The following is a 71,447-nucleotide window of genomic DNA, read 5'->3' as shown; positions in this document are numbered from 1 at the left end:
GAGCAAACTTCTGTCTGTTCTTATGGAAAAAAAATGTTTGTCTTTGTTCCTCTAGTATTCTGTGACCTGCAGTATTGAACAGTTGCTGTTTCCACCAATGAACAGGGGACAACTCATCAACCAGGACTCAAATCTCAAGGATTACCATGCAGTGAATACGACTCAGCTACTTAAAATGCAGCTCCAAGGTGGCGCGCCATTCATCGCACATCCTGTACAAGCACAACTTCATGAATCACTGTGTTATTAAGGTACCTGTTCAATGTGGTGTACTCTTTCCCTGCCACCTCGGCCACATGAGCTATGTCCTCTATGTGGTTCTGTAGGCCCAGCTCCAGGCATCGAGAGAGGGTGAGGTTATCTTTGGGCTTGACCTTCATCTGAATGCGGTCTGAAAGAATCTCCCAGTGGCGGTTCTTCATCCCCGGGTTCCTCAGGCCCTGAATCAGAGGAATGTACGGCTGGGAAGTCCTGATCTTGATGCAGATCGCCGATGCAACCATCTGGCAGCCTGGCGTTGCATAAGGCCAATAAAGAAATCGTTAAGCATATTAACAACAATTACACTTCCCTTTGTCAAGTTTGTATGGTCATACATGCGTCTCCTACCAGGAATGTCCTTGAAGTGTTTCACACATTTGTTCATGACCTTGTGGACATCTGTAACATTGCGCTCCAGCTGCTCGGAGTCTATGGAAGACAGCGGGTCATTGAGCCAGTTCTCGTGCCAACGCGTATCCATCAGAGGTGGTGGTCCACAGGTCCGTAAAAGGCTGGAAGTCCTTCACCAGCTTCTGTAGCCGATCATACTGAAAAACACATTTACAATGCATTGTCAGAAATACTTATTATAATATCTATGTAGTATATTTTATCACTTATTTGTTTAACAGTTCAAAACAAACGTGGATATTGTTTGTACTTACATTAGTGACAGGAATACCAAACAGACGCTCTCCTGGTGTTGTAGGTTTGAGCCATTGTCAGACAGTCCTTCAGTTGCTTGCTTGTACGCTCACTTTGTTGGCCACCTTATGGGCATGATTGATGTCATCATGACATGCAATCCCAGCAACCAGCATCTATAAACACAGGGTAGTGGTAATTTAGAACAGCTCGTGGCTACCGTTAGAAACGATTAGGGCTGCACAATTACTTGTAATATAATTGAAATCGCAATATGGACTAGAGCAATATTCAAGAACCAGTAAGCTCCATATATATAAATAATTATGAATTAAGTACTATGGTCCTGCAGATATTCTAGCCAATAAACTGTATTATATAGAATTAATAAAAAAATGATTGTTTGGTACAAATCCACTTGAAAAAATCACACAATTTTCATTTTAATATATCCTTTAATGATGATGTAAATAATAATTTACCCTCTGCAATTACAGTCAATATAATATATAAACTATTATACTTTTCTCTCCATCTCGGAAGCGATCCCCAAAATTGTAGCTAGAGTTTGCAAAGAAATGAGGCACATGCCTATGCTCGTACAGTGCAAAGGGCTTCGGACTTATATTTCTTTTAATTCTGATGCTTTTATTTAATTGCTCCAGAAAACTGAAACCCTGGGAGACCACTTCTATAAAATATGCTGAACGGTTTATAGAACAGGGCTATTCAATTAGTTTGGAATGGGGCCGGTTGATGAAAATGATCCAAGCAAGGGGCCGGGGAAAAAGATGGCTTGAAATATGAGCAATCATAATTAGAGCTTCAGATACAGTAAATACTACAACAGCATAGTGGAGTGCATATATTGTGTTTAATTCAATCAAAAAACATAGCCCCAAGGCCTTTCTAGATCTAAATGGCAAGTTCAGAACTCAGTAGGCCTACATGTGAAGCTAATTTAACCATCAACATCATTTCATTTGATTTAATTTAGGTGAAATGATCTAATCATTCACGCAGAGATGCAATACACTACAGTAGCTAGTAGGTGGGTTCGAAACCCGAGCCCGCCGAAGTTTTCAGGCAATGTCTTCCCCTCTATCTCTCTATAAAAATCTGATATAAAAATAACCTATTAGGTTCGGCTGACCTTTAGCGAGTCGAGGTGGTCCTCAAAGTTGTTCTGGTCGGCCAGCTGAATCTTATTGAAGCGCTCTTCATCCTCCAAATGCTGGGCGGCCGCTGCTTCCATCTGGCTTATTATCTTTTGAGGCCATCTAATAGCTGTCCACCTGCAGAGAGAAGTAGCTTTAACTCCAAAGTGTACTCCATTCACCAAAGAAATCTAATCTCACATGAGAACGTACAAACGTAGTTTTCAAAACATTACAATAATTGACGTTACTCTTACTTTTTATCAAAATTCTCATTTGAAAGAGAGTAGCGAAGCTCTTCTATTAGCTCATAGTCTGACAGGGTCTTTCCAATAACTTTCTGTGTGGACAGATGGAACAAACAATCAGATTAAATGACAAATTAACCCTTTATATGACACACAAGAAAATAGCCAGTCAATGATTGCGAATGTGCACCTTGTAACTCTTGAGCTGGTCTGGGACTTGCTTCATCCCATTCCCTCTTCTCACTCAGCTCTTCAATGCTGTTCAGTTTTTCTCACGCAGCTTTCTACTGATTGTGTTGTACTCTTCACATGCCTACGCACACGCAAGATACAATCAGTGTTAAACAACTTTCAAAAGGAGGGTACATTTAGGTCCAGTGTGAAAGAAATAAAATCACACCAATTATACCAATACAGTATATACTTTTTCTGGCCTTGAACAAATGACTTACTTCATCAACCTGCTTGCTTAGCTTCCCAGCAAGGATGGCCAGCATTGCATTGGCTAAAGCCTTTTTTTTGTTGGAGAGAGCCTGACGTACACCCTCCACTCGAATAACAAATGTTCCAATTACCAATGGAGGACGGCAGAGAGTGCTCAAGTGTTTCCTTGTCTTTGAGATGTTGTTCCACCTCTTTTTTCACTTCCTGGGATGTCTGTTCTGCATTCGCAGGAGATCTGGCAGAGGAAAGATTAACGGACTCCTCTTTAATGAGGAAAGCATGCTGAGTGGACCATAAATCACACTGACCCTTTACCTTGTGGGAAAACTTGAATATATGCTTTTAACAGACTTACTTGAGAAGGGTTTCTATGTCCAGGTTGTGTAAATCTAAGTATTTCTCATACTCAGCAGCATAGGCCCTGAGAGGTATGACTCCTTGCATCATAGCATTGGAGACCTTTTCTCTCAGCGCAGTTACTTCTGGTTCCCAAAGATTCACTGACTCAAGCAACGGATCCCCACCTGACGAACATCTTCTGCATTACAAACTGAATGAGGAGACAACCATTACATCTTTGTCTCTGAGTTAGGGCTGTACCCGAATATCTGAATATCCGAATATCCGTACGTTGGAGTACTATTCGGGTTTCAATTTCGAATATTCGTTTTTGTTTTCGTTTTTTTGGTTAAAATTGAATTTATTGAAATCTCCAATATCAACGAAGAGCTTGTGCCTCTTCGGAGGGTGCCAACACTTAACCATACACTTTATCGTTTACTTTCTCCGTCTTTATATGTAGATATGACTTTCTTCTCCGTAATCTCCCGTCACGTTGTTTCCATAGCAACAACAACTTCCTGTCAACAACAGTGCTAACTCTCCTTCAAAAACTACCGAATATCCGGAGCCCGGAAATGGTATTCGGGACAGCCCTACTCTGAGTATGTTTACTAACAGGTCTCATGTAGCCTTGCATTTTAATGTAATGCTCTGTTATTCAGGTGATAAAAATGTACCTTATCGAGCTGAAGGTACTTTGTAAGTGGCCAGAATGGCCTTATCGAACAGGTTGACCCATGGATGTCTTAAAGTTCTCGAGTGGAGTGCTTGTAATGAACCCCAGTCTGATCCAGAATCAAGTCCAACAGGAACAGAGGGGTCCTTTCTGACCTAGTTATGGAGAATGGAGATAATGTTATTGACAGGTTATGTCACACTCACTATCAAACACTCCTTAAAGTTACAGTTCTCTTCAAAATCAGATGAGATGTCTAGTTTTTCCTGAATATAATTAATCTAGATGGCGGTGATTAAAGAGCTACTGTAAAAACAACTACAAATAAGAAACTAAACGGCCACAAATGTTCTTTGAATCAGGGCCTGGTTACTCAGGAAAATCTGCAGAATTTAGTGAGGAACTATTTTCTTTCTACCAAACTAACGCAGCCAATCGCATCACCACACAGAAATAAATCTAGTCAAGGATGATCACTCGTCGTTCAAAACAAGGGTTATGATTTCTAAAATAGTTTTTTTAAGACTACTTTTCGACTCTGTGAGCACAACATACTGGTGCCATCTAGTTCCATTATATTCCAAAGAATGCCGACATTGTTACAGCCGTTATCTTTAAACCACCAAGACAAAAATAACCTAGATAGTCAGGTAAGAGGAATAATGTGCATTTTTTAATTGGTTGTGAACTGTCCCTAAAAATGAAATGAGTATATAACTCGCAAAAATATAGGAACCACCTAAGAAAACACAGATACATTTGAGCACAACGATATATGAAGATGTTTAAATACATTTCAATGTGTGCCTATGTGTGCATAATTTCCTACTTATATGGGCTAGTGACGAGGTCGTCCCCCCAGACCAGGTCCTGAGGACATGTCAGCACACTGTGGCAGGTGGTTAACAGCAGCAGAGTCAGGCGGAGCAGCGAGGCCTGCACCAGGTGGCGCATGAGTCCTGCAGCTTGTAGCGCACCACAGCCATCAATCTGTACAGCTTGGACATCTTGTACATCTCCCATTGAGACTCGTCCACGTTGTAAAGTGCCACGGCCAATACTCAGCATGGTTGAATCGGATGCAGTTGCTCAGTGAGACTATCCATCCCTCCTAAGAAATAAGCTTACCTGGAGAATGAGGAGGGACACAAAGATTAAAAGCGTCTTTATTAATGTGAAATCCAGGTGTTTTCCTTGTAGTCAAGGTTTCTCTTTTTTCAATGTCAGCTACTAACAGTATTGCCAGAAGAAAAGCTACCCAATGCTACGATACCTGAGTATGCATTTGAGCCTGAATGACTTCAAACTCGTCCAGTCGCAGTGGTTTGACCGAGGTGACATTGAACAGCCTCATGTTTGCTACTTTGTTGCACTCAGACGAGATTTCAGATAACACACGGATCACCTCCGGCTTTGTTAGCAGGGACTTGAAGAAGAAAGCTGTTTTATACTTCTCATAGGGAAATGTGGGAACTGGAACACGCCCTGGAACACGCCCGGTGGGAAAAAAAGTAGTATTCTTAAATCTTGACCAGATTGACTCAAACAAATGTGCACACAGCTAATCGTCTCACCTGATTGGGGTACATATGCAGGACCCTTCTGTGGCAGGGTGATGTGTGAAAACTCCTCTGGGTGTCTCATCACAACTCTGTCAAAACTCATGCGGTTCATTGTCCGCTCATAATCCAGTTTGAGCTCCTTCTCCAGATCCCCGATACACTTCTCCAAACTGTACACAGAATGTTTTCTTTAGTCACCCGATTAGTAAGTTAACACATGAACTCAGAGGAATCTATTATAAAACAGATAATAATGAGAATAATGACAGCAGTAATATGACATCACTCACATTTTATGTCTGAGCCCGGGGGCTGAAGCGTGATTCTTCTAATTCTCTGGAGAGCGTGGCTATCAAGAGATGGTGTTCCCTTCCAGGTTGGCATGCAGTCCACAGAAAGGTGATAGAGAAGCAGAGCTTCTGTGTTTTCCTGCCAGCGCAGGGCAAACTGGATCCGTTTGACAAACACACGTGGGTCCTCAGCACTGAAAACCAATCTGATCCTGGGTACCCAGAACGTTGTGCCTGCTGAGAAATGGATGGTATGGAAAGTCAAAACGAAAAACAGAGACAAGAGGAAATTGTAGGATAATTCTGTTTCATTAAAGTGGAAAGACTTTACAACCAACCAGGAGATTTGCTCTTTTTGTGTTCTTCATTTAGAATAGGACGACCTTTTTTATCTGTCAGTTGGCTGTTCTGGCAAACTTTCTGTACAAGGTACTGGCATTTCTCCTTACTATAGTCAAGAACAGCGACTAGACGCCAGCTGTACTCCAGGGAGGAGCTTTGTGGCTCATCTTCAAAACAAAAAGGAGAGTACTCATTAAAGAACAGACAATGATGTGTACTTCTGTTTACACAGTTCTTTTCAGGGGACATTTTACCAGAATTAATTTCATCATCGGTAGGCAGCAGAGCTTTTGCAGGGATAGGTTTTTGTTCCAGTGATTTTTCAGCAATGCCCAGGGCAAGCCAGTCTTCTGGATTCCGGCATTCAAAGTCCTCATTGTCAAATACCTTGAGGTGAAAGGCAGGAAAGATGATCGGGGGGTGGTGCAACAAAATATGGCATGTAACAGTAATTGGCTACCCAAATGCCAAAGAAACAATGGCAGTTGTAACAGACTTACTTCCAGGGATAAGTAGGGTGAAACAGGATTGTCTGTTGTAGTCTCATGATCATCACTGCTGCTCTGATGTGTTGGCATTAAAAGATTTGAATAGATGCCTTGTTCTGCCAGAAGCTGTTCAATGTCTAACTTCAAATATTCCCTTCGACGTCTTTAAGAAAACAAATCAGTATAAACAAATATTGACAAAATGTAGATAAAGTAAAACAATGAATGGACCCCACTAAAAAAGCTAATTCTGCAATCAGAGATAAAAACGGAATATGTACTGTATGATAGAAGCGAAATGTCTTACTGACTCACATGTGACCAGTAAAAAACAGTATGGACAATATGCATACTACAGGTAATGCAAAACAAGTAAAGCTCCGAAACGATGGATGAAGTGTCACAGTGCATACCTCTCTATCTCTAACTTGCGCGGGACCTGGCCACGAGCTGTTTGGTAAGGTATCTGGGACCTTGGGTGAATCTCCACCCCGGGGGAAGTAAGAAGTCTGGGATTGCTGTGATTGCTGTGAGGTAGGTCCAGGGTTTTGCTTTTCAACATGCTTGCCCTGGTCAGATGGAGTCTTTAAGGTTTGTAACTAAGTACAAAAAGGCAGAAGGACATAAGTTTACACAGGGTAAAATGTTGTATTTAAAAAAGTAAAATATAAATATATAGTTACACAAAAAGTAAAATATAAATACATAGTTGCCGTCATGTATATCTCACCCTGTGTAGTGTTGGGATCACAATACCGAACGATGGATCGTCCCAGTGACCTCTGCATGATGCCTGGTCCCGCTGTTAAAGACTAATCAATAAACAGAAGATCAGTGATTTGCATGGGCTTGTTATTGAAATGTCTGTCAGAATTTGAAGAGTGAAATGAATGAGCAGTTATGTGCTTTTACCTGGAACTTGTGTTTAGTTATAATATCTGAGTAGATCCCCATCTGTTCATTCACAGCGCATGTTCTGACTGGAGCGGGTCTGTGCCTGTGACTTAGAGCTGGAGGCTTGGGCTCTGGAGGTTTGCTGGGTGGATGAGGCACCAAGACACCGAAATCTGGGAAATATTTCCTTTCCATCTTCAAGAAGAAAAAAATAATTAATGGGTAAACATAAAGCTTGGATTCAATCCTGTATGCTTCCCCCCCAAAAAAAACTGGACTGCAAAGAGTTAGACTATTGTCTAAACACGTTCATTCAAAATGTAAATGAAAACTATAATGTTTAATAATGTTAGTTTCGGCCCCAGGAGTAAACGACAGAGGTGGAGGAAGTACTTAGATCTTGTACTTAAGTAATAGTAGAAGTACCAGACTAAATCAAAATGTTACTCAACTAGTACGAAAGTATATGCATCAAAATGCAATTCAATACTCATTATGCAGATTGGCCCATTTCAGAATAATATAAACAACATGTTTTATAATGATAATTGATGCATTAATGTGTTTATCAAAGCTGGTAAAGGTGCAGCAAATTGTAACGTCTCTCTGTATGCTGCAGGGTAGCTTGTGAATTTACTCCAGGTGTAACTGAAGTGTTATTTAAGTGTTGTTTATATTTCATATCATTAATCCAAATCTGCAAAGTAACTAAAGATATTAAATAAATGTAGTGGAGTTAAAGTACACTATTTACCTCTGAATTGAAGTGGTGTAGAAGTACAACGTAGCAACAAATTGAAATACTCAAGTAAAGCACAAGTCTCTCAAAATGGTACTTAACTTGAGTAAATGTACTTAGTTACTTAATTACTTTAAACTACTGGCTAACGATATGTGACCCGCTCTATCGAAATCAGTCGGATGTCGCAACGGCTCATTTCAAAATAAACGTGGATTTGCGGAAAAAACTATTTTTTCGGGGTTCGGGTGTTTTGTTTGATTTTAAATAAACAAAGTCTTGGCTTTCAGAATATGAAACTTGTTTCGGCAAATTTAGATGATAAATACAACTATGAAGCTTGTAACCGGCATATTTACAAGCGGGGAACGGAGTAACTTAACGTCACAGCAAGCATAACAACAGCCGGTGTTTCTCGTGAGTGTTTTCTCCGGGAAACAAACTTGTCTGACTAGGTTTCATGAAGCTAAAAAGTAACGTTTACATTCGCAAACATATTAATACAAACAGCAGGAAGTATACATACCTTGTTTTAAATGTTACTGCAAGTTCTTAAACTCCGTTTCATTCTCCTCTGCATTGCTTAAACGCTATAAAACTTTAGAAATCTCAGTATCCAAGTGGTACGGAACTGTTGGACCCGGCAACGGTTGTCATGGAGACGTGTCGCTCCGTCAACTTTGACAGAGACAAAAAAGTTATACTTTTAATACACTAAGTACATTTAGCTGATAATACATACTTAAGTACGATTTGTTTATTCAGGACTTTTACTTGAAATGGAGTATTTACATACACATACATTGATGTATTGGTACTTTTACTCAAGTTAATAATCTGAATAATTATTCCACCACTGACAAGAGTAGGAATTGTGCTATATTAGGTATGTTATATTCTAAAACAAAGATAAAATATACATACATTTTCATACATTTACATATTAGACAGTTTGGGACTTTGTGAAATAACCACCACAAAAAAATGTCCCATGACACTGTTCTCCACATGTTAGCACAAGAACACTCACATCCCATGCTGTTTCCTGGTGAAGATAGTGACGGTAATGGCAGTAATGATAAGCTAATGGAATTTGATTGGAATGCACACTTGCACATATTTCCAATCTTTTCCTTTCACACTCATGACAGCTTGAATGTGTCCACAAGGGGGGGAAACCCTGTTGACCCGTGCGATCCCCACACTCCTGGGTCACAAGGGCATCATAACCTCGTCTGTTTCCCATGGCAGATCACAGGCATCATGCACTGCGGCCCCTGTTCCTGCCCCTGGCCTCTTCCGTTGAAACCCATCAGAGCAGCCTGAGATTGGGTAGCCAAGCACAAATGAATAGTCTCATGTGTCTGAACCCTCACGTGTCACTTGCGAAGGACATGGTGCCACGCAGATACGGATAAATTAAGGTCGAAAGGGGACCACAGAGTCACTGAAGAGGCATAGTGTAGCGGGGATCATGAGGACAAAGAGGGTCAGAGGTGACCTACATCACTGTACTGAGCTCCGTGAGAAGGTCAAAACAAAATGTTTTCAGTGGAGCCAAATTGTCCAACAAAGTGACTTAATATGGATGCTATGGAGACCGCAATTAGGTGCATCAGCCATTACTCTGGATGGGCCTGTTGAGAGGCTTGCCACTAAATTAGCTCCTTCTCAATGTAGCTAAGCCTCAAAGCAATGACCTCACCCAATGAGGAAGCCTAAACCAAATGAAAGACTTCCCCAAGGGCCTAAATAACCCACATCTAATAAAGACATTATCATATCTGAGTGACCTCAGCATCCTTACCGCAGCAATTTATTAATCATTGACACATGTCTAATGGTATCGATTAAACCAGTGAGGAGATCCGGGCCACAGAGGATCCAAAGAAAACCTCACGATAACCACAAGTCTCTGATGATGTGGGGGTTCTCAAAACATGGTCGCCTACCAATTTTTGGTTGGCAGTACTGTATGTATCTCTGGAGCCAGGAGCCCACCATGGTGACAGGTCTTGATTGGACAGATGTGGCCAGACGCTCTGGTTGAGTGGAACTGATTAAATCCTAACAAGCATCGTTACAGCATCGTTACAGCTTTGATCCACCCTGTACTTGTCTTTTTCCTCATTTCTCGTTCAGCAGCAGATATACGCTGACATGAAAGATCTGGCTCACCATCAACCGTGGAAGTACATCAATATTAATCACTTACATAATCGCCCAGATGTATAATCCATCCTCTCTTGTCCTTATCCTAATATCATATTAATCATCCACCGCTCTTTCTCCACAGTGTTGGGATGCTGTGTGAGGGTCATGGCTCTGTGAATATACCTCCCATTTTACGCTAATGACATCAGCATGTGCCGCTAACTTTAGCTTCTCCTGAAGGCCAGATGTTGGCTGACGGGATCAAACACGGGCACATTGTTGGGCAGGCCAGGAGGGCTTAGCAGTTGCACATATTCCCATATACCTCCTGCAGAAACCCACAATCCGACCACAAATGCTGGCAACACCCTTAAGTTGCAGTGTGATTTTATTTTTGCTTTTGCACAGAGGAATGGAACCATACAACGGCATGCTGTGGTTTTCCAGTAAAGCCCTGTTAAGCTTTCTTGAGAATAAACTGGAATTTTCTTTGGTTTTATAAAAATAAAGTGTGAAAAACATGTCGGGACCATTTGCCACGGAGCTTTAAAGTCTTCTTTTTTACTTACACTTTGGCGATATGGGGCTAAGAACTCCTGGACACATATCAAGTAAGAATCTTACAACCTAATAGCCAGCATTTTCCAAGCCCTTTCTCTTTTAAAGAGCAACCGATATGAGTGACAACACCAATGTGGTCAATGAATGTCACTGGCATCAGTTCACAGATGAAACAGAACCACCATGAGGGTAGCAAGTGTCACGTTAACATCACAGCGTTTTGTGGCAGTGCGTTTTACAGCAAAATGAGGCTGCCTCCGTGCAGATTTGGCTTTTGACTTTGCAGTACTGTTGTTTAACGGTGACCCCTGTGCTTGGCCATACATTGAAGTTGCCGTCATGGCTTGGATGACTCACAGGTGGACTCTTGGCATGCCAATAAAGCCTTGTTTAATGAGCTGAGAAAGGGCCTCAAAAGAAGCAAAGTGGCCAGACATGAGAGACAGACTGGAACCCCACAACCCGTGGCCCGGGACCTCAAACAGCTGCGTTTGATTTTTCTTCTCATTTGCTACATTTGTCAGTGTGTCTTTTAGGAGGGGAACCAAAGTCCAAATATTCAATGTAGTGGGAGAACATCAGTGATGTGCAGTTAGGCTGTTTGTGTCTCTTTATGTGACATACACATTATGTTTGTAGCTCCCTTTATTTAACTGATGTTCAACTCCAAGTGAGTTATAGTAGCCTTTTTTTGCCGACCTCTGACCCCCCAGCATCCTTAATGCTAGTCACCTTTTTTTAGCTAGTTTGTGCCAATCTACACTCTCTTTGAACCCAAGTTCTTTTTGACAGTAAAAATAAATTGTTATGTAAGATGTCACTACGCTTTATCTCAGTGGGTGTGCGAATATGAGCTGGAAGAATAAGAAAGTCGTGAGTGCAATCTGTAACACGTGTGTGTTTTTTTGTGGTAGAAAACCAGTGTGTGTGCTGGATTTCCAGTTTGTGTATGTGGGTGGCCGATGGAGAGCCAATATCAAGAAATTGCATCTGTGTTTTTGTATGTGTGGTGTGTGTGTGTGTGTTGGAGTGACAATGTGTTGAAGTGGGTGACGCACTAAAGTCAATCTTGAGCTTGTTATTAAATGTCATCATTAACAGATATAAAGAAGTCAGACAGGGACACAAGACAAGGGGGGGGGGGGGGGGGGGGGGGGGGGGAGTAGTTTGAGTGCTTCTTTTCAAGTGTGCTTGTGGGAGGGATGTTAATTTGTTGTCCTTTATTAAAAAGGAGTTTTGGCTATAAATAAGTCAAAGCTGCTCAGCTGAAGCCTCCTCAAGCGAGCAACTCTTTAATATTCCTGACATTTCTCCTTGTTAAGAATTAATAAAGAGTAAATGGAAACAGTTCTGCGTAGTTCCCACTTACTCATAACCACAAATCCACACACAAGATCACAGATGCACACGTTATTGGTTTGGCAAGCTGCCTGAGTGCTTCACCGAGGCCTTGATTTGTCATCCCTCATCTGGCCTCTATCAGGAAAGTCTGACAGCTTAATCTGTGTCATTCATCCTCTCACATCAAAGAGGCAACATGCAATCTAAACCTAACATGCTCGCACACAAAGTAGATGTGCACATGCATATGTTTACAGACTTTTAATTGTCTCTTTGTGTGTATTACAAACCCCTCCATGATAGGATCCAGGATCATAGCAAACATTTACATTTGTAAACTGTCTCCACTGATATACATGTTCACAGTGACAATGTATTAAAGCAACAGACCAACTCTAGGAAAAAGAAAAAAAGAGCCCTCTTGGTTTTATTACACTTGAACTGTCGTCCTTTGCCATTGACCTTTGACTCAGACCTTTTGACTTCAAACTATGTTAACTGAAAGGCTTTTGGTAAAAGTGATTGGGAATTGTTGGGAGATTCAAGATATGCATCAAATTATAATAACACATATATTTTTTTTAAACATTAAGAATAGCAATTTAACACAACGTACAGCAACATCCACCCCTCAAACACATCTGCATACAATACACTGGGGAATGTGTTATGATACCACAGAGTTACATAACATCTGTAGATTTAAAGGGTGCCACTGTCAAAACTGGATTTTTTTGGACCGACAGTTTATATATCAGACATGAAGACTTTATACCGTAAAGCTATAAATCTTTCTCCAAAACCTCCCCAAGATAATTAACTCTGGCCTCAGTGCTTAACTCGAACACATCCTATTAACCATGGCGCTTACTGGCGGCTCTTGTGGTCAGTGGATAACGTCATATGAGCTCCTACTATAGTCTCCATAACAACAATACCATAACATACTGAGGCATTTAAATTAGACTGGCATGAACTTGATCGCTCTCCAAATCCACACACATTAACTGCATTTTGTCTTGTGAGGCCTAAATGCGGGTAAAGTCATGTAAGGAAGAAGCTTAATCTTCTTTATCCCCGGGGGAATATACAGACTGACACGCAGAACATGAAGACAGAAAGAAGATGTGGAGGGAGAAGGAGATGGAGAAGTGTGGAGTGACACCATGTGCTCCAAAACACGCAAGCTGCATGGACAAACATGGAGGATTATAATGGCGGGGAGGGGGAGTCCCTGCTCGTCTGACCCCGGCTCTCTAACCCCCCGGCCCCCATTAAGCCCTGTAAATGAGAGAAAGAAGAGCAATTAGAGAGGCAGTCACGGTGCAGGTAGGAGATCCCTGTGACCTTTCCTGGCTGGTATTTGACCTCTCACAGCTGGGGGCCGTGATGAATATACATGCTGAACATTACCGGAATGTATTCGCTGAAAGGTTCTGGAAGAAAGACATTTTTCTCTCAGCACCGAGAATGAAGCATGTGTTGCTAACCACGGTGTGGATTCTGTTGTTTATCCACACGCTCTAAACAAGCACTTTATTGGATGTGTGCGACTCTGCATTCCTACATCAGAGAAGTCACCCTTAATTACAATTCAGTCAATTAAGAATGCAATGTGTTTTGCATTTCAAGGCATAAAGAGCAACTAAACATAGTTAACTTGCACTTGAACCAGCTGCTCTTAAAACATTTTTTATGACTCTGTTGCAAACCTTGACCTCAAACCTCAGTGACGCGAATTTTAGTGCATGCCTTTTCAAAAATCAGTCAAGTACAGTATGAACTCCTTTCAGGACCGACCTGACTCCGCAATGAAAGCACAACCACAGCTGGACCACAGGGATGATTTCATTCGATGTTTTATCCATTATCCATTCCTCTTAAACGCAAATGCACACAGGTCCTCCCATCCTGGCTGTAACCGGTCAAAGGATTTCCGTGCATTCCATTCAGCCAGAACTGACTTCAAAATCTGTACAAAGCAGTCATGAACTGTATGCAACTAACATAAATAAATGGCATCCCCCTCCTAATCTCCCATAAAGCTATTCTTAGCATATATACTGCACCACTGGAGTGTGACGAAAGGAGAAACCATGAGGTGCCAGAAGATGAAGAGCCTCCGGGTTTTTATTTTGTGGAGGCCTGCCAAATAGCTGGTGTTCGATTGGAGAGCAGGAGGAGCGAGAGATGAAAGGGGAGACCTGCGACAAAGACAAATGTAAAACAGATAGATATAGAGTTATATAGGAGTTGAGACAGCGTAAAAAGGGGAATAAAACCGTTTACATTTAAATGTCAGATAACTAAGGATTGATGACCAAGCCAAAATGATGTGAATAATTAATCGCTGACTGCTCATAAACATAATATTGTATTTTCTGTCAGTTCAAAAATCAGCCCATATGTAATTCCTTTAGTAATTATTTTTGTATACCACTTTCTGGGGGGAAAGCAAGCAAGCGTGTCTGTAGACAATTTACATGACATTATAGACATTTATGAAAACCAATCCCATTCTGTGTGTCCATTCCAATTTTCTGAGCCCTCTGTATTTGAAGTTGAGCCATAAAGCCTAAGAGACATAATGTTTATCCTTCGGGATGCCAGGCTCAGCAAAGCACTGAGATTTGCTGATGTGTGTGGTTTAAAATAATTGAAAAAGGACTGTCATGTATCAGACCATGTGTTTATTATCCAGGGCTATAATGAAGAATGGCAGAGTAATCTATCCAGTCAGGCAGACAGATGGGAGAAAGGCCCTTTTCGTGTCCAAGTCATTTGCATGAAAGTCCAAGCTGTCAGATTCTTTGGTGCCACAATGCGCCATCAAGCTGCAAATAACTGCACTGAGGACTATTTTTGTCTCCCTCTCAGGTTTCTCCCTGCTAGACTTCAAAGAGACCTGTAACTTGGAATTACTGCAGCTGAAAAACAGGAGGGCAGAAACAGATAAACTAATTTCCTCGCCCCATTACGAGGCCCTGGTTATAGTGGAGGGACCTGGTTTAGATGGTATGCGCTGTGCGGCTGGTTCACATTAACTGCGTTGACGAATCCGTGCGAGTCGCAAGTCTGTCCTCCCCATGCGCACGTTTTTTTGTTTTTTTTGCTAAATCCCAATGATACACTCGTCCAGAGTAGAAAAAAATACATCAACTCCATCAAGGGTTTAGTGTTGTTGCAGCACAGCGTAGGCCTACTCACAGTGTGTGCGTGCATGAGTGTGTGGGCGGGGAGGGACAGTGGATAAATAGAGCGCACACTCCACTCCTGTGCGTAAACGCGTAGAGAACCGACACTGAGCTTTCAGATTGGCTGTGATAATTAAAACATTTACATTAATTAATCGGCGTAAAAAATAATAATAATCGCTTTTCATAACACAAAGACAACATTTTTTGCGCAAATTGGATCAAGACAAACATCTATCGAATTGGAATCAGTAACATTCCGTTCATTCCTGGACTAACCAATGAGACATTGTTGCTGCGACGGGGGCGCGCAATCCACTCCCGTCAGAGAGATGCCATAGCTGTTGTTCCTGAGGATGCTTTGAACTTTATCAAGGATTTTGTTCCTGAGGGTAAATTGGAGGGGGAAAAAGGACTCATCTGAATGCTTTGCGCATTGCGTAATTGCCAGAGAAATGCGCTGGTGCGTTAGATAAGCTGCACATAATGTTGGGACAAATCTCTGCTGGAAAGCGTTTATCGCACCGTTTATGTTGCAAACACAGCAGAAACAAAGATGAGAGAGTTTAGTATGTTGGGGAAAGGTCGGCATCGGATGCTGCTGGCGCTCTGTTGGCTGTTTTTGGTTCTGACGAGGAGCGGAGCAGGTGAGGTGCACCACCATCATCACCATCAACATCATGCTCTTTTTCTCTTAATCTCCTGCGTCATTCTGGCTGAACTTGCCTTCTTGTTTTCCCCTGTTGTGTTTAGGCTATGTTATTGATTGGGAAGACAGTTGTGGGTGACTCAGCTGCGTAACATATGTATTGAATGACATTATTTCTGCATGGTTATTAGTTGTGACATTTTTAAGACCTAAATGTTAAAGCCCTACTTGTTGATACATTTGATCTGGGGCTGCTTGTGTCTTTCTTGCCTTTACATGTAACCTGAGCATGCTGTCCAATGGGGAAAGGGCAGGATTCTGTGTCACATCAGAGAAAGCATAACTAAAAAATTCATGGCAAACACAAAGAGGAGGACCTTGGTTTTGTCCATGATGTCAGCGATGGAAAGTGCTTGTTGTTTTGAATGTTTTGTGCCACCAGATATCTTGTTAAAGCACCTGAATACTTGTATTATATAACTATCATATCAGTGATATGATATCACTGACCCTCCATCACCCTCTGTGTCAGTCTCCAGATGTGTGGACCATGCCTGCAGTCCGCCCATTGGGAACCTGGCTAGTGGCAGGACCCTCCTCACCCACTCCAGCTGCTGTGGAAACAGCTCATTCCACCGTAGCCCTTGCCCTTATCCAACAGTGACCCACCACGCCCTTTGCCCCAATGACACCCATCCACCTGCTCACATGACTGATGACCCTTTCCTGCATCCAGACACGTGGTGGGCATCAGGTGCAGGCCCCACCGAGCAGGAGCAGCAGGATGAGATCCGGTTGGACTTGGAGAGCCACTTCTGCATGTCCCACATGGTTTTGGTGTTCCGGTCCCCGCGGCCTGCTGCCATGGCCATCGACCGCTCAGCTGACTTTGGAAAGACCTGGGAAACTCTGAAGCTCTTTGTGCACAACTGCAGCGAGGAGTTTGGTTTGCCTGATGACTTCACTCAGCCAGGCTCTTTGTGCACATCCCGTTATACCAGTCCTACACCCTGCAGTGGGGGGGAGGTAAGAGAGTTTATGCCAAGATTTAGTGGTGAAAGAAGCACTTTTACTTTAAAACGAGCTATACCACAGTAGGAGCACTAAGAGAACTGTATGAAATCTTACTTATGTAAAAGTAGGAAAGTATTAGCATCAGAATATACTTAAAGTGCAGAAATGGCATAAGAAATAAGAAATATTTGTATTATATTATTGTATAATGGTGCATTAACGTGTTTATCACTACAATGTTGCAGCTGCTAAAGGTGGGGCTTATTTGCACTACTTTATACACTACTGGGTAGCATGTGAATGTGCACTCTGGGAATAATAGACTCTTAACATATAATAATACTAAATAAAGTACATTATTTTGTAGTTGATTTTGTATTTTTAGCTGTAATCAGCAAAGTTAAAACTAAAGTTATCAAATAAATGTGAACAGAATATTTCCTTCTGAACTGTTATGGAGTACAAGTACGAGCAAATGGGAATAGCCAAGTAAACAAATAGTAACATAATATTGTTAATACAGTACTTAGTTACTTTCCACTACTGCAAAGCTGTAATGTATAATCTTTAGGGAGTTCCTCAGGGTTTGATTCAGCTCCAACTGGTGCTCTGTTATTCTCCTCGGCAGGTAATATTGCGGACACTTGACCCCCTCAGTGCTAAAACTCTGGACCCTTACAGTCCGGAGGCCCTCGCCCGCCTGACCCTCACTAACCTCCGCATCAGACTGCTGAAAGCTCAGAGATGCCCGGGACCTCTACATCCTCCGGCAGCCTGGACAAGCCCCACAGACTCAGCTCTCACTTCCACATCCTCCACAGAAAGCGCAGCACCTTACGCTATTTATACTCTATTGGCCAGAGGGACCTGCCTGTGCCACGGACACGCTGAGAATTGTGTAGCATACAACAGCAGCGAAGACACAAGGCAGGACAGTAACATGGTGAGTGGCTTTTCCTGTGTTTCAAAGTAAAATAACAACAGTTGGTAATACAATTCGAGAAAGTGAGTCTGTCAGTTACTGCACTGGCCTGTGTTCTATTACAATGTAGTAAAACACACATCAGGAAGTTAAGTCAAGATGTGAAAAGCACTTACTGATGTAAGAATGGCCAGTTAAAGAGATTTCAATTGTTTGATTTACTCTCTACAACCACCTGCCTGGATCTATTTTATAGCTCTCTCCAGACGGCAGGTGTAGGTGAAGTAACTAAGCAACCCCGGATGTGTTTTCCAGGTGTCCGGTAGGTGCATGTGTGCTCACCACACAGCGGGGGATCACTGTGAGAAGTGCGCCCCGCTCTACAATGATCGTCCCTGGAGGCCGGCCAACAGCAGCAGCGGGGAGTCCAACCCGTGCCAGAGTGAGTGACCACCAACACGCTGCACGCTAACCATGCTGCTGAGAAAAACCAGAGAAGAGCTTCAAAAGTGGGCTGTAACAGGAACTATACATAGTTTTTATCAAGCGTCCATCTAGCAGGGTTTTAAATACTTAAGTTTTGTCAATGTGAGAACATCATTTTGACAACAGTGTTTTGAACATGGTATACAAATAGGCTTTATAGACTCAAGCAAATCCGAACATACTAAATCTAATATACTTATAATGCATTTTGTATCCGCTTGTAGCACTTATTTATAAGCACTTTATAGCACTTATAGGATCAAGGTCACTCACTGACAAAGGATCATAGTGTATTATGATTTCCTAATACATTATAATAGCAAACATCTGTTTAAAATACATCAACCAAGTTAAAGGCAGATATAATCAAATCACAAGCTGCCTTTAAATCACTTCAAATTGTAATTTTGTGCTTTAAATAAAAAGAAAAAAAAAACATAATTAAAACAAAAATGTCAAAATGTGACGATTAATTATGAAGTGTTATGATACTGGACTTTATAAATCGTAATAAAATGCTTCGAAATTAAACATGAATATTTTCCAAGTACTTATTACTTTAATAATGACAGGCTAAAAGCAGATTATAGTAGACTATGAGTATACAGTTTTTGACGCATTCCCTGCTACCATACAATAAAACCATAATTATAGACATTGGCCTCATTAAAAATGTTACCCAAAAACCTAACCCATAATGTGCCTGTACCCCGTGTTCCCTGTTGTCTCTCCCCCTCCTCCCTCCCCATCACTTTGTCTCTCTCTCACGCCTTCAGAGTGCCAGTGCCACGCTCACGCAGAGCGCTGCCACTTCTCTCCGAGGGCCTGGCTCTCCTCTGGGGGCACCAGTGGGGGCGTTTGTGACGACTGCAGGCACAACACTGTGGGGCGCAGGTGCCAGCGCTGTCGCCATGGTTACCACCGCCACCCATCCCTGCCCCTCAACTCCCCCCACGCCTGCACACGTAAGACCCTCATCGCTGAGTTGATCTTAGAGTTGCACATTTCTGCTCCGCACTACCTCTTGTTTAAATCTGCATAGCTCTCCACTTTCAACCAACTACTTGTCATATTTTATTATACTTTACTGTACTTAGTTTTTCACATATTTATATTTTGTGTACATTTTGTCTTTATTTTTAATTTATTACAATTGTTTTAAAATAGTTTCTAAAATAGCTTTTATAATAGTACAATTTGTTGCCCTTCTTCAATTTTTTGCTTTGAAGTAAAAATTAGAAGTACTGCATTGAGAAAGGTACCTAAGTAAAAGTATTTACGTACAATAAGGAAAATGTACTTAAAGTATTCAGAGTAATCTTCACATTTAAAAAGCTGGAACTGCGATTCATTTTCTGTTGTCGCACTTGTGGTTTTAGTTGCTCTGCATAACATTTTGGATGGTTTAATCTATACCAAATAATCCTATTTTAAACGTTTTTTTTCAAGTATTGTTTGTCAAAATCTGAATTTATAAAGTACCTAGTAAATAAATCTGTAAAATAAATATATTGGAATAAAAAGTACAATATTGACTCCCAAAATCTAGTAGAAAAGAAGTATAAAGTAGTATAAAATGAAAATACTCAGGTAAAGTACAAGTACCTCAAATGTGTACTTGAGTATAGCACTTGAGTAAATGTACTGGTGGTGTTTGTTCAAAGTAAGACGTCTTATAGCTCCATCTGCTGGCACTTTTCTAAATCCATAATTTGACAATAATAGAAGAGTAAAAAATAAATGTAGGAGCATCATACTTAACTGTGTGTGTTTCTCAGGCTGCTGGTGTGATCCTCGGGGGTCTTTGCCCACTCGTCCGGGGGAAGAGGGACCCTGGTGCCACCCGAGGAGCGGGCAGTGCCCCTGCAGACCCGGGGTCTGGGGCGCGAGCTGCAGCCACTGCCAGCCCGGACACTGGGGGTTTAGAGAGGAGGGCTGTAGACCCTGCGCCTGCCCTCACAGCTGTGATCCAATCACAGGGCAGTGTCTGGACAGGTTAGCCATATAATCTATCCACGACGTAATCATTCACACGTCAAGGCAGAAGCTAAAACTTAATCACTGTGGTTATTGCTCATTTATACTTCCAGTTGAGCTTAAACCTGCTCAGACGTTCACACTTTTTCCAAATGTGCAAAAAAAATGATATTGAGCAACCAGTCTTTCCAACAATAATTATACTGTAATTTGATAGGTTAGTTTAAATGAATTCTGAAGATATAGCTGTTTTGATAAATGTGCTAGTATGTATATTCGAAATATTTGTATTTTGCTATTTGGCATATAGCATATGTTCTCCCTTTGATATTAATGATTTTTTATGCATGGCCTTGTTTGATAAAGACATTATAGTAACAATCACCTGATGGGTTCAATTCCACCATTGCAGCTACTCAAATAACCAGGTGTTCAACGTGCCCATTGGTGGAAAGATCCCTGACCTGGATCACATGTTCACATTAGAAGAAGAGGTTCAGTGGTCGAAGGAGCTCGCCGTCTCTGCTCTGCATTACACAGGTGAGTCTGATGTTCATCTGCATTGCATGGCTTTAAACTGTGGAATCATAGTGATGTATTGAGGGTAATCTTGGAGGTAAGAGTGGATCAGGAATAACTCATGTCTGTATGCAGGAAAGTGCAGCTGTAAGGAGAAAAAGCTGAGGAGTGCGTTGGACCTCTGTAAGACCAAACATGATTATGGTAAGAAAGGATGTGTAATTATTATCACTCGTTTAATAACCGTTTCATGAATTGTGATCTATACTTGCTTCATAATGCCTCCCCTCAGTATTCTCTCTTCCTGTGTGACCCTGACAGTGATCAAGGCCAGTGTGCTGTCCGCTCACGACAAAGGCAGCCACGCAGAAGTGCAGGTCAAAGTTCGCAAGGTCCTTCGATCAGGCCAGGTGGCGCTGAGCTTAGGGACCATCAGCATCTACCCTCTGTCCTGGACCAGCCGCGGCTGCACCTGTCCCATTCTAAACCCAGGTAAAATGATTATAATTCAGTTCAAATGTAAATGTACTTAGTCTAGATACTTATTTATATATTATTACAATATGCAGAATTTATTTTACATAGTTTACTTATACCATTGTGTTCCTTGTACTTTTTTTATTTCCATTTCTTCTTGCACTATTTTTCTTTTCTTTTTATGTCTTAAGAATATTGTATGTTGCATTGTAGGAGGAGCCTGGGACCTAATATGGGTCTTTTTACTGCCAAAACTACACTCTAGCTATTGTGTTTGTGACAATTAAGCCTTTGAATTTGAATCTTAATATGTATTTATCTTGATCTTATTTTTAATTTTAGACGCATAGGTCAATATCTATAAATGGAAGAACCAGTTGAAAACATGGCAAAGAAAAGGAACTTGTGAACAAGTACACGAGACACAGTAACGTTCCGCTTTCTGGACACATTTTAAAAATGTAACAGAGGAATATAGATGTGTTACTAGACCAGGTCAATAATGTCTTACCTCTCTCACCTAGGTATGGAGTATTTGCTGGCGGGCCCCGAGGAGGCAGGAACAGGCCGTCTGCTGGTCACCATGCAGAGCGTGGTCGTCCCGTGGACACCGCGGCTCGGCCTACTGGTATCAGAGGGCCTGAGGAACGGATGTACATGAATATAGATCTACACAGGCAGGACAGACTGCAGAAGATTTGGCAAGGACATTTGAGTCAGTGGACAATTCAGAAAGGGGACTGAAAATCACTGACGACATGCTGCCTCATTCAGAGGAGTCAAACTCATGACTGTGTGGTACTCACAATGTGTGTGTGTGCAACACAAAATAAAGACTGAAGTGAGTTCCTGGATTTATTAAGATCTGAGTTTAACAAGTCAGTATTTTATCACCACTTTCTTTTCAGCAAAGAGCAAGGTAATGATGTCCAACTGGGTTTCTCAAAGTTTATTTATACACATGTTGAAGCCTATATGATTTTGATAATAAAATACTATGAAACTATAACATTACTGATATTCCAGAAATGCAAGCTAGTATTAGGCTGTTAAATATGATGGTCGGTTCTGTCATAATACACGGCTTACTTGTACATATTAGTTAAAAACATTTATTACATTTTCAAGATGTGAACATTTAAAACTGACTGACATTAAAGGTGGGGTAGGTAAGTTTGAGAAAACGGCTCAAGATACACTTTTTGTTATATTCCATGGAATGCTCTTAACATCCCGATAGCAATGAATATCTTAAGTGCTTTGACAAAAAAATCAATAAAAAAATGTCATCTGTGGAAGCCGTAGTACTGTAAAAAGCACGACCAATCATTTTAGCCGGCCCAGCTAAAATAACTGGATGGCCTACCTGCCTGTCAGCCTTCCATCTGTGCACAAACTTATCTCGTGCCCTCATTGGTCATGTGCGCGTTCGTGTGTGTTGGAGGAGGGGCTCTGTAAGGAAGTGGCAGATTTTCTCCGGTTGTGTATTTTATTCTAGCGATCTCGAGCCGGTTTCTCAAACTTACCTACCCCACCTTTAAGAAGGCTTTGTCTTCATACGAAAACAGGAACATCTGATTTTTCCACAAATCATTTTAATCTGGACATGTTTGAGAAACACAGATCAAGTATTTTAGAGGAAGGTCACTGAATGGTGATCAGAGCAGAGTCCAGACAGTGTTCAGACAACAAAAAACATTTATGCACCGACAGTAAAATGTAACAAACCACTTTGGTCTTGGCCAGATACAGTATCAATTATGAAGATGACAACAACTTTCCATATGCCAATTAATGTAGATGGAAACCCTGAAGTTCTTACAAGATGTCAACAAACGCAGCTAAAAACCTCTCTTCATTTTACCCAAACAGAAGCCTTGTTTTTTTTTACCAATTAAAGGGCATTCTGTCTTTTTAGTAAGAGAATAAAGGAAGGGAAATAAATGTTAAACTGCAGTAACACAAACAAGAAAAAGAAGCTCCAATCAAAAGATTAAGTGATTCCTGCTTGGATTACTATCAAATTGCATAATGAATCGAAGCCGGTGCTGTATATTTCTGGGCTGTCAACATTAACAGGACAACACACATAATGGATGCCAACAAACAAGCTTTTTTGATTGACACGATAACACACAAGAAATTAAATCCCAATTGCCTATAAAGGGACTCTTTCACTGATGTGCCTGCAGTTCAGCCCGCTGTCATTAAATCATATTCTTCAATGATCTTTGAGTGCCAGTGAAACAAAGCAGCCTATACTTTGTACATACGCTATGTTCATCTGCATTCACAAAGTCCTTCACTGATTGCCTGTAAATATGGCCCATTAGAATCAGAGCTATGTCAGTAAGTCCTCTCTGTCTGTGGGCTTAATCAGGTGAAGAGGCCAATCAGAGCTCCTCCTGGAGAGTCAGTTCTGCCGGGCAGTGATTGGACACAGAGAAGTCTGGATGAGCACTGGTGGACCTTAGCTGGCACTCGGGGTTTCTGTGAGCGATGCGCTGTCAGGTGAGGCATCAGCAGCAGGTGTAGCATCAGCAGCAGGTGTAGCATCAGCAGCAGCAGCAGCAGGGAGAGAGTCAGTTTCAGGGGGCGAGGCGGAGCCCTCAGTCGGGGCAGCAGAACCAGAACCAGAGTTGGACTCTGCTTCGGAGGAGCTTTCTTTATCTTCCTCTTGAGGGTAGAGCTCGGGGTACTTCTGCATGCACTCTTGCATACCGCGGAAGTTGTCGATGCAGTCGGAGCCCTTCAGCTCCTCCTTACTGTAATGGAAGCAGGAAAAGGCCTCTTTAAACTGAGAGCCGCACGGTCCACTGGCCATGCCGCCAAGGCACGGGCAGTTCCAGTTGATGTCTCCATTAGCCAAAATCAGACCTTAAGGAAAGGAAAGCAGAAGGAAGTAAGTTAAAAGAATACTTGTATGAGGTAATGTTTGGAAGTCTGATCCTGTTTTTCCACAATGACTAACCCTGTTCCTCATAAGGATCATCGGGGTCATCTGCAATGAGCTCAGCGTTGCTGGGTGCCTCATGGTCCTCCTTGGTCACAAAGATGATGCGATCCTTACCTTTAATAACAAAACAAATAACAAAATCATGGATTTGTCATATAGCACTTAAAAACCAAGTAACAATGTGTTTTACAAAGATGTATAAAAATGGCAGATAATATAAAACATAACTGATACAGTATTAATGACAAGCAAGGTATCAATAACTTAAAGGTGGGGTAGGTAATTTTGGAGAAACCAGCTCGAGTGCGCTAGGATTTGAAAATACACAACCGGAAAAAATCTGCACAGATGGAAGGCTGACAGGCAGGTAGGCCATCCAGTTATTTTAGCCGGGCCGGCTAAAATGATTGGTCGTGCTTTTTACAGTTTTACGGCTTCAACAGAGGACATTTTTTTATGGATTTTTTGTCAAAGCACTTAAGATATTCATTGCTATCGGGATGTTAAGAGCATTCCATGGAATATAACAAAAAGTGTATCTCGAGCCGGTTTCTCAAACTTACCTACCCCACCTTTAAACAGTAAAAATAAGTATTCTCTATACTGAAAAACAACCAATAACATAACAAGTAAATGTGAAAAGTCCTAAAAAAGCATCAGTACCATTTAAAATCCAGTCTGATCTCTGGATCAGTTATCCAGTGTTGAGATGCTAAACTAGGTGTAATGTGGAATCTTCATAGGGAGTTGCCTTTAAAGTTACTGCAGCCTATTTGACTTGTTAAATCTTGGAGAGGTTGACAAGAATTCAGCATCAACAAACATGGGTTTATAGATTCCTACATGTTTTTTGAGATATGACAAAGTTGCAGAAAGCGTTATTAAATGACAGACTTCACCTGTTGGTAAAAGTGACATTTGTCATCTCTCCTCTGGACATATTTTGTCACCCCATGAAAGACACACTCACAGGACTTAACAGGTGTGTAGCTCAAATACAAATTAATGTTGTAGCCTTCAGTTTGGAAATGGGTGTGGCCAGACAGAGCAAGGGCACCGGAAGTAAGGGGGAAAAGGAGTGGGGAAGACGACATTTCCTCCTCGACTTTACTGGCGTTGCTATGATCCCATCTCAAGATTATATCATTGTCTTCATTTGCTATGTTACAGCAAGAGCAACCAGAGTCAGTTCAAATGTATGATAAATAAATAAACTGTACAAAAATAAACTAAAAATGCCCTCTACTAGTTTATATTTCGAGTAGAAGTAGAAAACCAGTTCACGAAGCTGGTTAACAGTGACCCCTGTGGGGGCACTGTGCCAGTAACCTGGTTTAACCTGACCTGTCAACTGATAGCCCTGGACGTGCCACCAGGCTCAGAGCTAGCCCTTTCCACCTAACGTCTATCAAAGGTGTCCGATCAGATTACGACAATGACCAATGTGTTTTATCACAACAATGCGAACACCCTTAATAATAAGCCTCATTCAATTGCATGCAGCTTCCTCGCTACCAGCCATGTAACTGTTAGCTAACTTACTGAAATATCCGGCTTCTTCTAGAAGTTAGCCTAGCATGGTGGCTAACTCGGTGACATTGCCAAGCCATGGACATGGAGTGAACATGAATGAAGGAGATTTAGATTACCTTCCTGTTTGCAGTACGACATGTCTGCCACTGGTTCAGTCCGTTGCCCTCCGTGGTAGAAGATGACCGGTGTGACAGCAGAAATTACTTAAGTGAAACCGTCTCATCTGACTAGATACCCGGCTTCCAAACGGCCCCGTTACCCCTCTGACCCTTCGGTCACATGTGGTCGCACAATTATGACGTCACTCGACCGTCATGATTTATATGGCAACTGTTGTTAACAACATAGGCGTCATTTGAGCTGGGGACATGTTTCTGAAATGGCCAATTTTATCCCCACCAAATGTGTAAAGTATAACTTACAAATGTTCTGAAAAATAGCATGCACAAAGAAATATAATAAACAAGAACACTGGGTTTAGTGTCAAGATGTGAAGTAAGTCAGTTAATTTTTTTTGTTGCAAAACATTTTTTAATGCTATATTTTTTTTCACGTTTTATATGAAATGTTGTAAAAAATACTCACGTTTATCACTTTATTTATTTCGTTTTACAAAATATATAAAGTTCATATTAAATGTCTTTATATATTTTTTATAATTGTATTATGCATTATATTCTTATTTTTTACTTGATGTATTGTCTGTTCGACCCTTCAGGAGGGGATTCGTGTCTGCCAAAACAGTTTGTATGGCAAAATATATGTGATAACTAACCCTACACATATTCTATTTTTTATTGTAAGGGACAATGAGATGCAAAGGTGAATTAGGGTCAACATGTACATTACATGTCACTTGTTAGATGCTTTTATCCAAAGCAACTTACATACACTCAATACTGTGGGCAATCCCCACAGGAACAATATGGGGTGAAGAGTCTTGGTTGGAACCAGAGCTTCCCTGAAGATCAATGCACCACCCCAATGAGCCACAGCCTCCCCAATGTTTAATGTTTAAAATGTTATGTATTCTTAACTATCACCCAATTAAATGTTATCAATGCACTGCCTCATATATTTTATGATTCTCTTTCTTCAGATCAAAGGATTTCTAAATGGAGTCTAAGAGTCTATAGATAACTGCAATTCTGGTTCGTTTTCTTTCATCCATCTTATTGATTACAGTTTTCATTGTAACATTAAAGCTCTGTCAGTAAAGATTTGATATAAACATTGGATAAAATGTAAAGAGGTACTGATGCATCAGAACATACAGTTCAATAGCAAAATCCCTCTAGTTATTTTTTACTCTCAACTATTTGAAGTGTGGTCATATTCAACTTCCTACAGGGACCTCTGGTGGAAGTTAAGTGCAAGGTACAACCTAATTAACCTACAGCCAGGTTATAAATCACAATACAATGGCTTAGAAATATCTCATCTCTAGAGGGTAACATCAGTGCAACAAACTTGAGATCAGTAACGTGTGTGTTGTGTCACCAGTGGTCACAGAACATGCAGGATCAAAGCACAACAAGGGGATAATAGGAATAAAAACACATTTTCAAGTATGTTGGAAAAAAATCTTGTTTTTTTTTTTAATAACAATGTCTGTTACATAAAGTAAAAACCAAAATGAAACCCTTTCTCATCCCTATCAAACCCACCCTCATCCCGACCACGTCGGCAATTTTGTGCAGCAATACAGTCTGGGAATAAAAGAGCATGACGACACAGACACACACTTTCCTTTGAGGACCCAGACAGAGGACAAACACATTTGCCCTACATAAGACCAGAGTGAATATAAACATAGTCCATCATTAAAAATATCCAAAAAATAAAACCATAGACGGCTTTGTCTGAGATTACCAGAGACCTCATCAGGAGTGCAAGCATATTTTATTTATACTGTTCAAACCCTACTATAGGCTCCCAGAAACCTCAGCCATGATTGCTACTTTGAGATGAACCTGACATGGCTTTCTTTCAACTCCCCCAAAAGGTCCAGGCAGTGCTTTCAGCTTAAAATTAGCACTATCACGTCGTCTCTGTCTTAGTGTTCCTTGAACATGCTGCGATGAACAATGCCCGAGGTAAATCAAAGACAGCTCCTCACACTGATGTGCTTTTAGGCATTTTTCAGCTTTTAAGACAGTCAGTGGGGACTTGGGCAGCCTGCTGGGAAAACGGTTTCAACTGCTAAAAAAGTAATGGTGGAAAACACAGATAGCGGAGAAAATAAAAAACCTATTCCAGCTGCAAAATGAACTGATTGTGCGAAATTGCAAAAAATTGCAAAATTAAAACAATGGTGGGGGGCGGGTGGATGCTTTGTGTCTTATGTGTGTCCGAAGGTTGGTATTTTTTAGAAGAGCAGTGCTCCCATGCTGCCCATTTCGCTCTGCTCCTTCACAAAGATTTCAAAGTACTGGTAGATGATGGTCACAGCCAAGAGGATTCCTGTCCCCGAACCAATGGCCCCCAGGAAGTCAGCCATGACGGACAGCCCTCCTATGCAGAGGCCACCGAAGGCAGCAGCTGTGGGGATGTACCTGTGAATAATAAATCCAGCGTCAATACAAAAAATATTCTGAAGGACAACTTTCCATATGCTGCAGGTAACACACATGACATCTGAGACTCAGAATGCTTTGTACCTGTTCAGCTCATGCACCATGGAGGTCTCTCTGTGTCCCCTCATCACCATCTGCTGCTCCTTCAGCTGCTTCGCCACCTGACACGCACAGAGTGATACATGAGGGTTAATTTCATGCGGGATTGATGCAAAGCAAAGTTGTCAATGCTTTTGTAAAAGCACAAGACTTACATCTTTAGCAGAAGATCCTGAGACCTCGATCCAGGTCTTTGAGAAGAAGGCGCAGGAGCCGAGCATGAAGACGATGTAGATGGCAGCGTGAACCGGGTCGTCCAGGACCGAGCCAAACGACTCCGGAGGGGAGAGGTAGTAGCAGAGCCCGGCCACAGGGTAGGCTCGAGCAGGTCCACCACTCGTTGCATCCTAATCACAATGAGATATTATAAATAAGATGATGCAGGTCCAACACGAGAGACAGAACCCAACCGTTCCCCCATTTATGAAAATACCACATGGTTTCAGCTAAACTGACTTTTGGTACCCGTTCTATTTCTGTATTGTTTCCCACTAAGGATTGTTCCCCTTAGTGTAAGAGGGATTCTCAGCTGGTCACCTTAACAACGCCATGTTCAACTGCATGACACATTCAGCTGAAAACTTGTTGAATACTTTCACCATAAAAGAGGAATGTCTGCACTCCACAAAAAATTGCGACCGCTTAAGAGGGTAGCTTTACTATTTAATAATTGTAGATTTGTGTAGGGCCATGGTCTCCAGGGTTTTATATTCACCCTTTAGTATCGGCTCAGATTACTTGGAACCTTGTCCGAGTGGGTACCAAAAGCAAGTACAAGATATTATCCAAAACTCTTGCTAGTTTAAAATCAAAAAAGTCAAGCTGTACTATACTGTGCGGTGGAAATGCAGCATAATATGTAATTCAATCTCCTCTAGTTAAACATAGACTAAGACTGGATATATCTATTGTCTCAAGCATTATACGCACAACAGAAGTGTCACCAATTCTAATAATAGTGTACCGTTGAATTTAATTGAATAAACGTGCTGGAGGTGCAGCTCCACTGTCATACTTACAGACCAGGTTCCTAGGAGGTTCACGAGGAAGTTCCCGCTAAAACGAGTTGAGAGCATCTGAGAGATGACGTAGAGATTGGAGACGAGGGCAGACTGCAGGATGATGGGGATGTTGGAGGTGTAGAACAGTTTGATGGGGTAGGTGTTGTACTGACCACGGTAGCGTGCTGACTTGATGGGCAGGTCGACCCTGAAGCCCTGGTGAGGTAAAGAAGCGCGCCATCAGTAATGCCATCCAAATTTTTTCAGTGCAATAACATCAGGTAAGACTCTTAGTGGCAGCTCACCTGGAAGTATATGACCACAGCAAACACGAAGACGGTGGCGATGAGGTTCAAGATGTTAGGCAGGTTCTGTCTGTAGAAGGCTTCTCTCAGGGCGCGCACCTTGTCTGTGCGGGTGGCCAGGAGATGGAAGAGGGCGATGATGGCTCCCTCAAACTCAGTACCTGAAAAACAACAGCAGTGACAGTGTTAGCCATTATAATTAGAGATGCTCCGATCGATCGGCCACCGATCGATATCGGCCGATACTCACTCTCTACCGATCGATCGGTGCTCTCTAAAAATGCCGATCGCATGACGTAAAGGATGACGTAAAAATACATGACACTTTCCTCTGTGCGCGGCAAAACAAGCTCGCCAAAATGGCTTCACCAGTCTGGCAGTATTTTAAGGTGTCCGAAAATGACAATAAAATAGCGGTATGCAACGTGTGTGAAGCAGAAATCCTGCAGCTCCACCCGCTGTGACGGACCGGTGAGCGAAGCAAAACACACACTAAGAGTTAGACCTAACACACTTAGCTATTTTATCTACCTCTGGAACAAGCTAAACTAGTTATACATATATTTATTCTTCACTGTCGGATCACTCATTACTGGATCAGTGAGCTGCATGAGACGATACTGACAGGCTGTCAGGAGAGAGAGAGAGAGAGAGAGAGAGAGAGAGAGAGAGAGAGAGAGAGAGAGAGAGAGAGAGAGAGAGAGAGAGAGGAGAGAGAGAGAGAGAGAGAGAGAGAGAGAGAGAGAGAGAGAGAGGAGGCGAGAGAGAGAGAGAGAGAGAGAGAGAGAGGAGAGAGAGGGAGGGGGAGAGAGAGAGAGTGGGGGAGAGGAAAAGAGAGCGCTTCCGCTAATTTCTCCAGTGTTATTATCCAAAGTTAATGTAAACTTGAATAATGTACTTCATTTGAATGTAATAATTATGTTGGTTGTTGTTTGTAGAAGCGCCAGTGTATGAGCCCCATTAACTGAGTTTTAAACATTACTTTAAATGGAAGATCCCCATAGGCCCCGCCCACTCGATCGGATCGGCGATCGGTATCGGCCGATACTGATCCCAAAATTGGCGATCGGAGCATCCCTAATTATAATTAAGCAATAGCTCACGACAGGCCGTGGTATATGCTCATTATATCACAGCTAAGGGGCGTGGTTCGGCCCGACGCGAAGCGGAGGGTCGACAACCCCCTTAGCTGTGATATAATGAGCATATATCACGGCCTGAAGTGAGCTATTGCTTTTATAAAACGGTTACCAAGTGTGGCAATATGAAAGAAAAATACACACTCTAATTTAAATAGTTTTTATTAGTAAATAATGATGTTCAAAATAAAATAGTCCCTCTGTTGCCTTCTGCACGAAACATAGTGCGAGGTGGTTGCTATGCAACAACACTAACAACAGCTAGCGAACATATTAGACAGAGAGCGTTGATCCATTATTTGGCTATTTATTTACATTAATGTGTATGCTGCCGTTTATTGTGCACCCACTGAAAAACTGTCCAGCATCAGTAGCATGGCTTACGTGGTTACTTGTATAGGCTGAGGTTGTTCTAGGCTGTTGCTTGGCGTGGCGAGAATATTGCTCCACTTTCTCCGGTCCCCGAGATTCGGCTTCCAGTAGCTCTGGAGAGAGCTTTCGCACCTGTGGCCACTAACGGTCATCATTTCTCTGCTTTGTTTCAAGACCCACATCAGAAAGCTTTTTTGAATGGTGATACTTTTCCAGTTGGTCTACCTGCTCTTCACGTAGCTCTACATGTCGTCGTTTAGGTGCTTTTTGTTCTGGAGATAGGCACTCCTCAATCCACTCCTCCATAGTAAGACCCCCCCGGAGGTCGAAGTTAATCTTAAATGTTTTTGCGGACCTTTTTGATTACAGATTTGAAAACATCGTTGCTTGCTTTAAAAGTAACACAATTCATTATGTCAAACCTTGGAAAGTATCTAAATATCCCTGCCCTAATGCCAAAGGAACTGCACACTGAACATGTTTTTGCCGTTTGATGTCTATGTCTGGACCGTTGCGTAAAAAGGAGGGTTTCTGCCCCGTTACTTCTCCGCTGCTTTCTTGTTCCAGTTTGAAAAGCAAACTGCAGGCAGTTTGCTTTTCAGCCCAACTGTATACTGTTTATCTCAGACGCGGAGGGATACTGACTTGTTGTGAAAAGTAACTTACAATTCTACCCGTGGTATACGCTCAGTATACCACGGCTAAGAACCAATCAGATTGCTTGATTTTACTTGTCCGTTTTATAATACGGATTAATATGCATATCTGTCACCGTCACTAGCTTTAAATACCTCTGCCGGTGTTGACCGTGGTGGGGCTGAAGGCCTTCCAGACGATGGTCTCACAGATGTTGGTCGCGATGAAGAGAGAGATACCAGAACCCAGACCATAACCCTTCTGGAGCAGCTCGTCCAGCAGCAAGACGATCAGACCTGCAACGAAGAGCTGCAGAAACACACAGGAGGTTAGTATTGGGCTGAGACAGAAACAAACAGCTATTTAAAACAAGAGAAGATAACAACTTTTGGATTTCTGACTATCCCACTAAGGAAGATGATAAAATTGTATCTTAAATTTGAAAAATAAACATGAACTGCAGAAGAGGAAACATGCTTTATATTCAGGTTGATTGTTATTTTTTACAGTAATCTGCCAATTACAATTTTTGACCACTTAAGTTTTTAGACACCCTAAATTAGCTTTATCCTAATTTATTTTGAGTTTGTATTAACCTGGATGATGATGAGCAAGCAGATCCCAGCGCCCATCTCTGAAGGGTCTCCATACATGCCGGTCATGACGTAAACAATGGCCTGTCCAATGGTGATGATCATTCCAAACACTGCGAAAAGAAAGACAACATGAGTTGCAATTGGCAGGAACAATTAGACATTACTGAATACGTGTCTGTTATCTTCAGAGGAAACCAAAACAAATAATTTCAAAGGTTTGTGTCAAGTTTTCTTAAAATAGCAAATATGATCAGCAGAAAACCTACATTTCTGAGCTCCATTGAAGAGGGCTCGGTCCTTGGGGGTGTCTCCCACCTCAATGATCTTTGCACCAGCCAGCAGCTGCATGATAAGACCTGAGGTGACAATGGGTGAGATGCCCAGCTCCATCAGAGTACCTGGAGGAAGAAAGCATAGTGTCAGTTAGTATAACAACAGCAGCAGAAACAATGCAAACAGCCCTATGTTTGTTGACCTTTGACTTATCACATGTGATGATGAGATTACATCAGGTCTGATAACAACACTGTTGATTATTTCAACTTGTTGGAGCTGCACAGAACTCAGCGGTTAACTCAGTTAAACATATACAATTCAAGCACCTCTGTTTGAAGCCAGGATTACTCTCATCCAGTAAAAGGGATCTGCCGAATCTGAAGACATGATGCCAAAAAGAGGAATCTGCACAGAAACAAATTTGTAAAGTTAGTGTCACAAACGACAATAACAGCTTACAGAAACAGCATGTTGGATGTCATATTTACCTGGCAGCAGACCAGGAAGATGAAAAGTGTAATGGCAGTCCATAGTACTTTTTCTCTAAATTGAATCTGCAAGGAAAAAAGACAATAAGCAACTGTCATTCACATGCAAAATGAATACAAAATTCAACATAATAATTTTATTTTGAGAAGACCTAAACATACCTTTCTTTCTGGTTTCTGAATTTCTGGCAAGACCGCACAGAACGGCTTGATGAACTCCAAAAATTTAACTGCAGAAAAAAAAGATTAAACGTCAAAAAACAGAAGTAACACATTACAGTCCTTATCAGTACATAGCATCACAAATATTTGTGAAATCTGAGTTATTCATCTTCTCAACAGAGTTACATTTGATGCAACGTCATCACTAACCCCCAGCTAAACAGCTAACATCTGGCCAAAGCAGCAATTAATTTGATTTTCTCAGCAATATCTGGATATACTAACAAATACATTTGAGCAAAGTTGGAGTAGCTAGTATTTAGTGTTTGCAGTCATTTTACACCGTTTTGCAGGATGCTGCTGAATGTTTTGTCTTAGAGCCGATCAGCTGTTTCAATCACAGGGATTGACTTTGACAGCAAGCCATTTAACATAAACCACTAAATTATGGTATGGCAGTAGACTAGTCAATCTGGCATTGCAACGTTTTCATTTTAAAACAAGGTGAAACCAGCATCCATTTCTATTTACAGTAAACTATCACGGATGTAGAGTCCATACAGCTAGCATGATGCTAACTAGCCTTTAATCCCAAAATACTTTAAAAGACAGCAATTTTGGACGCGTATTTAAAAGACAAATGCAATGTGTTGTAAATGTGCACTAGTTGAGAATCACATCTGACTTAAACGCAAGGAGACGCAATTTCATTAGAATAAAATCTTCAAATTAGCTCAAGCTAGCTGCAACCTAGCCTTAACCTATCCAAGGTTAGCTTAGTAGCTTACCGGCGAACGCTGTAATGCCTGCTATTGTTCGAGATTGAAAGAAGGCAGCCGGTATATTCAAACAAACTCAAACCGTGAATAAAAGAGAGTAATGCCACTTACTCCCCATGGTGTCCTACGTGCAGCTCCTGTCGTGTTCCTGGTTCAGTCTGAATGCTGATCGGAGTCAGTGTGGCTCCATCAAGCCGCTCCGGGAGAAAGAGAGAGCAGCAGAGACACGTCACCAGAGTAGCGGCTAACACACGTCACTTCTCTGAGACACACATCAACAACAAACAGTACATCATTAAACACACATACAGTCGTTTTCTCATGAGGACAGCATATTTAAGAGGATAAACAAATCCAGTAAACTCGGAAAATGCACTATTTTAAAATTAAACAGTTATCGTTTAACCCCTGAAGCCTGAATTCTCCCATCCTCTGGGGGCGCCAAACTCCAGACTCATCATGCTGACCAGAGATGCTATATGGTAAAGATAAGCAGCTGTGCCATATACAATGATGCACACTAGTTGTCTACTAAATAGGGGTGGTTAGATGTATTTATTTTTATAAATGTATTTATTTTTACAAGCTACTTAACCCTGTAAGGCCCACGGTTGTACTTTTACAACATTACTTTAAGCTATCCTAAAAAAGTCAGTAAATGTTTTTGTTTTTTTAAAGACCACATTTACATAGTCAAAAGGTATTTTTGTTCAGCTTCACATTGTTATTGGGTAGTAAATGTGTTTATAGGTCCCTCTGGCCATACACTCACACAACTTCCGAATCTTCAAACGAGCAACATCTCTTTGTTTTATTGAACTGGATTTGTCAGATTCAAGTAAGTAAAATGCCTCAAAAAATTTTTTGGGGTGATTATTACAATGTCTAGATTAGAACATGTACATATTTAGTTATTGTGGAATACATTCATCACATTTTATTTTAAGCAGCTTATGTCTTTGTTGTAATATTACAACACTGAGTCAGTGTGGTAGTCAAAATAGCATGTGTCCCTGTCATGGAGATTGCCCTTCTTATATGTGGAAATAAAACACTAATAGAAATATAATGTCTTTGATAATTCACTATAACTAAGTTCTAAATGTGTCCTCTGTTAAGATTTTGAATGAAGACCAGAATTGAATAAATTCATACATTATTTCTGATAAAAGTATGTGAAATTATATCTGTAGCAATATTTTAAACTTTTTTAATATTTAATATTTAGTTACAAAAATACATTTAACTCTGGTTCTGGCAGAAACAGTTTCTGAAATGTGTTGAGACACTTGGATGTATCCCTTTTAGTATGATAATTAGCCTGTTATCATTAGCCAGACAGCATTGTGTGACTTGTTGAACTGGTTTACCTGCATGTATGGGTGTAGGTATTCCGTTCATTATGATAATAGGCAGGATTGTGTGACTTGTTGAACTGGTTTACCTGCATGTATGGGTGTAGGTATTCCGTTCATTATGCTAATAGGCAGGATTGTGTGACTTGTTGAACTGGTTTACCTGCATGTATGGGTGTAGGTATTGCTTTTATTATGATAATCTCTGGAATGATCTGTGACTTTGATGTATACCAAGGCAGTGTCAATGGGATACGAGCCAAGTCTGAACTTGGATTGTCAGGTGAAGCTTGCCTCCACGCTTCCAGAAGGTCAGAACTACAAGATCTACGCAGACAACTACTTCACCTGTGTCCCATTGGTAGTGAAGCTCCTTGATCGTGGATTCATTATGTGGGAACAGCCAGGCAGGTGCGCTTACCCAACTGTAACCTTGAAGAGGAGAAGAGCTTGAAGAAAAAAGGGAGAGGAAGCTTTGACATCCGAGTGGGGGCCAACCACAACATCTGTGCTGTTAAATGGTATGACAGCAGAGCGGTCACACTTGTGTCATCCTTTGCTGGACCACACCCTGCAGAGAATTCAACGCTGGGACAAAGCCAACAAAACCTACGTAGAAGTTGAGAGGCCTTACATTGTGGGTACTTACAACAACATGGGATGGGAGGTATGGATTTGTTGGACTCGTTTACGGCCATATACAAGTTCCCCATGAAGTCCCGACGCTGGTACGTGTACATCTTCTGGCACACCATCATCCTTGCTGTGATCAACGCCTGGCTCCTACAAGCGGGAGCGCAAAGCTCTAAAGATGCCAAAGCAGGAGATCCTGACCAGGAGACAGTTTCAGGCAGATCTAGCATCCTCTCTCATCCTGGTAAGAATGCATTTCTGCTATTTGCCGTTTGTAATATTTTTTTATATTTCACTGTAATATTTTTGACTTGTATCCTAATGTATTTTTGACATGTATCTTGATTGATTCTGTTCTAATCAGGTGAACACAACTCCTCTGAAAACACCCAAGAGAGGACGACCATCTTCATGCAACGGGAGCCCAGCAGCGACAGTGACATCAAGGAGCCCGTTGAATGCTCAGAAGAGACCATCCTCAGGTGATGGGAGTCCACCAAACGGGGCCCCATCCAAGAGATCACAACCTCCACTGGATGTACGGAAGGACCTAGTGGCACATTTTCCAGTGAAGACAAAGAGAGGACGCTGCAGACACTGCAGTAAAGGGTACACAAACACACAATGCACCAAGTGTGACGTCCTTCTCTGCTTTTCCCGACGATAGGAACTGTTTTTGAGACTACCAATTGTATTCATATTTAATAAATGACTATTCATAAAAAATATGACTGATGTGTGATTATTATTCATGCTATATACTGATATAGGGCTAAGTAAGCAATCAATCCGGCAAATCAACCCTTAGTTGTTCAATATATTTATTCAGACAATGTGAGTAGAAATAAAGAAATTCTGCTCCCACCTAAGCCCAACGTTGCAATATTACAACATTTCCCTAAAAACGTACCAAAACGTAAAACATGTGAACACTCTTTCATTTCTGCTCCAGAGAGATCCAAGCAACGAAACATTAAAGCGCTGTTGCCAGATCTCGTGAGAGTGTGTTACCATGAAAGACACATCACACAAATTGTTCGAAAAAAGGTCATTTTCTCCTGATCTGTCCATCTAAGAAATTCCCATAAATATAACACTTGTGGAAATTGGGTCCAATAGTTATTCTGGTGACCATGGGGAAAACTAATATGTCACAATCTGTGTTGTTTACGTTTTCTCCCATTGGAGTAATAGAATCTCTCAGTGCTGCGTCTCTTTTCCAAACCGTCTCTGGGCCAATGTTAAGGTGTAAGCTGTTGACGCCTTCCTCTGAGAAAGACTAAGGCTATTTAAATTTATGATTTGATCTATTGAGATAGATTATGAATAAATAGGGGATCATATCTTGATTGGGAGAAGAAAAGTGACTATGTAAAATGCAGTTGACCGATTAAAGTTTTCACCAGTCTGTGCATGCGTTTTTAGCCCAGGTAATTAAGTCATGTTTTAATCTCATCATCAGGCATTTGTTTTTAGATAATTACATTCGCTATTGTTCCATAGGGTGTTAAGTTTTCTCAGTACTAGTGTTATCATAGCTTCCCCACTGTGGCATTGGAATAAAGATATTACATTTAGCATATTGTTCAGTTTTAACAGTATCCGATGAGTAATGGAGCCACACAATTTAGACTTGCAATATGTTCTCAATGTTCTACACTCCTGAGTATACCTTCCGGTAGGAGTGAGGGAGAATGATATGCTTATCCACAATATTAAAAGTTATTTACACTTTGATGGAACACTATTACCAATCCAATAATATCTTTCATTTATATGCACACACATTATTTGATTGTAAAATGCAGTATCGTTATTACAAATAAGTATGTGCTGCGTTGCATTGTTACATTTTATAATGATTAAATATTTTAAAAGCTCCATATTTCCTTTTGCCTTTAGTACCACTAGAGGTCAGTGTCATTGTAGGGTGTGTGTGTGTGTGTGTGTGTGTGTGTGTGTGTGTGTGTGTGTGTGTGTGTGTGTGTGTGTGTGTGTGTGTGTGTGTGTGTGTGTGTGTGTGTGTGTGTGTGTGTGTGTGTGTGTGTGTGTGTGTGTGTGTGTGTGTGTGTGTGTGTGTGTGTGTGTGTGTGTGTGTGTGTGTGTGTGTGTGTGTGTGTGTGTGTGTGTGTGTGTGTGTGTGTGTGTGTGTGTGTGTGTGTGTGTGTGTGTGTGTGTGTGTGTGTGTGTGTGTGTGTGGAACATTTAATCACTTTGTTAGTTGTCATGTTCCTGTGGTATTGATTGGTGGAGACTAGCACATTTGACTGCACAGTTCTGGTGGCACAATTAGCCAGTGACCCATAATATTGACACAAATAGCAATAGGATTTTTGGAGCGTATACCCATCTGTACATTTGATCAGTCTAAACTCCCCAGCTCTACTCTCACCTATCCCTTGATTTAAAGTCCAGCAGTAAAAACACACTCACACTGGAGGATGGTGGGAGCTTGCACATCTGCTGTCAAGATAGAGAGATATCTGTACATCCCTTTACGTTATGACCACACAACAAAGAGGTGAGGACAAGCAAATACCGCTCAAAGCCCCCAGTAGTCTCTGCGTTCACAACGTTTTTAATAGCCTAATAATAATCTACGGAACAATTCCTCCTGTCTGTCATATGGAACATTTAAGAGGTGTGCTTTCAAATGTAAAACAGGAGTTATTTTTAGTTCGGTATGAATTTGTTTTTAAATGAATCACACTCAAACTTCAATAAAAAAACGAAGCAATCCAGAAATAGTTGTTTATTCTGCAGAGCTTTATTGATCAGCCACTCAGTTCCAAGTAATGCTTTTGGTTTATTAATCAGACACAAAGTGAGCAAAAATAGACTGAATAAAGGGACAAAACAACCAAAATGAGGCACAAAACATCCATGACAAGGGACAGGAGAACCACAGACAAAAACAACCACAAAATGACCAGACGATTCGAAAGAGACTCAAATCTGCCACTGCACAAACACTGTATATGAAGGACTTATGTAAACACACCACGGAGGATAGATTAATGTCCATAAGTAGGGGAATGGGACAGAGATATCAGCGGGCAAAGAGGATCCCAGTGTTGTGGAACAATGCAGAGAGCTAAATATAATCCCTGCCAGCAATATGTCAAAACACATTTGTCAACACCATGTCTGGCACCTGCCTATCCCTGAAAACATGCACATTTGGGAAAAGCTGTTTGGAAGACACAGCTAATTTCACAAAAAAATTGTTGCACAATGTTTTCGTAGTATTCATCAATATTCAAATCTAAATATATAACCCTAAACCAAAACCTGTAATCCCACAACTATAATCCAATGGAGGACTGGCTGTGCAATAGTGAAATGAGAGCCAGAGTAACACACATGGAGTGAGTCAAGAGGGCAGAAGTCTGAATAAAGAGTGTGTTTAATGCTAATGTGTGCCTCTGATGGTTCATTATAGTAATTAAGATGTCAGTGTAAATGAGTTTGACAGTGGGTACGACAGAGGCCTCAGGCAAGGTCGAAGCCAACGCCTGGCAGACAACACCACCGTTATGCAACATTCCAATTATACTTTGGCTCGATTTTACTTTTCCTCTCTCCCCTCCAATTCCTCTGCTTCTGTGAGTAGCCATGTAGACCGACCCTCCATGCAACAAGCCATATGATTATTTTTGAAGGGTAAAATACTGTTAGTACTGACATGGCAGCAGAGGCTGTGCATGTGTGAGTGCAGGATCAAGCCAGAGATGGGATTTTATAAAACTGAATGATTTAGACGGGAATCAGCTCATTGCATCATTTTATCTGCAAGTGATAAAGAATCATTGGTTTCTGTTATTGTATTGGAATGTTTCCTCTGATTATTGCGTGAAAAAATCCTGGAAACAATAGAAGTCTCTTAAAGGTCCCATGTCATGGCCATTTCTACTGATCATAATTCCATTGTTGAGGTCTACTAGAATAGATTTACATTGTTCAATTTTCCAAACTCACATTGGTTTCTCATACAGCATCTCTGTATAGTATGTGTATTCACTCTCTGTCCTAAACGGCTTGTTGGAGCTCCTGCCCCCCCCCTCCCTATGAGCCCGCTGTGCTCTGATTGGTCAGCTCGCCCACTCTGTTCTGATGAGTCCACCACCGTTACAGCGGAACATCAGTGATTATGTGTTACAATGGCGTTTGTTAGCAACCACAAAAAGACACCAGTAATGACAAACAGATGAGAATGCTGCGTGGGGTCTGGGTGCCGTGTTGGCGGGACGTTGCGGGGCTCGCTGCTGGTGCGGACAGTGTGAGCTGGCTTGCTGGTGTTGTTTCCTGGTTGCTGCGTGGGGTCTGCGGGACGGTGGGACACGGCGAGGCCCGGCGAGGCCCGGCCCGAGCTCGGCCGGAGCATACACACAGTCTGTGTGTGTGCTCGGACCGGGCCCGGGCCGGGCCTCACCGTGTCCCGCTGTCTCAGGCTGAGTCCAGGCGGATCGGTCCATTTGGACCAATTGGTCCATTTGGATCGTCGTTACGTCACTTGGTTCCAGGAAGAAAAAAATGGAAAACGAAAATCTCCAACGAGGCGTTCTGGGGCAGCATAGACAGGTATTTTCTGTGTTAGAGTTTTACTCGCTACAGGGTGTACTTTGAGGGTTTATCGACTTTGCAGACCGTTCACATGCATAAAAAGCTACATAACACACAAGGGGACGGGTAATAACCGGAAAAGCATGACATGGGACCTTTAATGTTTAGTTTCATTTATATGATAAGTATACTTTATCATGTCTTAGCATGAGATGATATTTAAACTCCACGTTTGAGAGTTTATTTTCAATCTGTCCAAGAAAGAGTCTTTTGGTCCAATTGGATTTTTTGGGGTTTGGTAGTTTGAACAATGACATTTCACATCGTCATAAAGGGGTTTGTTTAGTTAACAGTAGCTGCTAAACATAATCTTGTTAGCATTGTCATTGTGAGCATGTAGAGAGCTATGCTGACTATTCAGCGCTAAGTCTACAGTAGTGTTTTGGATTTATTCCAGCTTTATCTTATATCTCCACATCATCAAACTAAAGCACAGCTGCTATAATCTCTTCTGACCTAAAAAGCAACTTTAGTCCCCACACATACACTTCATTGGATGCTGTAATCTCATTAAATACACATTTTAAGCAGGTCAGGAGATTAATCCCTACAACCTCCATCATCTTAACCAAATAAAAAAAGATGTGTGTGCATACAAGCGAAGAGTAGAAAGGCTTTCTGCTGAAATTGAAAATATGACAGAAAAAACCCCTCCAGTAATTTACAAAAGGTTCACACACACACCAAAAAGCAAACACCAAGTAGATACAAATAGAAAGCTTGCATCTCTATTTGAAAAGCAATCAAGGACAAATCCTTTAAAGAATATCCAGGAGCAAACTGGAGCTGTGGATTTGTTCTGAACTATCCCATGTGTGTACTGGAACTTTGTGATCTGCCTTTCAACAGTGTCATAAAGTGCTTCACAGTCATTAGATATAAGCCTCAGTCTGCTGCAGATAATGAGTGACTGTTGAGAGAAAAGGAAATGAGATGATGCAAGTAAACAAAATGAGATTTGCATCATGCACTAGCTTCAACTTCAGCAACTGGGCGTTTGCAATGCAAATGAAGAGTTATTGTTTTTGAAGGTAACACATCAATCACACCATGTGCTTTCAATGGAAGTGTGCAGCACAGTGTCTATATGCATGCGTACACAATGTGTTCATTAAAGGATGGAGCAGACTTGTTGAATGAACAGTATGTTAATATTTTTGATGAACGGGAGAGGGGCATGGCTCTCGTGGCCCAAAATGCTTCGACACTATTTCATTCCCAGCTGCTTGGCTGCTGTTGTCATAGTGATTTAAGCCGCTCTTACGCAACTGCTCCACATGCACAAAGCCATGGGCTACCATGATGCAAACACAAACACTTGATATACAGCATCATGCAAGCACTGTGGTATAGAATAACAGTGAATTTACAATATGTGTGTGGTTTTATATACATGCATATGAGGACAGAGTGGGATCATTTGATGGTTTAAAGCAGACCACTGATCCTGAGGCTGTTATGTAACATTTGCTAAACACACATCTCTCCATCCATCTATCAATTTATATATCCCTTTGCAGTTACACAGCACAGAAGCACCACATGCCTCCTGCTGCTGGTCGTTGGCAGACTATTAAACATACATCGGGGTCTGAGAGTGGCGTGTACATATGATATGGGCTCATAAACCATCCTAAGCCTGCCCTGACCCAGACTCTTAAAGATTAAGTGTCTGTCCTTTACTGGGTGACAGTAAAGGGTTTGACTTCTTAATGTATTTTTATACATTTGCTGCAGTATAAGCTAGGTCATAGATTGGGAATTAAATATGTTACAGTAGCCTATATAAGGAACATATGTGTTGACAATTAATTAATTAATTAATTACAAAACTGTTGCTGCAGTGGGATAGAATGTCCAAAGAAAAGCTGATGGAACACATTTTTCTGTTTTTCCCAAATTTCAGTCCTAATAAAGTTTAGAAGCACAATATGTTTCCACTGGTGCTCTCTCAATCATAACAATGCTTGATAAAAGGCAAGTTTTCCTGTGACGAAATCTCTGAGCAAAGGACACATTTTTGGCGGTTTCTTCTTTTGTAAGGTTGTTTTGTTGTCTCACATAATGCTCTGAAGTAATAATATTTATTTTCTGAAGTTATCCAAAAGTAACGGAAAGTAATCAGGTTACATCACTTTTACATTTTGACAGGATTACACCTTTTACAAATAACTAATTGTAATGGAATACATAAAGTAACTCTCCCAACCCTGGTGTTGACGGCCCATGCTCTCTGTTTACAAAGGCCTGTGTCTGCCTCACATCTCTCCTCCCTGCAGACGGTCGGTACTCCTCACATGACCGCAGCCCGTGACTCTGAGCGCAGATTGTTCTCTCCTCTCTGTCCGCCTCAGACTGGTCAGAGACGAGCCGGACCAGTGGACGCAGCCGGAGTGTCGTAATCCTCCTCCTGCCAGAACCAACCAGTTTCTTTTTTAACATCTTTGCATCAACAAGCAGTGATGCATACGATACGATGATACTTTAATGGTCAGATCAAGTCTGAAATTGGACTTGCGTCACAGCAGCTCCATTTGCAACATAAACATGGACAAAAATCAAGACACAATACATGAAAAAAACATGTAAAGTGTTCATAGTATAGAATTTAGTAAATTCATAGTATATTAAAGAGACCCTTGTATGCTTTTTGGGGGTTTCCCTTTCCTGTAGTGTGCCTGAAAACGCCTCCATTGGACTACTTTGTTCACTTCCGTAACATAGTGACATCACTATGTAACACTTGCGCTTCTATTGGCTAGCGCTCCAATATATTGTTTGTGATAGGCTAAGGGGCGGGACATCTCTAAGCAGTTGACTATTCACAACAAAGCCGGCCAACTAACCTTATGTACACATTTGAGGCTTTTCAGATTGCAGTTTTCACCCACTTCCTGTCCAGTGAATATGAAAGAAGACACAGATATTGACTTGAAGTCTTTATTTTCTTCCCTTACAGCCCACACATACAAGATAGAGGTATCCAAACATGTCAAGTAACAATATTAATCAATATTATTATTATGACATTGAACGACATGGAATGTAGTACGCGTTTTTCTTTTTTTTTAGACTTTCTATTTATTTTATGAAACATGTCAAATAATGCAAAAACTTTTATATCATCTTTCCCTTATACCTAAAATAATCTCTTTGAGTCAAGACGAACTGGGAAAAGAGGATGGCAGAATTAAAAGGCAACAAACACACTCCTTCAAGTCCTTCTTCATCATAAAGTGTTTTTGTGCTAAATGCTTTCTTTGGATCCGACACAACAAAAACATTTCTCCTCTCCTGAGACTCCTATCTGCTTTTAATGCTGCCTACACTTTTGTCCCAAACTGAATTAGACAGAATGATACAGTGAATCACTGCATTGTTCACACAGATGGCTTGTCTATGTTAAGTGCATTTCTTTTTCATATCCCAAAAATGGAAACATACAACAGGAACATTGAGGAGCACCAAGAGCAAAAAACAGGCTGTAGGTCCAATAAAATGTCTGCTACAATAGGATGTTAATTTAAGAGGAGAAATCTCTCTCCACCTCTGTAGTCCAGTCCTCCTCGTTTTCCTGTGTGTTGTCTCATCAGTCTGTGCTGGTGTTCTCCAGCTCGGAGATGATGGTGATCAAGTTCTGGAGGCCGAAGATGTAGCCGCTGTCCAGGCCCTCGTACACCACGCTGTCCCCCTGGTAATGGCTGCAGGTGGTGTGGGCAAAGTCTATCATTCTCACCTCCACCATGGGGCTCCGGGGTTCTAAGTGGCCCACACACAAGCTCCCGTCCCTGATGCTGCCCTCGCTAGACGTGGAGGGTCTGCGTGGGATACCGAATGCACCTGCTGCTTCACCTTCCCTCTTCTCTTCCTCCATGTCTGGTTCCACCTCCTCGTCCTCATCCTCTTCTTCAGAGAGGCTGTCCTTAGCGTGCTTTGGCTGGGGCGCTCCGTCGTAGATGATGAGCAAGGAGCTGGAGTAGAAGCGGTAGGATTCACAGGTTTCCAGGGCGGCTTGCAGCTCTCGGAGCCTTTGTATGACGGGGGAGAGGAGTTCACGCCGCAGACGCTGTCCGCTGTGGAAGAACTGGAGCAAAGCCTCCTTGAAGCCCGGCACCGTCAAGCTGCGGCCGTGGAATTTGTTCATGAACATCAGCTGACCCGTGTCACACCGGTACACCTGATGGAGGGACAAAGAGAGGTCGGTGTGAATCCTGCACATCACTCTGTATACTTTGCACATTTCTGTTCAAAGTTACCTCTTTTAAAATCTGCACATCTTTCCACTACTGCAAATATTTGATAGTATATTGTCATATTTTACTGTACTTAGTTGTTTTTTTGTCTGTTGCCAGATTGACACTTGACCTGTTTTAGATTTCCTTTCCATCAGGCTTTAGAGGTGCAGGTAGGTGGATTTTGTAAGCCTTATATTTAAGTAGTTATATTGATATTATCATCCATCTCTACAAACAATACGCCAAAATGTCCAACTATTCCTTTTGGATGCAGCCATTGATACTAAAGCGATGGCTAAGAGAAGCTCACCTGCATGCCAGAGAGGACGACTCCTAACTGGGACACTGTGCTCTGCTGACACTTGTAAATCTTCCTGGCCTTTTTTTCCTCTGTGACATCGTCTCCATGCTGCTGTATGCCCATCTTCAGGTCCAACACACACGGTAAAGTGTGCCGCCACGTCAGGTTCTCCAGCAGGATGAATTCTGGTCAGTAGAGTCAAGAAGGCCAATAACAAAAAACACAGCCTTCTTTCCACTAATCAACCTACAATTAGTGTGTGTATCTAGTTTGTTATGTAAACGGTCTGCAAAGGTTAAAATCCCAAAGTTCTATGGAGTTTTTCTCCCACAGTCTGCATTGGACTCCTTTGTTTACTCCCTTAACAACGTGACATCACTTTGTAACACTACGTGATTGGCTCAGGGGCGGGACATCTCTTAGCGGTGGACCAATCAGAAAAGAGCCAGCCAGCTAACCATCAGAGCAGACGGGGTTTTGGTTTCAGACAGAGGGTGAAAAGAGGTGCTGCAGCACAGGCAGTATGAGTGAAATAAATACCTTTTTGAACATTGAAGCATGTAAACATGTCACAGAAAAGGCCCAAAACACAAATATGAACCTGAACAATTAGCATAATCTTTCCCTCTGTATGTAATATATTTGGTCATTATAAGGTAATCATAATCAGTAAAGGAGGAGAGAGAGGTAACACCTGGTGCAGTAAGGACTCATACATAGGACTAATGCTCTACCAGGTGTTTATTTGGGGCCAATTGTAGTTCATAAAGAAATGTAGCTAAATATACTGACATTCCACTACTGCCGCTTTTAAATTGATAGGCTTCACATTAATGCTATCATCTCTACAACCCCGCATGTACAGGCAAGTCCCGTCAGTGTGCAGCCCAGGTGCAGTTTTGAGGTTTCTTTCGGTCTGGAAACTCTGAACAATCCTGTCCCTTCCACTATTATATTGAATGTTGCAAGACAAAAAAGAAAGCGTAGTTGTCTGCCAGTGAAAGGATACTGTATTTGTTGCGGTGCATGTCGCTCTGCTGCAACTTCTGCAGCTGGTGATGTTTACTTGTGTGTGTCCAGGGGTTGTGTGTGTGCTGCGGTACGGCATTACTGTGACTGCTGTCCAGTCTGTAGCAGAGCACCTCGATCTTCTCCTTCAGACTCTGATCGCTGGACGGCAGAAGAAAAGAGAACATCATTAGATTAAGAAGATATTATGTTGCTCAATTCAGTCAATACTTGTAAACGTAAATTACTCTCTCAAACCCAGAAACATGAGAAGTAATTCTCAAACTTGTTATGTCATCAAGCATGAGGCTATAAAGTGTGGAGCTGCACCATAGAAACTGTATCAGAGACTTATTTAGTGAAGCCCCAAATTGTTTTTATATGTGGGAGAGAGTTCATGTTTACTTATGCTTTTGGATTGCTTCAGACCATGGTAATAACAAGTAGAAATGTTTAAATAAACATGGTTCCCTAGTATGTAAGGGGGCAGTAATGTGTATACATAATTAACCAATAAAATAGTGTCCTGCACTCATTATAATCTTACAAAAGCATTTAAAATACACCTCCACAACAATTTTGCTGTCACGACTAGTTTTTGTATTTGTGCACTGACATGCATCTATTGCTGTTATGCAACCCTGAAGCTGTGATTCTCTCTCTGCACAGCATTCAGAGACAGTTTCTAAAGGAAATATAAAGACTGTTTTGAAAAGATCATGGTTGTGTAACATTTCTGAAATGATCAATGAATCCACTTTAATTAAATGTACATGAGGCAATGTTTGAATGTTAAAGCGTCTCATTTTGCTCCTGCATGTTGTTGTTGTTGTTGAGTACATCATTACCAAGATTTAAAAAAAACAAAGCAAGGAGCTACGTGAAGAAATATTAAAATCTACAGATTTTAGCAACAGAGTAAGCTTGGGGGGACTATTTTTTTTTTTTTGAGGTCAATGCACATACATTTATCCTATATTTAAATAGCATTTTATGATTTCTTACTGTCCAAATAAAAAGTTCTGAAAGCTTTTGCATTTGTTAGTTTGAGGGTCCCTGTCGTGCTTTTGGGGTTTCCCCTTTCATGTAGTGTGTTATATAGGTTTCTGTGCATGTACATGGACTGCAAAGGGGAAAATCCACACTCGCACTCCCCCCCCCCAGGCTGTTTTAGTAGTATAAAACATAAAAAAAGGCCAACATTTTACACATATTTGTGTTGATTGTGTAGGATGATATTGAGGTGACTATTACATGCAAATGTATCATTGTAAAAAAAACGACCCTCTGCTTTAGTTATTGATCCTTTAACAACATCAAAAATATCTTACTTTAACATTTTATTTCAGTCAGTGAGATTTTATGGTGATTTATATATTTTTCAATAGTCACATAATAGGAATTCTGGATGTATAAAGGGGTCTGTGGGGGGGAAGGTTGGGGTAATGTTTTATTTAAATGGTTATTTAGGTAGTCAACTAAGATACCTAAATAATAAAGGGTGTAAAGTAAATCTGAGGATAGCAGGAGGGTTAAAAAAATAAATGATACTCTTGAAAAGGGACAAAATAAGTAATTTCAAACAGTGGTGGGGCTACCGTCTCCATTGTTAATGACACCAATGCATTGACCACACTTTCTGCTTTATGGTGATTAACAAGTCCCTGAGTGTACTGCTCTCTTTTTTGGCAGAGTCTTCCAGCTCACCTTTTGTCCTTGTCACTACAAGAGAGGCGGCATCGGCCATCTTTGCTGTAATTTTCACTGTCCACAAGTGACGAGGATGCTATCATTTTCTCCCATATAAGCATCCCCAAATGTTTGTCGGCTGAGGGGTCTTTGTTCTCCAGATCAGGTGCCGGGTCACTCTGAAGGGGGTAAGCAATGAAGCAAAGGTTCCCTTCCTCATCCTCCTCGAAGCTGACTGACACCACCCCTGAGAACCAGACACAGAGGGGAAAACAAAGACGTGTGTTAGACATTTGTGTCATGGAGCAATGAAGAGAATATGTCTTTCATAAAGAATCAAAGCACAAAAAGCTGATATGATAACACAAGAGGAATGTCTGCAGCTACTTTCAGATTAGTTTGTGTCCACACCCAAATCTGTCCCAAAAATAATAAACAATGACAGAGTCAATATCAATATGCAGGTAGTGTTTTTCTGTGTAAACTCAAAAACAAAGTATGCTGTTAAATAGATCCAATGATAAGAAGAATATATCAATATAAATAAATGACAACCCAAACACAAAAAGGCTCAATAAAGTCAATTTATTTTATGTTTCGAGAGGGCTGCAGCAGAAATGTAAACAGAAATCACACTTTAACATGGAATTACAGAGCAGTTTACATACAGTACATGCGTACACATACAACACATGACCAGGGTGGCTCACAAAGGTATTTTTCCTGAAATGTTATTGGGTTTCGTGAAACAGGTCGGGTGTTTTTAAATGTTGTTGTTTTGTGTAAAATATTATTGTGATTTCGTGAAATGTGTCCCACAAAATCATGAGCAATATACATACAAAATATAACCACACACATACACAGACATATATTTTTTTGATGCTATAGAAAATGAGAGCAGAACAAATATTAGTCAGCAGGTTCCCCAAAGCTTGTTTGATTCTTATAACAGCCTTTCATCCCCAAGGTGACTCAAGAAGAACGCAAAATAAGGTGAAGGAGTCAAGAGAAGTAAAGAGGAAAAACATCTGAAATGAAAGCACCATTGCTACAAAATAACAATGGCAAGTTGAGGAGAAAAAAAAGGTTGTTATGTTTTGATATAACCTGTAAGCTATCCCATATGACAAAAAACCTCAAGCGCTTTTAGAAATATGTGTGAGAGAGGCATAGAGTATTGCACTTCCGCTTATTAAGAAGTGTGGAAATTGTCCATCATGCTCCATTTGCTTTTGTCATTTTAAAAGATCCTACACAAGGTGTGGTGGTGTGACTGTCAGTTTTGGTTTCAGCCACAATCAACCGTGTACAGGTTTTGAAGAATGTCTATGTTGTCCTTTCAAGGTGACCTCCTGCTTGGTTTGTAGATCAAAACAAGGAATAATCTCTTTTTCCGTAGCCCTTTCACCATGCTGGCTGCGTGCCAAATAAAGAAATGAGGGCAAACCTGACTTACCTGTGTTAGTACAGCCTGGTACACACATGACATCACAACAGTGGACAGTTTGAAGCTCAGCTGCAGCACCCTCCTGTGGCACACTTGTGCACATGCTGCTGGCACTACTTAAAAACAACACTTTGTTTCCTGAAAATCTCCAAATCTCCATTTTACAAAAAGCTTGCAAAACATAATATCCCTCCTGACTTGAACATATGCACATAGAGCAGGGGCACAAGGACAGAAAGATGCATTGCAACACACCAAAGCACCACAACAACAACAACACATCTTAGCATGGCTTGCATTACCTCTATACTGGGGGATAAACTTCCTCAATTCAGCAGGCACACTCTCGTAGAACTGATGCTCCCGTGTGATGAGGGGTTTGCAGATGGTCTGCTCCCCGAGGCGCAGCACACAGCAGTGCCCCCCCACCTGGTGTAGGAAGGGCTCAAGCATCACCCCTTTCTCCATGTAGCTCTGCTGGAGCTGCTTTTGCTGCTTTTGCTCTGCCTCCATGGCTTTTGCTGCCTGAACGTCCACAGCTGGACCCATCCTCCTCTGGCCCCGTCCACACTACCGTGGGCATTAAAGCAGGAAGGAGGAAATAGAAGAGAAACAAAATAAAAAGCCAAGTATCAGAGGATATGTTATTCCTCCTTTGCTACTTCTATTGCAGGTCTTGAAGATGAGAACACAAAGTCCTCTAAAACGTGTTTGGGCTGGAGCTGCAGTGGCACAGAAAGCAAACACAGACACACACAGATCCTGTTTGTGCCTGCACTTCAGACTGAATGCTCTTTGACAGCTGAGAGCAGGCTCGCCACTGGTAAAGCTCCTACCAGCCTGACACAGATCCCACCCACTTCACAAGAAATCCACCAATCAGGAGCACCGAAAGCAGGTTGTTCCCTTCGAGGGAAAGGAGCAAACCAACAAAGACAGGAGGGGAGGGTGAGAGCAGACTCAATGAGAAAGCGGACAGAAGAATACAAAAAAAAAGCAGAGAGGGTGAAGCTGAACCAGCTGTTTTTCTCTGTGATGTTTAAACAACCTGACAGAACAAGCGGCACTATTTATTCATTTTAATGGGGTTAACAGAATAAGTAGAGAACGTTAAACATAAACACAATTACTTCCTGACTACAGAATACTTGGCTCGATGATATGAGCAAAACACAGCGCAGAGTAAGGACCCTTTCATTGTAATGTTGTTATGCTTACAGTAGTAGTGGGAGTTTACATCTAAAACCGCTCTGTGGCCACCAGCAGACTGGCGTATTGACATTGTAGAAGCCAAGTTGCTCAGAAACACAGGCTGCCTAACAAATTATTACTAGATTCCTCAGTAAACAATCTGATCTGAGAACATCTCATTCCTTCCTTGTGAAAGTCCCCCAGCGATAACGTGATATCACAAGACTATGTTGAAACAGAGTATGATCAAAGTGCTGAATTAAAATCCAAAAAAAACTACACAAATGAATCAAGTTACCAAGTTTGACCCCAACATCCTACCGTAAATCAAGCGTGGATTTTTACCGGGAATTCCATGGCGCAGAAGACTGGTATTCAGGAAGTAATCATTACTACCTTGGTGTAATGGCACACCTAATCCATGACAAATTGCATCTGCACTATTTTCTCTTTAGCTGTGGTGAAAACAGAAGAAAGGCATTTTTCTGAACCATGTGCCAGTTTCTTGAAGTTGCACAAGAGTGGGAGATGGCGGACGAGATCACCACAGGAACAGATAGTGCTCGCTATATGAAGGCAGCAACTACTGATAGCCGAATAATCACATCTTCAGAAGTCATCAGGTACATTACAATCCATAAAGCTTTACTTTATTAGAAAAACATTATGACCTAAGGCTTCTGTAAACGTGATAGATAAGAGGCCCTCAGTCTGGATATCACTGGATTGGTGGAGGGAGGTCATCTGAAAACACACTTTAGATTAACATGAATCCAATCTATAATTAGCTAAGTTTAATGGGTGTAAACATTGATGACGGCTATGCTAAACTGTGCCAAATGACTGTGCCACACCTATCAAGTACTATCAAGTTATTATTACTCCTTCAGCCTATTGTCTGTTCCATGAAAAGGTCTATACATGGCACCCTGGGGCCACCCTACACATTATTTGTATGCCCTTTATAAAAACTCAGTTTTATACATATGCAGTTTGTCTCTCTTCCAGCTGAGGATACCTGAAAAAGTTGAAGAACTTTGTGATAGACTATAAAACGTAATATTAGCCAACAAAAGTTGATCGCATATACAACGGGTTTTATGGGCTTGTGATGTTACCTGAAAACAAAAGTTGTTGGCCCCTGCTATAGTCCGTAGTCCAAAGTGAAGTTCATTTCTGCCAACTTAATTGATAAACAGGGTATGGAAACTTAGTTGAATATGGAGATGTAAATGGCAGCTGAGTTCAGGATGTGGATAAGAGAAAGTGGGGTGATGTTAGGGAGTGACTGAGAGCTTCAGCCAGAGTGGGAACTATGGTCCTAATTTCAAAACCTTTCATTGACACAGATTATTGCATCAGACAAAATATCTGATTATGATGCTGCTCACAGCTGTTTCCACCTTGAAACTGCTCGTTGGAAATCACAGATGAGTCCATGATGTGTTAGCAAAACGTATAACATGTTTATCAGTGTATGGCGTGTGTTTTGTGGGCTTGTGATGTTTGTTTTTGTGTAAGTGTGAGTGTTTTCTTGTGAGCATGTATGTGTGTGTATTGGCCACTGACCAGTTGTTCAAGGAACAGAGTCAGAAAGCTGAGCAGTAATCTCTCTAATCCTGCATCGTGGAACACAAGAGGGAAATACAGGACATGACACACAAGTAGAAAATAGCTACACTTAAACACACGTGTGATTGTGGACAAAGAAGTCGGGTGGCCTCTGTAACTTCCTGGGAACCCCTTTACAAACCCCCTGCTTTCATTATCTTTCATCAATGGGCACCTTAAAAGACAGACCATTCAATCATACAAGTCCAATTTGGTAGGGAAAGATCTGTTTTGTAACATCTGACTCCCTGTTATCACGTCAACTTGTCGTTAAGATAGAGACCAACACACAATAAAGGATATTTTGCTGTCAGGAGGCTGCACAACTATAACATCATGATTTGACTGTGGGTCATAAATGCAACCTGTTAACGGAGGATAAAGGTAATCCCTGAGTTTCTGACAACGTGCTTGTCTAGCGGCGTAAACATACAGATATGTCAATGTCAACTCCTGTATTGCATGCTATATTAAAATTAGCACAAAGAGAGTTGGAATTGACAGATGGCTGAAGATGGCAAAGGGTCAACATTATAAAAAGGATTAACTGCAAACACCAGAGTTATGGAGTTCCTCAGGCACATGATGTGATGAAATGAATTGCTTGTTGACATCCACAAAGCTCACAGACACGCTGGCACAAACATCAACAGGTGCATGACAGAAAGATTGCCAAATTTCCACAGCTCGACTCATTAACTTTTGGTCCAGGTACTTTATCAATTGTGTATTCTACTGTATAATGTATGCCCTCAATGTTTGCAGGACGTGTATGCTGCTCTCCACAAAATAAAGCCCAGACAACACCTTCAACGTGCCACAAATACACAATTGAACAAAGCTGGATCACTTCTTCTGTTACCAAACAGAGGCATGTCTTGTCCAGCGCGACATTTTTAGACATTCATTTAGAGTTACCAATAGGAAACAAAATAAAGCAGGTCATGTTGAGTTGTGCCGTGCCATGCAGTGGAAATTGAAACCCAAACTGGAAAGTGAATAAGTTCCATGCAGTGGAAATGACATGCCGAAGAGAGAAACAAAAATAAACTGGGCAGGCCTTTCAAGTGCTCCATAGTCAGAGTTATTCAGAAACAGGACAACATGCTCACCATGATCATCACATTAATGAAGATCAAAGAGTTCACTTAACAAACTAAATCTGTGAGCTTTCATCTATCAACAAAAACAGGGCAGCAAAAGGGGAAAGAGTGATAGTAGTTAGGGCATTGTTTTATGAATGAAGGCTGCGGGAGCTCCAGAGGGCTTTACAGCTTAATCAGGCGTCCTAAAAATGTGAATGACTGATATGTCTGTATTAGGAAAACTCTTGTGGAGAAGGATAGTAGGTGAGGGGGGAGGGAGGGTAGGATAGAAAAGGAAGGGTGGGTGAGGTTTGTCTTTTGCCCTTGTGTGGCCATGGACATTTGAGGAGGAGGCTAATAAGGAGGTGCTGAGGGAATTTGGATACAAAACAAATTGCAAATTTGAGGGGTACGTGAAGGGCAAAGTAACAAAGCACACACAACATATCGAATACTTGGACGGGTCTAAGTATTTGATATGAAACCCTGGGAGTTTCTGGAAAAACAATCTGAGACAGTTACTACAAAAAGGTCATCTGACAGAACAAAGATACACTTCACATCTCGTTATTACAAAAATATTATTCTTATTCAACTCAAAGCCAACATGAGTAACATGACAGTATACATTTCAGAGTGATGTGTTTACAATGTGTCATGCAACTTCAATATATTAAATCCAGTAAAACAGCACAAACAAGCCTACAAACAACTTCCTATATGTCTTGAATAATGATTTTGAGCATGCTCAGTATTTGTCATGCTTCTGAGAACTACTTAATTGACGTTTTTGGTAAGGCTAAACTGAGCTAATTCAAGAGACTTAAAAGATTTAGGATGAGACGAGGAACCTGAATGAATCGGCATGCGACTGGATTTACCTGGATTTATTTACCCAGTGGCCCAGGGCAAATCGTGCTGAGACACATCGACTTACAATACATGTTCTCAAAACACTCAGCAGCCATTAAGATCACACATGCACACAGGGTCAAAAATCCAATAACAACAACACATAAAAACAAACACACAATCTCTATCTGTGCTTGTGTGACCCCCCTGTTGATTTGTGTTTTACAGACTGGTCTCCTCACATGACATCACACCAGATAAACCGCACTAACCAAACGCTCATAGGTCTCAAAACACATAAGCCCCCACTAAAAATACAACATGCTGTAAGTCATTCATGCTGCCGACTTGCTATTAATAAACAGGAGTTTGCTCCATGCCAAATACAAGAGACAAATAAACACAGAGAGAGCGGAAACAATTCACTGTCTGCCACCACAGGACAATTTGACACATATTGAAAACAGGTCCAACATTTACTTTGGTGGCTATGGCCGAAATAATTGGTCATCATTTTCATTGGAGAAAATCGACTTAGCTGCTGCTCTTCGCCTACAAAAGGTAAGGAAGTGGCTAAACCAATGTGACACACATAGAGGTTACTTACTCTCAGCGTCTTCTTTTCAAACCACCTCTTGTAAAGCTCAGCAACACTGGATTGAAAATAGGGATGTTATTATATATCCATGTGTGGATGTTACATACTTCCTGGATTTAGCTCAAACTGTCCTCACTTCTCAGACCCATTGGTCAGACACTCCATTGACACGATGCAGTTCACCAGCTGACAGAGAAGTGCTAATGGGATCAATACCCATCATGCACTGGGATCTTAGGTATGGTTTCCAGTTGGAAAATATGTATTAAGACATTACATTGTTTGTTTATAGGTTTTAAAATGAATCATCAGGTCATGATGTAACACATATTTTATGAGACATGCTGATTAATCTCTAACAGAAGGTCACATCGATGTAATTTCTAAATCAGAGTCGGTCCCACTGATGACTTCCTTGTTAGGCATTTACATTGGTCTCAACATAGGGAATCAAATCCACTTGCAATGTCCAACCTTCATCTCTATTCAGAGCCAGCTCACTATTTGGCATTGAGATGGGCTTTCCTCTGTGCTTGGTTTTTATTAGTGGACCATAATTTAAAGTACCAGCTCATTTTTTACCTCTGGGGTCTACATTGTCTCAACTCACATACTTAGAACGAACAGATCCTGGCCTAGTAAAAAATCACACCCTCCGTCATTGTGAGAAGGGAAAGCAGAGAACATGCCCAGAGGGAGGAAAAGGAGAAGAGTGCTGGTAGAAATAAAAAACAAAAAGCGTGACAAGCAAATGATTTATGGAGGGTGAGTTGCAAACAGTTCAGAGAGGTAATTCCCTCCCTGAAGCTAAAACAACTTGGGTCTTGCTCTGAGGATTCACCCTTTCTATGGCCTGTGTACCTGCAGAACACCCGGAAAAAGACAGAAAACTGTGGATGTATGTGCATAAGTTGCTCTATAAAAGTTGAACAGTGTTAGACACAGACAAAGCCCATAAATAGAAACTGCTGTAACTCTCACACTGATTTCTCCATGAGGGTGTGTTGCTTAACAGTTGTGCCACACTAGGGACATCTTTTACTTTTTCACCAGATTGAGCCATTTTCTCGTCATTAACCCCCCTAGCATTTAGTAAACAGAACTGGGTGTGTTTTTCACTACTAATTTATTACATCACATTTCCAGTTTATTGTTACGAATAACTCCTATACAGATTAAAGTATTTATAGTAATAAATCCAAACAATCTAATAGGTGTGAGAGCTCCTGTCTGCCATCAGGAGTTATACTGTATATGGTTATGCAAAAAATCAAGCAATAATATATTTTAACTGTTCAAAGAGACGCAAATCTCATAGTATATTTGTGTAGGTATTTTGAGCAGTTGCCTTTTTGTAAGAGATATTGTGATTGGGAGAAATAGAGTGATTGCATGTGACCTTTATACTGTATATAAAGGTGGCAATATGTATATACAGTGGCATTTAAAGGGTTGAACCTCTGTAGAATATGTGGTGGTTTAGAGCAACTTGTTTAAAAGGAAGGCACAGGGGTTAAAGGTGGGGTAGGTAAGTTTGAGAAACCGGCTTGAGATCGCAAGAATTTGAAAATACTAGGGCTGTCAAGTTAACGCGTTAATAACACGCTAACGCAAAAAAGAAATTAACGCCACTAATTATTTTAACGCGATTAACGCATGTGTATTTTTTGTCCTCGGCGTAGTTTCAGAACGCATCGAGTTTAAAATACCATCTACAAGCTGATGCTGACAGCCCCGCTCCTGCCGCCCGCTTGTGGCAGACCACACTTCCACGCTCACCGGCAGGCCCGGACTGGCCATCGGGAGGACTGGGAGGGTGTGTGTATGTGTGGCACGAGCGAGGCACACCTTACGTGTTGTTGTTGTTAGCATCTGGTGCTAGCTAGCTGCGCTAACGGATATAAGGAGCTGTTTCAATGAAAACAGAGGAGCGACATTTCGCCGACAACTGCGCCGAGCACTTGACTTTATGCAGGTAGCCAGACAGTGGGACATTGTACGAAAAGTCAGCACACTCAGCACGGATAGTGCGCGCAACATGATTGCAGCGTCCAGGCAGCTCCCGTTCGAGCATATATGTCTTGAGCTGCACATAGCTCCAACGATCCATCACAGTGTCACACACACACACACACACACACACACACACACACACACACACACACACACACACACACACACACACACACACACACACACACACACACACACACACACACACACACACACACACACACACACACACACACACACACACACACAGTATTATTGTATGAGAGAGGTTCCAGGTTGAATTGAGGCGAATATTTGTAATGTTCAGAGGTTGTTGTGTTTAATATTCATGAGAATATTTGTCATTGTTCAAATGATAATAAACAAACATATAAAGCATAGTTGTCCACTCATATGTTGATAAGAGTATTAAAAACTTGAAAAATATCCCTTTAAGGTACATTTAGAACAGATAAAAAATGTGCGATTCATTTGCGATTAATCGCGATTAACTATGGACAATCATGCGATTAATCGCGATTAAATATTTTAATCGACTGACAGCCCTAGAAAATACACAGCCGGAGAAAATCTGCCACTTCCTTATAGAGCCCCTCCTCCAACACACACGAACGCGCACATGACCAATGAGGGCACGAGATAAGTTTGTGCCCCGATGGAAGGCTGACAGGCATGTAGGCCATCCAGTTATTTTAGCCGGGCCGGCTAAAATGATTGGTCGTGCTTTTTACAGTATTACGGCTTCCACAGATGACATTTTTTTATGGATTTGTTGTCAAAGCACTTAAGATATTCATTGCTATCGGGATGTTAAGAGCATTCCATGGAATATAACAAAAAGTGTATCTCGAGCCGGTTTCTCAAACTTACCTACCTACCTTTAAGTGCATTTCTACAACTGAACTCACAACAAGTAAATAGCAGATTAACTCAGCCTGACTCTCTTGAGCCCGGTATGGAAACAGTATGTTCCTCAAAAACAACAACACACGCACAATCACACGCACAAAGCCTGAAAAAACAACATGAGTTGCTTACACATTAAGGGCAGTCAGGCATATACATTACAGAAATATGTTTTAATGTCTGACAGATGCAGACATTGCATCACCTCACATCAGATGCAGCACAACGATGAGGCACTGAGCCACTCATTCTCTGAATGTGGACCGGGGGAGAAAGAAGGTCCTGCATTTACAGAAATAGATTAAAGAGTAGTGACTATCACAAGGGAGAGGAGTGCTCAGATCAGAGAGACGTGAGAGGGAGAGGCTGAAAATGAAGCGAGACATTGAAGGGAGTCAGACGCCAGACGGACGCAGATATGGATCCTAAATGAGCCGGCAGTGCCAACAAATGCTTCAACAGTCCAGTGATATATATAAACTCAGTAATCCCTCAACAAAGGGGCACTTAATGAGAGCCTGGATGTTAGGATGAGGGAGGGAGGGAGGTGAAGAGGGGAATGTCGCTGGCTTCAACCCAGGATTGTGCCACTCAGAGCAGGCCACTCAGAGCAGGCCACTCATCGAACGGAGCAGATTCATGCTCAGTGACCTCTCAATGACAAATACCACATGTTCCCTCTCTGCCAAACGGGCTCCCTAAAGGCCTAACCACACTTTCAAACTGGGCTCACAGCTAATAATAAAAAGTCACTAATGAGATTATTTAATGAAGTCTCAGGACTTTCCGCAATTGAGAAGTGTTGACTGGCAAATCCGGGTCAGGTTCGGAGACTAAATGATTACATTGGATTATTTAATCATACAAAAAAAAAAATTGGATTCTCTTAAAGCAACATAATAAAATAATCAGAATGCTGTTACATTTTTTTTTTTATGTGGATCAAATGAAGGCAGGTTTTCCTATAAATAAAATCTCTGAGCAGAGAATTTATTTCTGATAAAGAATATTTTGGTTACTTATTTTCTAAAGTTGCTTGTTCTGTTGTCAGTCATCCTGTTTGATCAAAGTGTCCTTGGGCAAGATCCTTAGCTCCGGCCAAAATGCTAATTTAGCCTGAGTTTATTATTTCTGTTATTATCATTATTTGTTTAGACCACACATATTTGCATTTAGTCCACAATTGTGACCTGGGTGTGGTTGATGGTATTTAGTGCACCTGAGGTTAGTTGAGGACAAATAATTTAGTATTTGATTTGTTTTATTTGGAGAGAGTCACAGTGACGAGCCAAACTTAGCCTCTTAGCAATTTCATTTATTGGGAATTCAGTCGCTACAATAGCCCCATATTGCTTCAATGCCTGTCTACAGTATTGAATTGCTTGTAAGTCTCTTTGGATAAAAGCGTCTGCTAAATAACATGTCATCTATACTAAGATATTATAACACACCATGCTTGTATTTCTGTCACTAAGCCACTCTTTGCTGACCAGTTACTCATCTCAGTGTGATCTCATATGCTTGAAAGTGAAGATAACATGTGACCATGCATTAACACATACACAATATACATATCCATCCAGTTAAAAGCACACTTGATGGTTCCCCAGCCAACACATCTAAATCCCTATCAGCCCAGTGCCAGGAAACATGGCGGTGTATGTGAGTATGTGAAATAAGAGCACTCAGATCAGCGGTTTGGGAGATTAACAGATTGATGACTGCACGGGGCACAGATTCAGATGCTAGCCGTGCTCTGCCTCAAGAGACGGGGATCACTGAGTGAGGGGCGGCAACACAAAAGCAAATCGCAATTGCCCTTTAGGTTATATGAATGTGCCACTTAGGAAAAGCATTCACACATTTGTAATAACTTTTTTTAAGTCGTGCTTGAAGATTATTACAGTGCTGGACTTATTGTACAGATGTGACTGTTACTTTATTATGTTTTAAAACGACTTCATCGAAGTTGCGCCGACAGAGGTACGCCGTTTCCCCGCAGCGAGGCTTCCCCCCCGTTGACAGTTCACTAGCACCCCCCCCCCTCTCCCACCATCCAACTAACAACAACAACGTCAAGCCTTTGGGCTCTGAAACTACAGGGCGGGCCGAGGACAAATACACATGCGTTAATCGCACGTTAAAATAATTAGTGGCGTTAAAAAAAATGTGCGTTAACGCGTTAACTTGACAGCCCTAGTTTTTTATTTGCATCGTTGCTCTAGTTCTAATGGATATGTTTTGGGCCGTTGAAGCATGTTTGCACTTGTTGGCCACCGTACGAATACATTCAGTACACCAGCAAATATTCACATTTGAGGAGCTGGCGCCAGCGATATATCCATGTCAATGTGCATCCTGCTGATACACAACATGTTTTACAATTTGTGTTGTCAACCTGGCCCCATTTAGCTGAGACAAGTCAAATGATAAATGATAACTAAGCATTTGTGTCAAGTGCACAAATGTGCTGCAACAGGAAAACGAGTGCCTGTGAGATATGTGGCGCTAACATTTATCTTCAGCTTGTCATCGTCCATGAATGCAACCTGGCTTCACTTTTCAATGACACTGAATAATAACACAGCATGGGGCCATAGAGAGCCCCTTTGCATGCAGGGGAATCCTCACCATAACAGGTTGTGTCAGAGCTTAAAGAGTCCTATTGATGGGGTTTCTAATAGGCATGTGCACTGGCTGGGCTACATTTAAATTCAAACTACAGGATACCAAATCAACCTCTCAACCAATTGAAACCCATAGAGTGAAAGACACGTTACCAATAGCTTTGTAGTAAGAATAGGCAAATTAATTAAATGGCAGTCTTGATCTGAAACAATGATACAACTACATTTATTTTTATTTGATTCTAAGGGTCACGAGAGTGAGGATTGTTCTGTTTCATATCAGTGGAAAGGTTCTGTTTGAAAGACTGAAGAAATGTGTTGCTACATTTGCAGCATCAGCAAATAAGTACTTCCTGTTCCTCAGTACAATATGGTTTATGAAGAATACAACGAAAAGTATAAATTACATCTGTTGTAGGTCCAATCATGTTCGTACATTTAGTTCAACGGCTCAGGATCAGAGTTACATAACAGGTCGTGATCCTGAGTCCCTATAGAAAAGGGGGGAGACAAGCTGCCAGGCTCCAGACACATTTCAATGGACAAAAGTGGGACACTCGATCCTGCCAGTAGGTTTAGCAGTTTGTGTGTGTGGGTGTGTCACTTTCTCCTTTCTAAAAAATGTTGCTTACTCAACCAAATCCTGCCGATACAACTTGTCATCTCAGTTCTTCTCCTACATGTATAATTGAACTTCATATTTCCTCATTTTTACGACTTTTAACCGATGCTGGGAAAACCACAGATGCAGCGTTGGTGTGAGAGAAATTGCACACATGCTCAAACACACACTGATAACAACTCACACATTTGCACCAGAGAAGGAAAGAAGCAGCATGGCATCGCAACAATACTGTCACTGGAAAGTGTGACTGCCCTGCTGACACATGTTGGCACAGCGCTTTAGGAGACTAGCATAACTTCAGTCATTAACCCTGGTGACCTCTGTGAGTCAAGGGGGGGAAAGGTATGAAATGTAGATCATGGGATGTGAGAGTGAATGTGATGCATGTGAGTTTGTGCACCTGGTGTAGTCAGGATCTCTGGTAGATGATGTTCAAAATCACGTCACTGTGATCCTCCAGGTCTACCTTGAGTGGTAGCAGAGAACAGGGGAAGGGAAGATGTACTAAATCTGGAAAACAGATCAATATGATTTGCCTTGTGTGGACAATAATTCAAAGACAATTGATAACATATTAAAAAGGACATTTAATGCTTATTTTCAGGCACATATTAGTATTTTGTGCCTCTACTGTGACATGTTTACATTAAGTCTTTTTCTCATAGAACCTCTTTTCCCCCTCTGTCTGAAACCAAATAGCATAAAAGGGCCCCTTTAAAAGTTGATCATAAATCATAAATTAGAAAAGAATATATATAAGAAAATATTGGTTTTACTATGGGGAACTCAAGCTGGGAGTACAATGCATAACATTTTCTTGTACTTTTTATAGTACTTGCTAGTGAAATGCATTTGTAAAATTAACAAATGATTACCAGCAAGATTACTTTACCACAGCAGAGAGTCAGGTGACTTGGTGATATTTGATTTGTTGCCCCCAGCACTCAAATGTCAGCACCTTTGTTTGGTGTACAAATCAAGAATTGCAAACATTTGTGACTTGCAGCTTTGATTGAATGACGTAGATCACCCACACATTAGCAAAGGTCAGCTCACTTCAGAGAAAAAACAACACCAATCTATCAACAGCATGTACGCAGAAGCCACAGAGAAACAAACCTCCCCACTGTATCTGGAGCTCGGTCATGAAGCGGAGAGTGGGTTTGTTACTTTCCACTCCGTCCGTCTGAGAAAAACAATGCCGTCCTTTTGTCTATAAGGACAAAAGCGAGGTCACTCTCTGTCCCCTTGTCACCGTTTCACTGTATTTGCATCATGGTGGGTTATGTCACAACTCCACAACTTCTTAAAATAATACTTCTTTATAGTAGGCCCAAACTCTCAAATGTAGGGACACACTTATGTGAGCAATGCAGCAACTGTGCAACATGTAATAGTCTTTATCCTCTGCTGTATATTATGAGAATTATGTGCGGTGGCCAGGCAAACACACTACGACAGCCCAAAACACTTCCAATCGGATAAATAGGGTGCACTTTAAAAAATATTGCAAATATTAAATAACATATTGAATAAATGTTGAAACAAATCCTTCTATATCCACAGAAATGATATCAAGCCTGCATTCATGATACACAATCATGTAACAGATGGTGGACTAAATGCACATTTTATGTTTAGTGCAACAACGTTTATCGTTTTTAATAACTGTACATACTAACGTCATTTAATCTGTATTTATCAACTACCATCTTTAACATGTATTTGTTTCCCTTAAAAGTTGCTAATGCCTGCCGAAACCAGGGATCGAACCAGGGACCTTTAGATCTTCAGTCTAACGCTCTCCCAACTGAGCTATTTCGGCTCCTGTCTGTAACTATTACCGGTGAGATTAGTCTGAGGCCGTTTGCCGGTTCCACTATAAACTATTTCTCTTGACCTCTTCCTGACTCGAGTTTAATGCAAACTCAGCGATTTTCTGGAGAGTGTTTCATAAAGCTTAACCTTTGACCCTGTTCTCTCTGCAGTTTGTTAGGCATTTTACAATCTACTCTTAACATTAAATACAAAACCAACACATTTAGATTACTTACTACAACATTGCATCCCATCATTGCATGGAAATTATTCCATTACAATTGCAACTTTAACTACATGACCAAATCTATGAACAATATTAATAAAGGTGGAGCTAAGTCCATATTGTCAACAACTCAATTACTTAGAGCTCAACCTGCTATGTAAGTCGGACAAAAGGGTGGAAGTTATGCAAGCCTCCAAAGCAATGCCAGGTTGAGCGGGACGTCAGTGAGAGCTTCTTGGAAGTGGAACTAGACTGAATAGGGTTTTGATTAATTAAAGCAAAAACATCCTCTCCCTGCGACCATGCATCCGTCCGTCCGGCTGTCTGCACTGTAGACTGTTCGCCACCTGCACATTTCATTCACCAACCTCATTAAATTGGCTCAGAGCTTGCCTGGCATCTTCACGCATTCTTTGTAGTCCTCCAAGAGCAGTGGGAACAAAGCCACCACGAAACCAACCCGCACCAGTGGAAAACACACAATTCAAAGGGAGAGGGAACTGAGGAGATCTTATGTAACCTACGGCACAGGATGGTACATGGCAACAAATGAGAAAGCAGAATCACATCACATAATGTCACATTAATGAAGTTCATACTGGAATCACTGGACATCCTTATCCAGATATCCAGCCAGCTAAATACTCAATCCAATACTCACTCACACACACAACACACACACACACACACACACACACACACACACACACACACACACACACACACACACACACACACACACACACACACACACACACACACACACACACACACACACACACACTCACACACACACACACACACACACACATACACACACACACACACAGAGATTCCCACTGGGGAAAGGTGAAAATAAGGACATATCAGATGAAGACTTGTAAGGATGGGTCAGACTTAATCGGAGGCATCCAAACACAGAACTGTAATCTGTTTATCTGTTTACACACACACACACACACACACGTTTCTTCATGACCATGCAGTTCACTAGAACCTTTTCTATCCCCATCTCCTGCATTGAAGGTCACCCACGGAGAGCTGGTTAGCGATTCATTCCGGTTTCTATTGGAATGACGCAAATCGCTGATCTGGTCGGTACCCTGTGGTACTGTGTGTGTGTTGTGTGTGTGTGTGTGTGTGTGTGTGTGTGTGTGTGTGTGTGTGTGTGTGTGTGTGTGTGTGTGTGTGTGTGTGGGTGTGGGTGTGTGCGTGCGTGCGTGTGCGGGTGCGGGTGCGTGTGCGTGTGCGTGTGTGTGTGTGTGTGTGTGTGTGTGTGTGTGTGTGTGTGTGTGTGTGTGTGTGTGTGTGTGTGGCCCTACTCAATTGGACTGAAGCTCTCTTGCTTCTCACAATCACCGGCCGGCACTCGGAAAGGCAACAGCTGAGAGTCAGCCAGAACGTCCAAGTTTACCACAGGAGGTCCTAACAAACCTTCTGCTGTCCTGCTGGGCTCTCCTGGCATGATCTGATGAATGATGTGACCTAAAGTATGAGACACAACTGGTGTTTTCTTTTTTCCTGTTTTTCATATGCACATTCATGCATAAATACACCCATCAAATTAGCATACCCTACTACAGTGAGACTACGGCTTCATATTATACCATCTATCTAGGACCAAAAGTTGATAAAGGTTTGCACTGCTGCCTTATCCTTATCATCCCTACTGTGAAGCTACTGTGACAAATCATTGTCATGTATCAAGTGATAAATGCATAAAGGCATCAATAGTAATAATCCAGTATTTTTTTTATTATTATCTATTTATCTTCTCCTTATCCCTCTCATCGCACATACCTGAAACATGCACAACCCACTTTAACACATGCACAGAAACACACAAAAATAGAAGGAAAAAAAATGTTTTTGTCGGTGTTGCTGGTCTTACGGAATAACACTGTTATATATTATCTGTTTTATTGTGTTGCACTGTTGGAGGAGCCTGTGACCTAAGATTTTCATTGTCATAACTACACTGTAGCTACGTACAAATGACAATAAAAGCCTTGAATCTTGATTATATTCTACTTCCATGTATGTATCTACAAGTTGTTAAGTATCATTTAGCACCAGAAAGTACATGTATTTCTTAATAACTGTGCTTTTTTATTAGATCTGTTGTTCAAATACTAACCTTTCAAATTGCCATTAAAAATGTCCAGGTCACTGCCGAAACCAGGGATCGAACCAGGGACCTTTAGATCTTCAGTCTAACGCTCTCCCAACTGAGCTATTTCGGCGGATGGACACTGATGGTTATTTGTGAAATTAGTCGCTGTACCCACCAGAGGTCGGTAGAGCACAAGTAATAATACACACCATGCATTATCAGAGTGATGTTTCGGATTAAAGACGTTTTGTATGGATTTGATGAGTTGCTATCACAAAACATTTTTGTTTTATTTACAACCTAAAGTGAAGGAAGCAAATTGCTGCATCCGGTTGCTCCTTGATTGTGTTGCAATTTGCTGATAGCTGTTTTTGGCTACCGTACCGTATCACTGTCCACGTTTAAGGTATGTTAGTTAGTAGTGTGCATTCTTGTTACAATTGCATGTTAGGGACACTGCGGGCGCTAATACATCACATTATCGTTTTGTTTATCTCTGCTTTCATGAGGACATGGTGTAGAAATCTTGTTTAAAGTTTGTGTAAACTTGGCTTAAAATGTAGTACCAGATGCCAAGAAGTGAAAAAAACACCACTCATCAACTCACCATTCATTTACTGTTTTCACTCTAAACAGATCTTATCCAAGAGGGCAAGGGACATCAGCATTGTTTTCAAACTGATTATTATGTGTATTAATAATAATAATAATAATATTGATAATAATGCTGAAAATCATACTTACTTCAAAATAAGGTGAAGTGAAATTTCACTTCTACAACATGTGGCTGTTATGAAGAGCACTGAGCATATCTGCTAAGTGGCCCTTCAGCTAATGCACAATCATATGAGCTGCTAATAGAGATTTATTTTTAGATTAAATGTATTGTCATTACGTAGTACAGGTACTATGTAACGAAATGGTTTCTCTGCATTTGACCCATCCTAGTGTTAGGAGCAGTGGGCTGCCATACGGCGCCCAGGGACATGCACAGAGCTGTACATTATCATCATGCTGTTGCCTCACAGCAGGCTTTCCCCCTTCCTTTCAGAACTACATGTACCCTTTTACTACTCACCAAATGCTTTTCTGTCATCAACACTGTACACAAGTAAGGCATGAAAGGAATGCTAAAATAGCCCAGAGTCTTTTTTGGTTTGAACAGAGGTCTTTTCACCGCAAGACAACAACGAGGGGTCTTTGTCTGAAATAATGTGATGAATTAACTACATTTTATAAGATGTATGACTTTATATACCATTCATAAATTGTATCCAAATGCTATTTCAATACATTTACAAAAGAAAAAGAAAGAGCTATGTTGTCACAAATGCAACAATCATAAAGCGCAATTATCTTTTTGCCTGGTCTTTCTGTGTTTGCTGTTCTCAGTACTTCCTAAAGCATTTTTGATTTAAGAAGTTTACTCTTTACTTTAAGTATCAGTTCTTTCAAATATTGGAAAACTTTCCAGTTAATACAGTATGTAGGACAAAAAATAACTTGAAATGCCTCAATAAATGTGTAAATACGTCAAGAAAAGAATATGGAAAGGAATGAATAAAAACAGGAAAAAATAATAAATAGGAGTTGAGAAGTACATTCATGAAATGTAAAATAAATATAGAAATAAAAAAAACGAAACATTATAGTTTTATGTATTTTTACATTTTGCTGGTCTATCGACTTCTATGTATTTGGTTTATTCATATCAGATTTAAGATTTTTTTTTCAGAATGTATACATTATTTTTTATTTGATCAAATCATCATAGCAAATCTGCATTTTGTGTAGCATATACATCTCATGGACTGTATTTACACATCTGTTGGTTTCAACTTGCATGTTTTTGTTAAAAGCACCCTGCCGAAACCAGGGATCGAACCAGGGACCTTTAGATCTTCAGTCTAACGCTCTCCGAACTGAGCTATTTCGGCCTACAGTGCATAATGAAATTACCTCATTAGAAAACAATCAAGTTTTTTCTTTATTATAACACTTTAAACATAGATTTAGCTATATTGAAATGCAACAAATCAACCAAAACTGGAAGCAGCGGCCTGATTGTTCTCGCTATAGTTTTACAGTAAGTGCTGCTGGATTACTTTGCCCTGCAGGCTTCATCCCACATGAATGACCTTCTTTTTCCCATACTGCAGAGGTCTGTATCGCCTCCTTCCCACGCAACACAAAGCCCACGCAAAGTTTTGAAACAGCATGCTGGCAGCTTTTTCAACTAATGCGTACAGTAGGCAATAACTCAGAGGGAGGAACATGACATGAACACTGCCAGGTAGCGGGGTTGATCCGTGCCTACTGAGGGCACACTGAACATGGAGGCACCCACTTGATGCAGTAAAGGATGTCTTCTCATCACAAAGCCAGGTTAAGAGTGACATTTTCACCATGCTAACACTAATATATTATACACAAATGCACCACCTACTCACCATATTGTTGTTCTGATTGTGAGCTATTATCATATGCAACACCACACATCACTGACCACATCAAATGCTAAGCAAGAGTTCTGTATATGTGCGTTTTGCAACAATGTACGCTTGTGTCCACGAGGACCTTATGTTCTCCGGCTCAGCAGTATTTCACTGTGTGTGTCCCTTCTGGCACATAGGGAATAATCATGTGAGATGTATGGACAGTGACGCACTTTGTATTCATGCTGCTCCCTCACAGCAGGTTACCTTGTGAGTCAAAGTCTTGCTATCATCACAGCTTCACCCGAGACCAGGGCATTAAAGACAGGAATATTGTATAGTATTTTATGCTTTACATAACCCTTATATGGGCAATCATATATAGATATTTTGGAAAAGTGATAAGTGATTGATATGTTCTACATTACACCCGTATTACACCCTTATTATATCAATGTTACACCATTATTACACCCTTATTATATCAATGTTACACCATTATTACACCCTTATTATATCAATGTTACACCATTATTACACCCAAATTACACTGTTATTTCACTTATATTACACTGTACTTAAATACACATTGCCCCACCAATGTCCCACCAATATTACACCCATTTTACACATGGACACAGCCTTTGCAATTAGTGTATCTTCCAGGATACAGAACCCATTAAGGGTTAAAAGAGAAATATAGCAGAAAGCATACATGAATTTATACAGGACGACAAGACAGGAGGAGCAAATCCAGTATTTCACATTTATTGATACAATTCAACATGGTATACATTCACATAAAAACAACACCATGAAGAAAACATATAAATATAGCATATTCTTGGTTTACATACAGTATAATATTCATCTTTTTCATGTGTTTACATTCAAGAACACATCAATCGTTTGTGTGTGTGAGAGGAATCACATGGTCTCTGAAATTAGCCCCAGTGTGAGTAAAGCATTAGAACACACGCACAGTCAGGCAGAATAAAGTCAACAATAAACGCTCGTCTTATTAGCGATCCCTCAATCTGCGGGGACAGTTTCTCTCTTGTGTTTGCTGAGGCTGACCCGCTGGAGTGCACGTTTGGATGACCTCTAAATCAAGAAAAGCCTATACAGACTCGTACAGACGAAGTGACTTGCACTGTATATTTCACATTAAGTATATTTGTATCTGTTCAATATTTACAAAATGTACATAAATGCTATTACAAAAGAGATCGGCAGGCTTTTAACATGCCAAACCCCCAAAATGAAAGCATAGAGACACCCTGAATGTAATGCAACCCAGAACCACAGACCTGCAATGAGTGATTGTGCAGATCTTGGTTGGGTTAGATGAACATGGGTTTATTTTTAAGTTTGTCATTTTTGGTTCATCTTCTGGAATGCGTTTTAATGAAAGGTGTTCCTGTTATTGTGTCAGTCACCTTTCCATGTTACAGTGTCCAAATAGCTACTTCATAATGATGTCAATATTCACAAATCATAAAACTAGACTTTTGACTATTTAAAGGACTTGTTAGACCGGTTGGGAATAAAGCTTATTTTAATCTTATTGAGTTTTATAAGATGTTTGATGGCACTGTCATGTATCTATGCTTATTATGAAGTAACATTCATCAGCTGGATAGCTTAGCGTACCATTAGGATTTGAAAACTGGGAGAATAACGAGTCTGGCTCTGTGTGAAGTCTAAACAGAGGACATTAGTTTATTTGGACGGAGCCAAACTCCTAGCTCTGTTTCCCAGCTAATCGACTGTTGCCTTTTGCTTCATATTGACTGTACACAAAGGAGATCAATCTTCCTTATCTAATTCTCTCTTGAAAAAAAAGAAGCCAATAAGCCTTTCTCCCAAAATATCATGACGTTAATGAATGTGCTTATTGTGTCCAGGCTGCATATGCAAAACACCAATCATGACATTACACCATTTCATAACAAATTGGGACCAACAGAGTTGCATTTATAAGAATAAGCATTGCAGGGTTTCATGTAAACACTGTAATAAGTACTTAAGCTAAAGCAAAACAGCAGGTAATATGTTAGCCTTTAATTGTTCTCTAACCTTATCCCCTCCTAAACGCCGATTCATTTACATATCATCAACATACTATCAATGTGCCTTGCCTGTAAATGTATAAGTTCCCCCTTTGTTCTGGAAAACATGATACCATCAGAGCAAAACTAAGACAGCCAAGATAAATACATTCAAAGAGTTTGTCGAATATTTATTTTTTGTGTAGTGTATCAAAAAAAATTAAAAGCTGCCTTGGAGCATCTGAGTGGGCGGCAGATCAGATCACCTGCAGGCTAAACTCATTCTTTGGAGCTGTTGGATGAACACCATAATCTGTCATACAACTCTATATGTAAACAGACTTTTTGATTATTGTTGTGTAAAATATGTACATTTGTATGCTTTTGTTGTAGATGTATTCAGCTGCAGAGGCTGTGTTAGCTTTGTTTAGCTTGTTGCTGCAGCTGCTGCTGGTGATAACGTTAAGACATTTCCCAGAGGTGGAAATGTGTTTTTCACATTTCTTACACTGGCTTCACACACCAGTGAGTTTCATAATGGAGCGCACCTGTGACTCTATTGTGTTTTTGTTTTTTTAATAACTGTGTCAGTCTCACAGGACCTCAGCCAGGCAGCGGTCAGTACCTTTGCTTGCTTCCAGCTGCACCTTCCTGCTGGTTTTCCTATTCTCCACCCAGGAGTTGTGTATGACGGTGCTCCCCGGGGAAGGGTCCACCTGGAGCAGAGACACCACCCTCTTCTTAACCTTCGCACGGAGCGCCCGGCGCAGCTTCTGCCGGGTGAAGGCGTAGAGCAGAGGGTGGGAGACGGTGGTGCCGTACGCCAGGGCTAAGAACCAGAGGCGCAGGCTGACCAGGGCGTCACTGGGGCCGATGCCCAGGATGAGGAGGTTGGTAACAGAGAGGGGGGCCCAGCAGCCTAGAAAGGTGGCGATAATGATGAGGGACATCCTGAACACCCGCCTCTGCCGCGCTCTCCGGTCCCGGTGTCTCCGCACGGCCCTCCTCAGGGCGATGATGGCCGACACTGAGGCCTGGACGCCCAGGGAGGAGGGCATGGGCGTGGCTGCCCCCGTGTCCGAGGTGACGAGCGGGGCGGACGACTGGGCCGGGGGGGAGGTGGCTGTGGGGGTGGGGGAAGGTGAAGGGATGAGTGGCGGGTGGCTGAGCTGTTTGGTGCAATCTGTGGTGCATTGCTCGCCTCCTACCTCCCCTCCGTCCCTCATTCTGAGTCCCACCCTCCTTTTGTTCTGTCTCTGCTGGGTCCCCCTGAACCGCTGGCCCTTCTTCATGTGGGAGCCGATGCGGATGTTTAAAGCCCTCAGTATCCTGGAGTAGGTGAACAGCATGACTGCCACCGTGGTGAAGAAGATGGGCACCTGCAGGATCAGATGGTAATACATACCCAGGCCTGTGTTGAAGCCCTGCCCGCCAACACACAGCAGAGTCTGGTTACGCCACGACGGCACCACGTCGGCACCATGTGACGACAACGACAAAGGCGTCACCTGCTCCTCTTCTCCACTGGACCACTGCACCTCCAAGAACGGGATAAAAAACACCGCCACCGAGGTGACCCAAACAGCCGTCAGGAGCAGTGTGGCCCTCCGGGGGGTCAGCAGCCTGTTGGCCGGCCGCACTGAGATGTCGTATCTGTCCAAACTGATGACAAGGATGTTGACGGCCGTGGCTATGCTGGCGA

The 71,447-nt window shown here is 41.4% G+C and overlaps 6 protein-coding genes and 3 non-coding genes across 9 annotated transcripts in view; 1 reads left to right on the top strand and 8 right to left on the bottom strand.

The window, feature by feature from the left end:
- Positions 1-503, bottom strand: part of LOC117475338 (protein transport protein Sec61 subunit alpha-like) — a 6,306-nt gene extending 5,803 nt beyond the window's left edge. Inside the window, exon 1 of the mRNA XM_034121486.1 lies at positions 219-503. Within this exon, the coding sequence (XP_033977377.1) occupies positions 219-503 (285 nt within the window). The remainder of the gene's footprint in view (positions 1-218) is intronic.
- Positions 504-15,451: 14,948 nt separating this feature from the next.
- Positions 15,452-22,561, top strand: LOC117475472 (netrin-4-like). The gene is made up of 10 exons (XM_034121692.1): positions 15,452-15,985; positions 16,520-17,013; positions 17,630-17,944; positions 18,239-18,365; positions 19,186-19,374; positions 20,188-20,404; positions 20,799-20,926; positions 21,041-21,109; positions 21,227-21,397; positions 21,907-22,561. The coding sequence occupies exons 1-10, from the start codon at positions 15,895-15,897 to the stop codon at positions 22,041-22,043; spliced, it is 1,938 nt and encodes a 645-aa protein (XP_033977583.1). The 5' UTR covers positions 15,452-15,894; the 3' UTR covers positions 22,044-22,561.
- A 396-nt stretch (positions 22,562-22,957) lies between these two features.
- On the bottom strand, positions 22,958-26,150 carry LOC117475486 (mitochondrial intermembrane space import and assembly protein 40-like). The gene is made up of 3 exons (XM_034121712.1): positions 25,988-26,150; positions 24,354-24,452; positions 22,958-24,259 (listed from the first exon to the last, which is right to left on the bottom strand). The coding sequence occupies exons 1-3, from the start codon at positions 26,007-26,009 to the stop codon at positions 23,853-23,855; spliced, it is 528 nt and encodes a 175-aa protein (XP_033977603.1). The 5' UTR covers positions 26,010-26,150; the 3' UTR covers positions 22,958-23,852.
- A 1,290-nt stretch (positions 26,151-27,440) lies between these two features.
- LOC117475477 (protein transport protein Sec61 subunit alpha) lies at positions 27,441-34,530 on the bottom strand. Its single transcript, XM_034121698.1, has 12 exons — positions 34,412-34,530; positions 33,522-33,589; positions 33,360-33,425; positions 33,198-33,276; positions 32,862-32,993; positions 32,596-32,705; positions 32,155-32,308; positions 29,853-30,013; positions 29,566-29,763; positions 28,702-28,893; positions 28,532-28,608; positions 27,441-28,426 (listed from the first exon to the last, which is right to left on the bottom strand). The coding sequence occupies exons 1-12, from the start codon at positions 34,416-34,418 to the stop codon at positions 28,240-28,242; spliced, it is 1,431 nt and encodes a 476-aa protein (XP_033977589.1). The 5' UTR covers positions 34,419-34,530; the 3' UTR covers positions 27,441-28,239.
- A 9,405-nt stretch (positions 34,531-43,935) lies between these two features.
- On the bottom strand, positions 43,936-50,784 carry LOC117475478 (inositol hexakisphosphate kinase 2-like). Its single transcript, XM_034121699.1, has 5 exons — positions 49,897-50,784; positions 48,163-48,391; positions 46,457-46,617; positions 45,457-45,632; positions 43,936-45,088 (listed from the first exon to the last, which is right to left on the bottom strand). The coding sequence occupies exons 1-5, from the start codon at positions 50,141-50,143 to the stop codon at positions 44,501-44,503; spliced, it is 1,401 nt and encodes a 466-aa protein (XP_033977590.1). The 5' UTR covers positions 50,144-50,784; the 3' UTR covers positions 43,936-44,500.
- A 12,070-nt stretch (positions 50,785-62,854) lies between these two features.
- On the bottom strand, positions 62,855-62,927 carry trnaf-gaa. Its single transcript has one exon. It is a non-coding gene; the product is annotated as a tRNA-Phe (tRNA).
- Positions 62,928-65,316: 2,389 nt separating this feature from the next.
- Positions 65,317-65,389, bottom strand: trnaf-gaa. Its single transcript has one exon. It is a non-coding gene; the product is annotated as a tRNA-Phe (tRNA).
- A 1,734-nt stretch (positions 65,390-67,123) lies between these two features.
- On the bottom strand, positions 67,124-67,196 carry trnaf-gaa. The gene has a single exon. It is a non-coding gene; the product is annotated as a tRNA-Phe (tRNA).
- Positions 67,197-68,449: 1,253 nt separating this feature from the next.
- The window catches only part of LOC117475475 (G-protein coupled receptor 22-like), a 14,324-nt gene continuing 11,326 nt past the window's right edge, over positions 68,450-71,447 (bottom strand). Inside the window, exon 2 of the mRNA XM_034121696.1 lies at positions 68,450-71,447. This exon is cut by the window's right edge and continues 499 nt beyond it. Coding sequence (XP_033977587.1) covers positions 70,339-71,447 — 1,109 coding nt within the window. The 3' untranslated portion in view covers positions 68,450-70,338.

The sequence above is a fragment of the Trematomus bernacchii genome, unplaced genomic scaffold, assembly GCF_902827165.1.
Source record: "Trematomus bernacchii unplaced genomic scaffold, fTreBer1.1, whole genome shotgun sequence".
In the NCBI taxonomy this organism is placed as follows: Eukaryota; Metazoa; Chordata; class Actinopteri; order Perciformes; family Nototheniidae; genus Trematomus; species Trematomus bernacchii.
The sequence above is the reverse complement of the archived record's forward strand: the minus strand, read 5'-3'. Positions and strand labels throughout refer to the sequence as shown.

Bases quoted from the DNA above. Each gene is read 5' to 3' on its own strand.
- LOC117475472 (XM_034121692.1), top strand. From the start codon at position 15,895: ATGAGAGAGTTTAGTATGTTGGGGAAAGGTCGGCATCGGATGCTGCTG. The intron at 17,014-17,629 runs GTAAGAGAGTTT...TCTCCTCGGCAG, and splicing joins CACCCTGCAGTGGGGGGGAG to GTAATATTGCGGACACTTGA. The intron at 21,110-21,226 runs GTAAGAAAGGAT...TGACCCTGACAG, and splicing joins TAAGACCAAACATGATTATG to TGATCAAGGCCAGTGTGCTG.
- LOC117475486 (XM_034121712.1), bottom strand. From the start codon at position 26,009: ATGTCGTACTGCAAACAGGAAG. The intron at 24,453-25,987 runs GTAATCTAAATC...TTGTTATTAAAG, and splicing joins GTCGTACTGCAAACAGGAAG to GTAAGGATCGCATCATCTTT. The intron at 24,260-24,353 runs GTTAGTCATTGT...CCTTTCCTTAAG, and splicing joins TGATCCTTATGAGGAACAGG to GTCTGATTTTGGCTAATGGA.
- LOC117475477 (XM_034121698.1), bottom strand. The intron at 32,994-33,197 runs GTGCTTGAATTG...TTCTTCCTCCAG, and splicing joins AATCCTGGCTTCAAACAGAG to GTACTCTGATGGAGCTGGGC. The intron at 30,014-32,154 runs GTATTTAAAGCT...GTTGTTTTTCAG, and splicing joins CACGGTCAACACCGGCAGAG to GTACTGAGTTTGAGGGAGCC.
- LOC117475478 (XM_034121699.1), bottom strand. From the start codon at position 50,143: ATGGGTCCAGCTGTGGACGTTCAGGCAGCAAAAGCCATGGAGGCAGAG. The intron at 48,392-49,896 runs GTAATGCAAGCC...TCTGGTTCTCAG, and splicing joins GTTTATCCCCCAGTATAGAG to GGGTGGTGTCAGTCAGCTTC. The intron at 45,633-46,456 runs GTATCCTTTCAC...TCTACTGACCAG, and splicing joins CATGCACCGCAACAAATACA to AATTCATCCTGCTGGAGAAC.